Consider the following 72,089-nt stretch of genomic DNA (forward strand, 5'->3'; position numbering starts at 1 on the left):
GATTGCAGCATTTTGCTTGAGGACAAGCAAAGGTTTAAGTCTGGGAGTGTGATGTGCGTAGATTATATACTCTTTTATGCATACTTTGACGCACATCTACTTGTATTTCATTGACATAATCTATGTTTATTGCACCCTATTTCATTAGAATGTCATACTTTCATTATATTCTGTTCGGAGATCTACTCTTTGCTTATTTTGATTGACATGACGTGATTTGGAGTAAAAACAGAGTTTAAATGAAGTCTAGAGCTTCCAGAGTGACATGGGCATGCAAAACTATGTTTTCTTCATGTTCTGGCCGTGTAGAACTCACATGGGCGTGTTAAGGCCGTGTAGGGGTCATGTTGGGGCCGTGTGAACCTCACACGGCCGTGTGAAGGCCGTGTGAACCTCACACGGCCGTGTGAAGGCCGTGTGAACCTCACACGGCCGTGTGAAGGCCGTGTGAGGTTTTCTGTACTGTAGACTGAAACTAAAACGGCCATAACTTTGTGCTCGGTTGGAGATTTAGGCTGTTCTTTATACCGACTTGTAGATAACTTCAAGATCTACAACTTTGATGAAGACTTCAATGGGAGAAAACCCCATCTTGGTGGCCTAAAAGATGTTGCAATGAAACATAACTATTCAAAGCTAAGACAAAGGGTGTGCAAGGGCCATGCAAGGGGGTGTGATCTGCACACGGCCATGTATGGCATCTAGTGCTGAAACCTTACATGGCCGTGTAAATCTACACGGCCATGTGAGGTTTCAAGAGGCCAAGCAGGACCTGGTCGTGTGGATCTACACGGCCATGTGAGGTTTCCAGAGGCTAAGCAGGTGGTGGCCGTGTGCACCACACGGCCGTGTAGCATTTCCAGAGAGCAGAAGGGTTCTGGCCGTGTGGAGTCACACGGCCGTGCAGGTTTGGCAGAGAGGGAACTGGACATGGCCGTGTGAATCTCACACGGCCGTGTGGCGCCCGATTCCCTCCTCTATTTAAACCCTTCTTCATGAATTGAAAGGGGATCTCTCCCCCTTTGGGAGAAAGCAAGATTTGGTGGTTTCCTCCCATTCTTGGGAGGATTTCTGGGCGATTCTAAGGGAGATCTCGACGATTCCGGCTCCGGAGCGAGGATTGGATCCGAAGACAAGGCTTCTTCGTAGATAAGTTTTCTCTTTTCCCCTCTTCTTGTTTTCTTGGATTGGGGATTCAAGGAATGCTTGTAATCTCTATTCTTTCGGGTTTTCTTCCTCGATTCATGGAGTAGATCTTGTATTCTAGGATTAAGGGAGTATTTGTATGATGGATTGATGTAATCTCTTATGGATTTGCCATTTTCTTGTTTCAATGACATTATCTTGCTTGTATCAATTAGATCTTGAATGATTGATGGTGGTTTGTGCTTAATTCTCATTCTTGATTGATTGTTTGGATTTCTTATGGACTTGGTAAGGATAAACTCTCACTCGATCATCCGAGGGATCCACGTGACAGGTGCAAGCCCGTGTAAGGACGTTTGAGAGATAATCTTGAAGAGGAAATAGGAATATTCAAGAGGGTAGGATGGATTCTATGATTAGCTTCTTGTATCTTTATAGGTTAATAAGGTGTGGGCTTCTATGTTGATATCCGAGGAAGGCATAGTAATAGTTGCGCTTCTGTGTAAGGACAACGTAGGTTCATGTCTAATTAATCCTATTTAGATACATTTCTCAGTCCTTAGCCGGTTGTCTATTGCAAGAGGGAATCGGCAACTTTCTACATGTTTGGCAATTGAGGAATAAGAATTGGTGAACCATTTACATTCAAGAAATCTTACAAAGAAACCGAAACTCCTAGAATCTCCCTTATCATAACCCAAAACACTAAACTCTTGTTTGTTGATCTCTAATATTAGATTTGTTTACCTTTACTTTGCTTTTGAAACGATTGGATAGTTGTTTAGCTAATTCGCATTGAGACATTTCTAGTGCTTATTCCAGTCCCTGTGGATACGATAATCTTTTATATTACTTGCGACATTTCCGTACACTTGCGGAGCGTAACATGAACCACTGCTCGATGTCCGTCTTTAAGTAGACTTTCATCCTCTTCTTCCAATATGAAAATCATTTCCATTAGAGAGAGGAGGACGAGTGATACTGAATTCGTTAAGTTGGGTCATTGATTATTGAAATACAAAACTAAAAGGAGGTACCAAGACTTGGTCTTGAATTAGTAGCGCTTTAAAAAAATATTGACGACTCGAGTGGTATTGCACTAACTTTGAGTAAAAATTGAATGAGAAATAGTTATCTAAAGAGGTAAATTTTACCAACTAAAATAAGATACACAAAATGAAAATCTGAAAAAGGAAACGGTTCCCAAGCTTGATTAGTGGTTGCACCAATTCAAAATAGAATCTCGCTCTGATACCACTTGTTGGATCAAGACATGCGTGAGGGGGGTGAATTATGTGGTTTTGAAAAAACTTTTTATTTTCAATTTTAAAATAAGTACGTAGTGAAAAAAAAACATGAAAACAAAAGGCAAGTAAAAAAGACAAGTTCGATTTTACTTGGTTCAGAGTCTTTGTTGACTCTTACTCCAAGACTCAGGTCTTGTAGACCTATCAATAGGTAAGCCACTAATAACCTCTTCTTAAATCGTCAGAAGAGGGGATCATGTACAAAAAGAATCAGAAGAATGCAACAATCTACACTTTCTGTTTGCAGAAATTAATTACAGAACTTAAGCTTTGTTACCAAACACTTTTTGTAGATAGTCGGCTCAAGCTATGTGTTTGGACGGCTTCTTGGCAATAGTCGAGCATAGTAGAGTCGTATGCAGGAAGCCGGAGTAGCAGGAATGCCAATCGGATACGTAAAAGTGTTAGATTTTTATGGATGTCTTAACGCAATCGCTTTACGATTTTTACTAAATATAAATTTACTATTTGAGTGCATATTATATGTTTGATTATCTTAAACTCATTTACTGAATGTTTACAATACAATTCATAGCATGAGAGAAATTATGATTGAATCATAACTAGTAATTATCTCTACATGTACAATTATAAACGTATTAGAATTTCCTTAGTTGTCGAATTGATGCATTTAGATATCATCAATTCTGTAAGACTTGCATGGGTTATACTCCTTGGTTTACCAAGAAGCTGTTTTCTCACTGGCTGGAGACATTGGGATATCAAGAGTTAAACGTGGATGCTAGTTATAGTAACTAGTTCATTGGAGTGACTCGCTATAAGACTTCATATGGTTATCTATATATATGGATATATTTGTGAAACTCTTATTGTAGATCGAGTGCAAGTTTCCTTCGACTCGAGGTATAAAGTCATCTTGGTCATGGAGATTTATACTTTGACATCTTAAGCAAACACCTAATTGAGGTGTGGACCCGGGATGATTGGGTATAAGTCGAAATGCCCGAAGATGTTTAGATAGCCCACAGAAGATTCACCACTCCTTGCAAGAAGACGTATACCCTATAGTCACTCGTTCGAATTATTACTCACAGTATTTGGCCAAAGCATCATATGTTAAGAGTATAAGACTCTTATACACATGTATGAGTAATTTGAATCCGTAGAACGAGGAACTATTACTTGGGCTAAGTGTGACATAGTCAGTCTAGTGGGGACAGACACATAGATCATGTCCTGAACCAGATGTGTATAAAACGAGTGAAAGGAACAAGACACGACTCACTATAGCTACTAAATGGTTTGAATTAGTTCTAAGATCAACTATGATTTTTCGGCTAATTAGGGATCATCATGTACTACTAGGTGTCACTCATGATCGTTTTATAATTAAGTAGTTAATTATGAACGACCAAGATAAATCGGGAATCTATTGGGTCACATGCACTAATAAGTCTCTAAAAGACGTAAAACAAGTTAAAGAATAAGATTCTTAAATCAAGAGATAAATATTTGGTTAGACCATACATAAGATAAATATGAAAATATTTGTCATGATGGAAGCGCGAATGAGCTACATCTCTTATGGTAGAGTTGAACCATATTTGGTTTAATCATGAATTAGTCAAGAACTAACTTAGTTTAGTTGTGAACCAAACCAAAGGGTTAATGAGTTAATTTTTGGTTAAGGGATAATAGGTTGGATTTGAACTTTCTAATCCAACTCATCAAAGAGAATTATATATAGATGTAATTGGGAAAAAATTAGATACAAGTTTCATTATTTGGTTGATTGACTTTTGGAAATCCAATCCCCCTCTCCCTCTCCTCTCTCTCCCGCCGTCAACAAAAGGGTGCTCCCTCTTGTTGTCGTGACCACCACAAGGGAGAAAAACTCTTCCTTGTGTGCTTCTCTTCTTCTTCCTCTTGATCCCTCTTCTTCACTCGTGACTAGTAACTTCTGAAGGAGAGACTTGTACTCAAGGAGTTATCTTGAGGAGCTCGGTGTGGATATGAATAAAGGCGAGGTTCGATAACATCGCTACGATTGATGCCCTTCTCGTTATAGGTCATCTGTAAGGTATACCTAGCGTAAATATACTTTCCATAAAATTTTAATTATGCGATCATGTTTGGCATGTTATATCCTTGTATGCGTGTTATGTGTGTGTGTAATAATTAGGAATTATTATTGTTTATTTTTTGCTTCACATGTTTACGAAACGTGTTTTAGCATGCACCCGAATCGAGCATATCCCAACAGTAGTATCAGAGTCTGATCGTACTTCGAAATGATCGTAAAATTATTTTACGGTTCGTAATTAGTGTTGTAATTAATTTTAAAATTTTTCTAGAATTCTTAAGACTTTTCCTATTTTTAAAAGTTTCCTAAATTATTAGGAAATTCTATTTTTAGAAAGTTTCTGATATAATTTTAAAAAATTAAATTTATAAATATTCTATTAATTTAGAAATTATCATTTCTAGAATTTTCTAAAAGTTTAAGAGATATTCTATTTTTAGAAAATTTCCTAATTTGTTAGGTAATACCAAATATGGAAAGATTCTGAAATTATAAAAAAATAAATCCAGATTTGAGATATTCCAAATTAAATTATAGAATTAATATTTTCTTGAATTTTTAGATTTATTAAAATATTCTATTTTTTAGAAAGTTTCCTAAATTGTTAGGAAATACCAGATTTAGAAAGGTTTAAAAAATCAATAAAAATTCAGATTTGAGATATTCTAAATTAAATTATAGAATTAATCTTTTTTGAATTTTTTGGATTTATTAAAATATTATATTTTTGGAAAGTTTCCTAAATTATTAGGAAATACCAAATTTAGAAAGTTTTAGGAAATCATAAAAAAAAATTAGATTTAAATTATTCTGTAATTGTTGAATCCCGTGATTGTTTTGATGTGATCAACTAAGTTAGGTTAGGTCCTGTGTTGGTTTGATCCTTGTGTATAAGTGTGTAGGAGTTTAGGAGCACAAGAAGTCGAGCAAAAGACGCAGCTAGCTAGCGAAAAGGATGTCACAGGAAGAGAGCCGACGAGCTCGATCGGTGCATCCGAGGGACAAAGTACTGTGGAAAAGTACACCGGTGGAAGAGAAGACGTACGCAACATTCGAGGGACGAGAAGTCGGAGCGGAATCCAACTCGAGGAGAATGCCGGAAATTGGGTTCAGATGAGCCCTATTTCGGTAGGCCGAAATCACCCAGACGATCGGAGCAGCTCAAAACCATATGGAGGCTTGAGAATCTGCTGAAGGCGCCTTCTAAATGAATAAAAGGCGCCTCCGAGGTGCCCCATGTGCCTCCGCTTCCTTCAAGCGAAGGGCGCCTTCCATGCCCATGGAAGGTGCCCTCCATAAGCAAGGGAGGCGCCTTTCATGCCCATAAAAGGCGGCCTCGACCTAGCCAAAGTACCCGTTGGCAGCAAATAAACCTTTATCCGCTGCTGCCTCATTGAAGGCGCCCTCCATTCCCCTTGGAGGTACCCTCAAGCTACAAATAGGATTTTCATGAGCTATAAAAAGACCCCCTGGAGCTAGAAAATAGAATATCAACTCTTATATTAACTTCCTAACAACTGTTTGAGTTTTCATTATGCGTAAAAGGTTTCTCCGCCTTCAGAGAAGGAGATTCTTAGTAAGCTTTGCAACTGCCTTGGATTAACAACCACCTAGATTGTAGCCAAGTAAATCCTAAGTCTCTTCCTTATTTTTGTCACTTTTATTTTTATTATTATTGTTACATTTTAAATAGAGTTGAAAGAATGAGGAGTGTATTTTTAGTATTTCAGGCGATTCAACCCTCTCTTATCGGCCCTGTTGTGCTAACAAGTGATATCAGAGCCCAACCGCCTCAGAAGGACTAACCGTCGACTGAAGCATCAAGATCAAGACGATGACAGGTGCAAGCATTCACCCCCCCCCCCCCCAAAATTCGACGGAGACTTCACACAATGGAAACGCCGAATGGAGGTATTCTTCAAAATAGATTTTGAAATTCTGTTAATAATGAAATACGATTTTGTAGCACCTACGGATCAGCACAGAGCCAAGAAAGAAGAATATCAGTGGATGAAGAAGGAGCATGCGGACTTCGTGGAGAATGGTAAAGCAGAGTTCCATCTACTCAGCATCCTTCCATCCTAGGAGGTGAATCGAATCGGCAACTATGACTCTGCCAAAGATCTTTGGGAGAAGTTTCTAGAACTTCACGAAGGCACATCGGAAGCAAAGTTAGCAAGGAGAGACATTCTCCGAACCTAGCTAACAAACCTGAGGATGAACAATGGAGAAAATGTAGCGCAACTCCAAGAACAAATCAAGGAACTGATTACTCAATTAAATAATCTTGGAGAATCGGTAACAAACTAAGATTCAATCCGGTATGTGCTCAATGTCTTCCCAAGAACTTCAGAATAGGCGTCCTTAGTAGATGCATATTACATCTCTAAGGATCTTGAGGTAAGTACGCTAGAGAATTTGTTTTCCACTTTTGAACTTCATGAATCTCGAATTGCAGATCCTAAAGAAATAGAAAAGATAAATCTCAATGTTGCCCTAAAAGCAAAGCCGGAAGATCATGACTCTGAAGCATCCATCGATGAAGTCGAAGCGACTCTTATGGTAAGAAAGTTCAATAAATTTATTAAATCTAATAAATTTAAATCGCAGATGAGAAAGCATTTTCGAAATAGAAGGATCGTCTAATGCTATAATTGTAACGAAGAAGGGCACATCAAAGATGACTGCCTGAAACAAAAGAACAAAGACAAGGAAAAGAATAAGAATCCAGCTCGGCCTAAACATAATCTCAAAGTCACGTGGGACGAGTCATCATTCTCTAAATCTGAAATCGAAGCATACGCCGGACTAGCCCTAATGGCAATTTATCAAAAAGAAGATGAGACCGGCTCAGAAATAAGTATAGATGAAGGGGGAGGATCATTAGAAGAAAGCAACGATGAAGGGGGAGCATCAGAACTTAAGGTAAGTGAGGTACGTGCTATATCCCCCAAGCAGTCCTTTCAGTTTATTAAAATTCTCACCAAAGATTTGGCAAAATTAGAAAAAAAAAAAAAAAAAGAACGATGATTTAAAAGGATAATTAAACAATTTAAAAGTTGAAAATGATAGCTTGAAAATGCAAATCGACAGTTTAAAAAAAGATGCATACTCAGAATTAAATAACTTTAAAAAAAAATCAAAACTTAGAATTCATAGCAGGTTAAACTGGTATATTAGACATCACCAAGGACAAATTAAAAAAAATTCAAAAAATTATATACCCCCTAAATTTTTGATTAACCCAGTATGAAGGAACATGTATCCAAAATCTTATTTAGATTAAACATTTGTTTTTGGCTTTCAGAAAAATTAAATGTTTAAATTCTTTAAAAGGCTTTGTCTAAAAGTGGTTGATGATCTAATAACCAAGAAGATCTAGTGCCTTGCCACAACCTGGAAATCAATTACTGAATTAAATATTTAATTGACAAACTGAAAAACTTGTCAATTTAGATAAATAATACCTTTTAATATTTGTCAATTATTTAAAAATTTAATGACTTAGAAATTGGTTAACTAGCAAGATTTTTTTTTTTTTACTAAGGCGCCCCCAAAGATTAAGAAGTATTAATTATTTATTTCCTAAATTGTTAAGAAATTAATTTAGAAATTTATTTTTAAAATAATTAAAGATTCTTGATTGATAGAAAGATTTTAGATGAAATATGTTAATTAAATTTAGAAATTAGTTTCCTAATTTGATTAAATAAATCTTGAATTATTAAAATCAGATTTATAACATATTTTTTATTTCTAAAATAGAATTATAATATATGTAAATTTATGTCATGTTCATACCATATTGTATGCCATGTAGATGCATTAATTATGACATAATTAGATTTTACCATATGTGTGATGTGTCATGCTATGTCATGCGTGAGATGTGGCATGCCATCATTTATGTCATGCGTGCGACGTGCCATGTCATCATTTATGTCATGCGTGTAATGTCATGTAGATAGAATATTTGCATGATGTAGATGAAACCAAATCCCTTACTCAATATTAAAACATACACCTTCCGTTAATATGGTAAGAACCAGAGTTTAAGTTCTTGTTTGAGTTGTTGGCCAAAGTTAAGCTCAAACTTGAAATTAAATATGTTCAAACCATAGAAATGCAATCTCATGATTAGCAGGTCAACTTTAAACTTGAAGCATTGATTTGTTGTGTCAAAGTCATGATCAATGTCGATAGAAGTGAAGTTGGGTGATACGCATTTGATGTATACTTGTTAACTTGTTACATACCGCTATAGTTAAGAATGACTTGTTGGCCAAAGTCAAGGTTATTCTTATCTATAGTGGATATTAACCCACTTGGAGAAAACCAACCATCTCCCGAATTCAAAAATAAGAGTATTTAAATTTGATAAATAAGTGGCCTTTTCTGTAAATTGTTTACATAAATAATATCATGTCTCTTATACATTCTCAATTTTGTATTTCTATGTTAATCATTTAATTATGACTTCTATCAATCTGCGTTTGATTTTGGACTCAAATAAACCAAACTGCTTGTCCTTCTTAGACTATTTTTAAAATTTGAGAATTATTTTCAAAGTTGAGAAACTAGCTTATGTCCTTGATCAACCTCTTCCCACAAGTCTTGATGTCAATGCAACTGCGGACCAATTGTTGGCCCTTCAGAAATATAAGGATGATTCTGTACTTGCAAGTTGTATCATGCTAGCTGCTATGACTCCTGAACTACAGAAACAACATCAGCATTTGGATGCTTATGATGTTGTCTATCATCTTCATGAGCTATTTGATGAGCAAGCTAGATCTGAAAGGTTCGAGTCTCTAAGCTTCTCTTTTGCTCAAAGATGTAGGAGGGTTCATCTGCAGTACAATATGTATTAAAGATGGATGACTACATAGAGCGTTTAGCATCACTTGATTTTACAATGGATCATGGGTTAAGTATTGACTTAATTTTACATAGTTTATTGAAAAGTCATTCACAATTTATGATAAACTATTGAATGAATAATTTGGAATCGATCATTCTCGAGATGATTAATATACTCAAGACTGTATAGCCTTCTGTTAAGGGTGAACAGAAAACTATGATGTTAGTAGACTCTACCAAGAAATGTTTTAAGAGGAAGAGCAAAAACACCAAGACAGTAGAACTGGCACAAAAAGGCACATGCCATCATTGTGGCAAAATGGGGCATTGGCAAAGAAATTACAAAATCTATCTTAAGTCCGTGAAGAAAAATAAGGCATTCGATGCCCCATCCTCTTTAGGTATTTTCATTATTGATCATCATGCTATTTTCTCAGACACTTGGATATTGGATATTAAGTGTGGCTCACATATATGTAATGACATACAGGGGCTAAGGAATAACAAAAGACTCATCAAGGGAGAAATAAGTCTGTGAGTTAAGAATGGAGCCAAGATTGCTACAGTCACTATTGGAACATACTTGTTACAGCTTTCTAGTGAACTTGTCTTAGAACTAGATAATTATTATTTTGTTTTAGCATTAATAAAGAACATTATTTATATTTCTTGCTTAAATAGAAAAGGTTTTCATTTGACTTTTAGTAACAATTATTGTTATATAACGTTGAATGATGTTCTTTATGGCACTGGAACTTTGTGCAATGATATCTATGCATTAGATACATCTAGTGACACATTCAATATCGATACGAGCAATAAACACACCCGATTAGATATTCTAGCATATCTGACCCACAATAAGGCTGAGATGTTTCGTAACATTCGATCACCTCTAGGGTTCTTTAAATTAGTAATGGATAGCACCGTTGGAGTTCTTGGAATACTAGAAACTCATAAGACTTGAAATGGGCGTGATCGAGATGTGTAGGTCCATCAATGGATTGTGGTCAAAACCCACTGATGGCTCTACGGTACTTGGATTTATCTAAAATCACCTTCTCTATGAAGGCTTAAGCTTGTAGAAGCTATATATAGTGTCAAAACTTAGTTTTAACCTTTACAAATGAAGCTCATGCTCTGTGCTAGTTGGCACAAAACATGTGCACCTGAATTGTATTCTATTAGCATCAATCACTATCTTATTATATTTTTCAAGCACAACAACACTTATTTTGTTTAGGTCATAACTTAGTTAGAGTTGAAAATAAATTTATAAGACTTTTAAATTTCCAACTCCAACCTATTGATTTTAAATGCACAGTTGGATTGAGCCTATTATATTTCTGAATATTCACAACTGCTAGCGAGTTTTTATTTTACAAAATTAATATATGGTGTGATGTATTAATTTTGCCTTCCTGATATTAGTTTACTCTTCTCATATCATAGATATCACTATATTAAAAAATGAATACTACAAACAACGCTATAACAGTAACATTTTTTACACAACTATATTATTTTTTTACAAAACTATGGATGCACTGCATACAAAATATAAGAATCCACTACTTACAAAATATTTAAATCAAGCATAATATTCCTGTATACATATACATGTAAGTCAAGAACCAGGGTCTAGCGGTATTCTACAAGTCCTTCGATTATGACGCAGTTGTTTGTACCGACTGTATTTGATTTTTATCTTCCCATTATGTTTCGACCTACCCAGGTGGGCAAGGCTACGGGGACATACATCGCTAAATCTTTAACTATTTTCTTCTACTAATTTTCCTCTTGCTACAAATTTATTCTTCAACGCTGCGGTTCTTAACCGTTGTTGTCCTATGAACTATTCTCTTAAAACTCTTGTTTTGCAATGTCACCAAACATCACGAGAAGGTATAACAAGTGAAGGAGGTTCATGATCGTTTCGTGTTTCTAAGACCAATAGGGATGGAGGGAGAGAGAGGGGTGAGAGGACATGCATCCAAACCATAAAATGATTTTCAGTTAAAAATGTGACTTAGATGCTTGGAAATGGTGATTGACAAGAGGAGATTGGCGAGAGGGGTAAAAGGGGTACTTCATTTTTTGTTGTGCGTCATTTGGTATAAGCAAAACTATAGTATGTCTTTTGGTAAATATGTAATTCAACCTATGTCTTTGGGTAAATTATCATTTTATTTATTAAAATTATTGAAAGTTTTTTTTCATAATAAGAGCATTTGTAATGCATATGTTAAAAGATATTATAACAATCCTTTACTGTTTTAACATTGAGAAGAGGGTGTTATAACACCCTTTGCTTGAAGGCATACACCCTTTGCTTGAATGCCTTCAAGCAAAGGTGGGGTGGGTCAGCCATGTGTATATATTTTTTTTAGTTTTTAAATTTTATTTATTAAAAAAATATAAATTTTAAAAAATAAGATTATTATTAAAATAATAATAATTTAAATATTTTGAAATATATTTAAAATATATTTATTTAATATAATATAATTTTAAAATGATTGAGTTGATTGTGGACCCACAAATAATAAATGTTAATGTTAAAAAAAATGTGGGTGAAAGAAAAATATTATTATAATGAATATGTGACAGTAGATCTCATATTTTTTGATAAGATGATAGATATTATAACGATGTAGAGATGTCCTCAGTACAAGTTCATAATTTATACGGTAACTCTAATGGAAAATTTTAAAGAAATTTGTGAAACTAGAAAAATGAACAAAAAATTTAGGCAGGTATGATATTTTTATTTCAAGAGAAGCTATTTATTTTTTTGTCAAAATTATAAATATGGATGGGTCACTTACTGTAACAGTAATTAATGATGTGTAATTTAATAGTGAAGGATAAATAAAAAAAAATATTGTTGAAAGTTTTCGTTTTTTTTTTTCAGTTGAGAGCAGTAGATTTTTATAGACATACTAATATACTATGGACCATATAAATCTCATTATATCACCAATACTTCAACTCCTATGGTAAAATGATAGGACATTCGTATAGTTTTCTAAATATCTATAGTTAGATTCTTAATTATAATGTATTGTAGAGTATTTTTTTTTCGATGTGATGATAAACTTATGATGTTGGGTTGCTTGCTCATTGCTCATATTTTTAAATTTATTTTGATGATTGATGAAAAAATTTTATAGAATTTAATTCAGAATTGTGAGGGTTAATTAGTTAAAATTATTTAAACTTAAAAAATATTTTAATATAATTAAAATTTTAAAATAATTTTGTAGCTATGCTAACTGTTAAATAGCTAGTAGAAACAAAGAGGAGTTCCATTCTCTATCGTTAGGATTACCAATCTTAGTTTGATTATGAAATGAATATGAACTCTACAGATATATTAAATGTATCAGACGTAGTTCTTCATTTAAAGTGTTTACCGTGCTGTTGGATAATCTATTGGTAAAGATATTAGAAAATTAGTCCGATATAAAGATATCAAATTAAATTTAATTTATCTATTAAGATGACCTGAGCTGGTGATCTAAGACTATCAGTGAAAACTGATCTCTATCAAGTGATGAGTGCTAATTGTAAAGCGGGTAGTGCGGCCGAGCAGGCAGATCAACCGAATAGACAAAGCAGGGCGTGAGGCAGAGTAGCCGAGTAGCTAATTAAGCGGTCGATTGACAGCGCAGCTGAGTCAAGAGCTGGCAGGTCGACCGAGCGAAAAACCGTCCGAGCGGGCAGAGTGGTAGATCAGGGCGAGTGGGTGAGTACTCGACCAAGCAGAGCAGAGTAGCTGCTAGTAGTGTGGTTGAGCAGCACATCAGTCAGAGTGACCGATCGAGAAGAGTAGTCCACCAGGTATAGTGGTCTAGTAAGGAAAGGTAGGACTGCCTAAAGGTAGAGTAGCCCGATTGATAGAGCAACTGATCAAGACGAGCGACCGCCCGGATAGTGCGATCGAGCAGCACATCAACCGAGCGGCAAATCGACTAAGTCATAGATGGGTCTGATCGGGTAGAACAACCTTACAATAGAAAGCAGGGCAGCCCGAGTGACAGAGCGGCCTGAGCGAGTAGAGCAGCCGAGCGGGGGAAGCGACCGAGCGGGCGAAGTGATCGAGGCCTGCGAAGGACGTAATTTCCTTGAAGTAGATTCACCCCACTTCGACTATGGTTCGAGGTTTTCTCGAGTCGTTTGTTTCTTAGGATACAACGGTTAACTGTGATACACACTAAGCACTGGTGGTGACAAGAAACTGAAAAGTACTCAATTGCTATCACATGTATTTTGCTGAGTAAGATAAGCACGACAAAAGAGGAAGGGAATATAGGTGGAGAGCTTCCAGACTCTTTATATAGGAGTTCAGACAAATAGGCAGTGTTAATGATTAATTAATGATCACCACTCGTTGAGTTGTGAAACGTAAATGTTTCACTCGACCATTTAAATTCTGTATTAATTTGTAATTTAATAAGCAACAAAAAGATTTATGTGACAAAATGTTAGGTGTTCCATTTGGACAATTTTTATCTTGTCTCGACCAACTCAACATTCGATGTACGTATGTCGTGCTCACACACGAGTCAACTTGATTCAGTGCAATTCAGGCCCTAGATTTACACTCCTGCACACCCACACGTGAGAGAGAATCTCTCCCCATGCATTTATGCACATCATCATGTGAATTAATATAAAATAACTAATATGTCTTGAAACTTTATGAGATTAAAGTCTCCTTCATAATGGAGTTTCTTTTCTTCCCATTTCTCCATTCACGTATATTTAATAAGTGTCTTTACGGATTTAGCTGAGTTGATAAGTAATAGGTTGATTATCATATGAGATTTGGGATCGAATCTCAGGAACATGTGTAAATTCACCCCACTCACCAAGAGAATCCCATGGCTGTTAGCTTAAGATTAGAGATATCATCGCCTCGTCGACCAGGCGCGAGCAGATGAGATGATGCCAACGGTGCTAATGGCGTCACCGTCCCTCCTCGTCTCTGCTCCCAAATTCTTCTCTTCCCACGATGGAAGCCTTCGACTCTCCTTTGCTCTTCACACGCTGAGGAGAAGAAGACCTAGAGGCTGCGGCGGGGAATCCAGCAGACACTTCCTGCCACCGCCAAGGACAGCGCTTCCTCCGCCTTCATCTCGTACTCCTCATTGTCGCTTTCGTCGGCCTCTCCATTTTCATTATCAGGGTATAATTACAGATGCCCTAAAGGAGAGATTTTGATTGCGCGGAGTGAGGAAAGATTTGGTTTTGAAATCGGGGCAGGTGATCTACCTGGCGGTGCAAGATTTCCTACAGAAGAGAGAAAGGGAGAAGTTAGTGAAGAAGAAAGAGGAAAGGAAGCTAAAAAAACAAAAAAAAAAAAATTGATAAATCCAGTTAACTTCGCCTTATCTCATTGACTGATTATTATTGGATGACTGGCTCGGAAAAATAAAGAGAAAGCTAAGCTGCAAAAGGAAAAATCGTCCGAGCGGGCAGAGTGACAGATCAGGCCGAGTGGGTGAGTATTCGACCAAGCAGAGCAGAGTAGCTACTAGTAGTGCGGTTGAGCAGCACATCAGTCAGAGTGACCAATCGGGTAGAGTAGTCCACCAGGTATAGTGGTCTAGTAAGGAAAGGTAGGGCTACCTAAAGGTAGAGTAGCCCGATTGACAAAGCAACTGATCAAGACGAGCAACCGCCCGAATAGTGCGATTGAGCAGCAAATCAACCGAGCGGCAAATCGACTAAGTCATAGATGGGCCTGATTGGGTAGAACAACCTTACAATAGAAAGCAGGGCAGCCCGAGTGACAGAGTGACCTAAGCGTGTAGAGCAGCCGAGCGAGGGAAGCGACCGAGCGGGCGAAGTGATCGAGGCCTGCGAAGGACGTAATTTCCTTGAAGTAGATTCACCCCACTTCGACTATGGTTCGAGATTTTCTCGGGTCATTTGTTTACTAAGATACAATGGTTAACCGTGATGCACACTAAGCATTGATGGTGACGAGAAATTGAAAAGTACCCAACTGCTATCACAGGTATTCTGCCGAGTAAGATTAACACGACAAAAGAGGAAGGGAAGGTAGGTGGAGAGCTTGCAGGCTCCTTATATAGGAGCTCAGACAAATAGACAGTGTTAATGATTAATTAATGATTACCACTCGTTGAGTTGTGAAACATAAATGTTTCACTCAACCATTTAAATTCTATATTAATCTGTAATTTAATAAGCAACAAAAAGATTTATGTGGTAAAATGTTGGTTGTTCCATTTGGACAATTTTTACCTTGTCTCGACCGACTCAACATTCGACATACGTAGGTCATGCTTGCACACGAGTCAACTTGATTCAATACAATTCGGGCATTAGATTTACACTCCTGCACACTCACACATGAGAGAGAGTCTCTCCTCGTGCATTTGTGCACATCATCATGTGAATCAATATAAAATAACTAATATGTCTTGAAACTTTATGAGACTAAAGTCTCATTCACAATGGAGTTTCTTTCTTCTCCCCATTTCTCCATTCACGTATATTTAATAAGTGCCCTTACGAATATAGCTGAGTTGGTAAGTAGTAGGTTGATCATCATATGAGATCTTGGGATCGAATCTCATGAACTTGTGTAAACTCATTCCACTCACCAAGAGAATCCCATGGTTGTTAGCTTAAGATTAGAGATATCATCGCCTCGTCGACCAGGCGCGAGCAGATGAGATGATGCCGATGGTGCTAATGGCGTCGCCGTCCCTACTCCTCGTCTCTGCTACCAAATTCTTCTCTTCCCACAATGGAAGCCTTCGACTCTCCTTTGCTCTTCACGTGCTGAGGAGAAGAAGCTAGAGGCTACGGCGGGGAATCCAACAGATACTTCCTGCCGCCGCCAAGGACAGCGCTTTCTCCGCCTTCATCTCGTACTCCTCATTGTCGCTTTCGTCGGCCTCTCCATTTTCATTATCAGGGTATAATTATGGGCGCTCTCAAGGAGAGATTTTGATTGCGCGGAGTGAGGAAAGATTTGGTTTTGAAATCGGGGCAGGTGATCTACCTGGCGGTGCAAGATTTCCTGTGGAAGAGAGAAAGGGAGAAGTTTGTGGAGAAGAAAGAGGAAAGGAAGCTAAAAAAACAAAAAATAAATAATTGATAAATCCAGTTAACTTCGCCTTATATCATTGACTGATTATTATTGGATGACCGGCTCGGAAAAATACAGAGAAAACTAAGTTGCAAAAGGGAAATCATTCACCCATAGCCCTAGCCGCACTCAACTAAGGTCATCATGAGAAAATTAAATTACGATAGCCGAGAGGATAAAATGATGGATGAGATGAAGTATACAGAATCCGAAAATTTAAGTCTTGATATCTTCATGGTGTAATCCTGTGTTCTCAAGATATCAAGGTGTAATCCTGTGTTCTCAGTTGCAAATGTAATCATCATTTATAATATCGGATAACTCTGTCGGATTGAAGAGAAAGCTAAGCAAGACCAAGGCGAAGTGAAGTCTATAATGTGAAAATTAGTACGAAGTTTATGATAAAATTTATTATTAACCCTTCAATTTTTTTAGGTGAGATTTTTATTGCTGAGTTGTCCCCTTCGGACGTTTCTAAACATTAGAGGGGTTTTTTCCCATAATTCAGCGTCAGAACGAACGAGAAGAGTCCGCGACCCTCCGCCCCTCGCTTCCCCTCCTCCCTCTCTCCCCGGCAAGCCAAATCGTTACCAGAAATAAAGATCAGATTGTGTCAAATATATAGAAATTTTCGTCCATCGTAATCGAGGTAAGTCTACGTTCCTTTAGAAATTAAAAAAGAACACTTTTTGAAAAATTCAATGGTTCTAGGGTTTCTGCAGCATAGGTTGGGGAATCGATCGATCTGAATTCTATCATGGGAACCCTTCGACTCTTACTCGATCAATCGTTTGTTAAAAACATTCTATGTTCCGGCAGAACCGATTTTGGTTTAAAATCTTTATATGTCTGTTAAAAATCGTATTTTTCCTCGGCAAAGCCATTTTGCTTCTGTGAATTTCAACATGATTCTTTCTTAGCCCTCTTTATCTGACTTTGAAGCTACTTTCTAATTCACGCAGGCTTGTGGTTTATAGCTGGGGCGAGGGAGTCATATTTTAAAATAAGATATCATCATTTTAGGTCATTGACATCCATAATCATGAGTTATGTGCTACGGGGAAGCAGGATTGGCGTCGAAACTGGATTGCCAAGATTTATTCAAGATAGGCGATTAACAGTATTCCTCTTTGACTTACCTGTTTGCAGTTTCAAGCTACCATGTTTGCTAATCAATAATGCTTGTCGGATGCCTTTTTTTGTTGATTCGGTGATAGCGTATGCAGGCGGGCGTTCGACCTGTTAATAACAATTCCATGGCTTTTCTCTTGACGGGTATGCCTTGAGTTTCCGGTGAAATTTGTCTGTACTTAAATTTCCAGTTTCACTTAAACATATCCTTCTGATTTGTTGCTCATGTTTTCATACTCCAGTCCTTGTGCTCTTCATGATACTAAATTCACATCAGATGTCACCCAACTTTCTGGTAGTTTTCTATCTGGTGTTCTGCATGATTGCTGTGATTTGTGTTGGTATTATCTTAAATCTATTTTCTCTGGGTTAGATTTGGCTTCTCTTGGTGGTGTTTCTGATGGTCACAAGCCTTAGGATGTATGCAACGTGCCAGCAGCTTCAGGCTGAAGCCCATGCTCATGCTGCTGCTGCTAGTGGTTTGCTTGGGCACACAGAGCTGCGATTGCATGTTCCACCATCCATTGCCCTTGCTACAAGAGGGAGGTTACAGAGCCTCAGACTCCAACTTGCCCTTCTTGACCGAGAATTTGATGATTTAGGTACAGGTTTATGGATAATGTTATTTTCTTATCATGATTGCTTATTTTCATGTTGTTAAAGCTTCGAGAATTTGCTCTATCCAGACTATTCCTTTCTGTTTGCTCTAATGTCTGCCTTATTCATTCTTGCATGTGTTGTTTTTTATTGAAAAATTTGCTATCTTAAACATCTGTCTCCATTATCTTTCAGATTATGATGCCTTAAGAGCATTGGATTCGGATAATCCTCCAGATGTTCCTTCAATGACTGAGGAAGAGATCAATTCTCTTCCTGCACACAAATACAAGGTCTTGTCTGGTGAAGGATCTAACTCTGGATGGAAGAGGCAAGTTTATTTTATTTTGTTTTTTTATGTGTCTTTACATGTCCCATAGGTATCTGTTAAATCAATCAACTACTTTGATTCTTCCTGACAGCAATGGATCATCGTTCCAACAGGCATCATCTTCTTCCATAACTACAAGTGAGGTAATCCTTTACATGATATTAATCATTTATGTTCAGAATGCTTTATGGTTCTCTCTTCCTTAATTTAAAATGAACTAGATTTATATGGTATTATCATTTTTGCATCAACTTGACACCTCATTTCTAATCCATGCATTAACTTGTCAACTATATCTGAGGGGCTTGTCGTACAATAATTCATGTGAATTAACACAAAAAAGTAGACAAAATAGTTCATTCATAACAATGTGAAAGTTTAGATGCATTGTGAGGTTGACATTATAAAACAAATATGTAGTTTCTGAAATACTTCATGATGGAGCTTTAACTCCATCTGACTCTTCGGCTTTCAGATTTGCCTTTTTGCTTCTCAAGGTTCAGGTTTGAATTGTCATTAAATTGTGACGTGTTCTATTGCTATCTTAAAAATCTTTTCCTTATGTGTTGGAAACTTTTGATTGTATCTCATCTCCTGCTTTCTTGTGGATATTATATTTTGAATTGATTAAAAAAGACACTCATTCAAAGAATTCTGATACAGGATTTATATCTGGTACCAATTATTGGAATATAGGCCCCTGCACTATAAGAGATTAACAAATAAATATTTTTTTTATCCTTTATATTAATGAACCTGCATACTCGATCATTAATTAGCAAGTAGAGAAGGAAGATGAATACTTTGCTGAACAAGTGAAGCTTGAAATTCTTTGGAACAAATCTTTCTGGCAAAGGAATGCATATAAATTTATAACTAAAATCTGCTGTTTCTTTAGTGGATTCTGCAGTTTGTCAAAGAAAAAAAAATCCTTTAGTTGTTGGAGTAGCTATTAACTTATCAATTGAGAGATTTGTCACAACCATAGGGAACTAAATTCTTCGACGGTTCATTTACTCCATGTCTCCAAATCACCATTGTGAATTTATTTGACTACTAAATTTCACTTGGCTTCTCATATCTGCAAGCTTGCTCGATAAGGTTTTTTCTTTTTTTTTTTGGGAGAAATTTATTAAATTTGTAATCCAAGAATTTAGGCCTTGTTTATTTGGGGAATTTTGTTGGTTTTTGCCGAAAGCACTCCACTTTTGGAGGATATAAAAGGAAATCCCTTGATTACTTGCGGTGAATGTGTAGAAGAGAGATCCACACTTTAATCAAGGTTTTACCATATTTCCTTTCTGTCCCTTCTACGAAACCACTCCTTCCTTTCCATTTTGTTCTTTTCATTCGACACAAGTAAACAAATGTTAGTTAATTAGATCGAAAAGCAAAATGGTCATTGATGATAAATGTACAATGGATACAAGACTAATGCTTCTAAAGAACACACCTTTCACTGAATTTTCTCTGAATTTATTACTTGCTTGTAATCCAATATTTGCATAAGATAACAAATAGGGATAGGTCATATACGCCCCTGGTAAAAATATGAACTCTTCTGCTTAGTTGGACTATTCTTGCTCAGATTTTTTCTAATTATATTCCATCCTACTGATTACCAGTCTAACAAAACTTTGCAATTGATAGCAGAAAAGGTTGGAAAGTGGGAAATTAAATGGAAATTTTAATTCTCAAGAAGATGAACTGACATGCAGTGTTTGCTTGGAGCAAGTCAATGTGGGAGAAACAGTACGGAGCTTACCGTGCTTGCATCAGGTTACAGTTTCTGTTTCACCTCAGATTCAATTGCATTTTTATCTAATTGGAAAATGATGCTCGTCCTCAATCTCACAAAGGTTGTGTGCATGTTTTAAAACTTCAGAATTTCTGATGTTTTCTCCTGTGATTCTTTGAGCTTTAACATGCATCAAATGTCAAATCTTGAGATGTGTCTGTTCTCCATTGGAGTTGGTATTGTTGTTGAGGTTATAATCTACAGGACATCTTCAGGTCTGTTCTTCCATATTCCTTGTTTCATCGAACTGCCATGTTGACACCAAACTTCTAAGGATCCAAATGACAATTTGACTCACTGGCAGAGACATCGGTAGGTAGCCTAGCATCCATTTCAGGCTGCACCATAGATGTCACAAGGTGGTGACAGCATATGAGGCAGGTTAAACATAAGAGTTTTGTGCTTCTAACCACATTGCCATATCATCCCTGACAAAACCACCCCCCACTCGCTCAACTTTGTTTATCCAACAGAATCAAGGTTTTTTTAGGTCATCATAGAATCAACTTCTTTTTTGTAAGACACTACTTTGAAATTCCTCTCCTGATCAATTTAGCTGTTGAAATTTCTCATGAACTATAGTCTTTTCCTCTGCATGCTAAATTATTGTATTTCCTCTTGCAGTTTCATGCAAATTGCATTGACCCGTGGTTGCGCCAACAAGGTACATGCCCCGTATGCAAGCACAAAGTGAATTCAGCATGGCATATGACTGGCGAGGATGCAACGGACATGGTCTAGCTTGTTATTCTTCTGCAGTTATATATACCAAGCATAGAGCCTGTCCGGGTGCTGCCGGAGCTGGACTAACAGTGCATGTCCTAAATTGTTAGAAAGCCCGACTAGTTCGAACTCAATTTGCAATATGTCAACCTAGTGGTTCAGTGTATATGATCACTGATGTAAACAAATGAAACCTCTTTATTCGACTGTATTTTGTGGGTATACTGGTGTATCTTAGATTCTCAGATTAGAATTTTTCTTATTTTCTTGAAGTTGGAAGGAATGAGAAAGCACAAATGGAGGAAGAAGTTATTGAATTTATCGGTATGTCTTCCTCCTACATAATCTTTTTAATTTTTTTTTTCCCTCAACGAATTGATGTATTTAGATGTTCTGCAAAATTGTTTTGTAAATGCTAAAGGATTAATGGCCTCTCTATATGTATAAAGAGGCGTACTCGAAGCTATTGTAAGAAAACTTACTTTGGCTTTCAAATAGAACTTGTATTATTCGATGTTGCAATATCATTGCTACATGATGTCTTAGTAGTCGTATTGAATTTAAATTTAAAGGGGGAAAAAAATCTCAAGAGTATTTATCATTTATAAAATGGGGCATTTCATTTCCAATGAAAGTCACATGGATCATTTAACATGAATTATCTAAAATATCCTTGTATTTTTTAATCACTCGTTGTGTAGTAATTATTATAATGTATGAAAATTAGATGTTAGCTTCTAAATATGTAGAAGTTAATTGTTCACTTGTCTTTATATCATTTTTAATCTGATTAAAATAATATTTGAATGAGTAAAATAATTGATGGAAATTTGATGACATTTATTGTATTTTAAATGAATGTCTTATCATAGACAATCCTATAAAAACTAATATGTAATCTCTACGCGTTATAAAAGTTAGCATGTAATTTTTATTGTTGGATCGCGTGGCCGATTAAAAAGGGGGGAGGGGTTTAATAGTCCTAAAACAAAGACAAACATAAAATGTCCTTCTCAAACTTATAACTTAAACACTTGCATAAAATTGAAAGTAATAAATTAAAAGAAGAGATTAACAGACTTGATTTAGTTAGAACCGGGGAGGTTATTAATCCAAGAAATGAATCATATACTAAAAAGATTTCCTTTAGGTGGAGAAGCCTCTTACAGTAGTGAAAGTGAACAAAAAATCTAAACTAGAAATAGAAGCTGACAAATGTTGTATTGCTAATTGTTGTTCTATTGTGAAGCTTCTGGACCAAGGCTATATTTATAGCCTTGGTCGGGGCGCCTCGCCTGAAAGGGTTTCAGGCGCCTGGGAGGGGATAAAACTTTATCCCCGACCCGGCAGTCAACGTTCACATCGATATTGATAAACTTGAGGTTCCGAGCGCCCGAAGTCCGAGCGCCTGGACCCTTAAAGTCAACCTTGTTGACTTTTTCGGTCTGGGCCCTCTACTCCGGTTCAGCTCGCCTCGGTCCAAGTATTCTGCTCCGGCTCCACTCGCTTGGGTGATCTCGGCCATCCGGAATAGGGCTCACTCGAACCCAACTTCCTGCCTTCTCGAGCAACCTTCCGCTCCGACTTCTCGTCCCTCGGAAACGCCACGCGCCTCCTTCTCGTCCGCCTGCATACTCTTCCGCAACACCTCGTCCCTCGGACGCACCGAGCCCCTCGGTTCTCTCCCGTGCCGTCCTTCTTGCTAGGCACGTCTTTTGCTCGACTCTTTGTGCTCCTAAGCTCCTGCACACTTAGACATAAGGTTAAAATACCACAGGACCTAACTTAACTTGTTGATCGCATCAAAACAACCTTGGGGTTCCAACAATCTCCCCCTTTTTAATGTGAGCAATCTAAGTTAAGATAGGATAAATAGACATAAAAGTAAAACAAATAATATTACAATAAAGTGCAAAAATAAAAAATTGTAAGCTACCTCCCTCTAGACTTTAACATTTTCCTTCTCCCTTTTGATCACATAAAAAATGGGGTACCAAGAGAAAATCTAAGGGTAATAATTTTGAACACTTGAAAATCTTGAAACTTTATTTCAATACTTTTTAGAAAAAAATTCTAAGTAAAAAAAAATTCAAATAAAAAAAAATCTAGGTTAAAAAAATTCTAAGTTTAGATAATTTTACAAAAAATATTCTAGAAAAAAATTTCTAAAATTTTGCAAGTATAAATATTTTTGAGAATTTACAAACGAATTGAGTAACGTTTTTAAAGTATTATTTAATTTCAATTTAATGTTTTTCAGTTAGTCAATTAAATTTTTTATTTCAATACTTGGCTTCCAAGCAGTAGTGAGGTACTAGGTCTTTTTGGTTATTAGAGCAATAATCACTTTCTAGACAAACTCTCATAAAGAAATTAAATGTTTAATTTTCTCGCTGAAAGCACTAAGTCTAACTAAAGTTTTTAGATTAAACAAGATTTTAGAACTTAAAATCCAGGCAACTGGATTAATTAAAAATTTCTTAGGGACGTATTTCTTTAAAATATTCCTAATTTGTCCCTTGTGATATCTATAATACTAATTTAAATTAGTGAATTTTCTAAAGCTTGTATTTGATAAACATGTATGATTTTTCAAATTATCTACTTGTTTTTTCAAATTTTCATTTTCTAATTTTACTTTGTCTAACTCTTCTAATAGGTAAGATTTAACTAGAATTAATTTTAAATTTTTAATCTCTTTTTCAAATTTACAGCAATCTTTAGTTAACAATTTAACGAACTTAAATAATTTATCGGAATGAATAGATCGTACCTGACTTACCTTGTCGATCTCGTTATCTGTATCTCCCCCTGAATTGCTGCTTTCTTCCGACGTAGCTCCCCCTTCATCAATGCTCTCGATGCTCATTTCGGACGAGCCTGAATCATAGCCCTCGTCTCGATGACTTGCCATTAATGCAAGTCTGAAAAAATCTCGACTTTCGATTCGGACGACGTATCGTCCCACGTCACTTTTAGTGTCTTGAATTTGTTTAGTTGGACAGACTTCTTTCCTTTGTCCTTGTTTATTAGCCTGGGGCAGTTGTCCTTAACGTACCCTTCTTCGTTGCAGTGGTAACATCAAATTGTCCTTTTCTTTCTACCCTGCGGATGGTTAGATTTACATAATTTCTTAAAGCACCTTACCATCATTACCAATTCCTCATCGTCGAGAGAAGACTCTAACTCAAGTTCGTCTTTTGATGCTTTGAGGGCGACGTTGTGCTTCGTCTCCTTCGTATCTGCACATCTCGATTCATGCACTTCAAATGTGGAAAATAATTCTTCTAAGGAAATAGTTTCTAAGTCCTTAGATATATAAAAAGCATCTACTAGAAGGGGGGAGTAAATAACCCTAAAATAAACACAAACACAAAATACCTTTCTCGAACTTATAACTTAAACACTTGCATAAAATTGGAAGTAATAAACTAAAAGAAGAGACTCATATACTTGACTTGGTTACAACCGGGGAGGTTGTTAATCTAAGTAATGAATCACATACTAAAAAGATCCCCTTCAGGTGGAGAAGTCTCTTACAACAGTGAAAGCGCAAAAAAAAAAAAAGAATATAAACTAGAAATAGAAGCTCACAAGTGTTGTATTACTAATTGTTGTTCTGTTGTGAAGCTTCTGGACCAAGGTTATATTTATAGCCTTGGTCGGGGCGTCTGGAAGGGTTCCAGGCGCCTGGGAGGGGATACAACTTTATCCCCGACTCGACGGTCAACATCCACGTTGATATTGATAAACTTGAGATTTTGAGCACCCGGACTCCGGGCGCCCGGAATAGGTCGGGGTGCCCGGACGTTGACTTTTTCGATCCGGGCCCTCTGCTCCGGTTTAGCTCATCTCGGTCCGGGTCTTTTGCTCCGGCTCCATTCGTTTGGGTGATCTCGACCATCCGGAATAGGGCTCACCCGAACCTAACTTCTTGCCTTCTAAAGCAACCTTCCACTCCGACTTCTCGTCCCTCGGAAACGTCGCGCGCCTCCTTCTCGCCTGCCCGCATACTCTTCCGTAGCAGCTCGTCCCTCGGATGCACTGAGTCCGTCGGCTCTCTCCCATGTCGTCCTTCTCGCTAGCTGCGTCTTTTGCTCGACTCTTGTACTCCTAAGTCCCTGCACACTTAGACACAAGGTTAAAACACTACATGACATAACTTAACTTGTTGATTACATCAAAATAACTTTGGGGTTTCAACATCTATATGTAGAAATTAATTGTTAACTTCTACGATAGATATTTTTTATATCATTTTGATTTTATTTATCTAAATTATAACTTGATTAAAATAATATTTTAAAGAGTAAAATAATCGATAAAAACTATATGATACTCATTAATTATAATCGATGGTATAAAAGCTAACAAATATTTTCTATATTTATAGAAATTGGTGGCTAACTTCTACACAATTAAATGATAAGATAATTTGAATATTTCATGTTAAATATGGTGTTCACTTGATTTTAATTGAAAATAAGATACTAACGATTTTGTAAATGATTCGCACTTTTTAATTTTTACCCAATTTAAATTATAATTTTATGTATATTTAAAAATTGATTTTTAAAATATTCTTACCATTTACTTTTTTCTCCGCTTTTACTAAGAGGGATCTCCAATATAAAATTTGTGAGAGATTTTTAAAATAAAAAAAATTGAATAAAAAAGTTTAAAACTATTATAGATATGAGGTTTGAGATTTATAGTTTAAAAGTAATAGTGAAAATTCAAATATGTTTTTTTATATTAAATTAATATATATATATATATGGAGTTGTGTAATTAGCTGCTATCAATTATATTATAAAAAAATTCTTTTAAAATTTTAATCATTGTAGATGTTTTAACAAAATTTTTTAATATTGACATAACATATTAAAATTATAATTTTTTTTTTTTTTTCATTTAGAGCTTTTAGATGCCCTAGAAAAACAATTTGTTATATTATGTACCCATCCACATAGCCTGTCACGGGGAATACGGACTCTAGTGTGTTCCATGTCGGGCCCATTAGAATTTACGCAATAGATTTGCAGGTACTTTGTGGGTAGAATGAAGGAGTTCCGTTTGAAAATTCTATATAAAGTTCTGCCCTAATTTTACTGCCTCTTCCGTTCGCTGGTGTTTTTGCGCCGGCAGCGGACTCGAGACGCGTTGACTGTTGATTCGAGATACGTTTGACATCCCGTTTGGGGAGGTCTGTGGGATCGAATTGTTGATGGGCTCTAAAGATGAGAAGCCGACTGGTGGAGGCTTGTTCTCCTCCATCACGTCTAGCGTTCGGAATTGGGGCAGTGCGATGCAGCGATCAGTCAACGGGTATGAATCCTTTCACCACTATCTAATTTTCTGTTGCCTGTAGGAGCAAGTTTCATGAGCTTAATTCGTAATGAATAAAGAAGGATTTGATATAACAGCTAGTGTAAATCACTGTTTTTATTTATTTATGAGTTCGCTTAATGGCTCTTTAGTGCTAACTTTGTTAGAAAAATTGCTTCTTTACAACATTGGTGGCTAGATGATAAACTGTAGCTAGTTGTTATATTAGTACTTGGGATTCTGCTGTAACTAAAGGTGCTTGCTTGTGATAGACTGTAGTAGCTTGCTGTATTGTCATTATTGTAATTCTGTGTTTATATAGTAATAGTATTCAACTACAATATTTCATATTTCATTAAGATAACACGGATCCATGCACATGGGTCTCCTGGGACCATGAAGGCATTGCTAAGATCAACAAGGAATAGATGAATGGAAATTGCAATTGTGTGGAAGTTTATGGAAATTGCAATAGCAACACTAGCTTTGCCTCCGCTCTTATAGAGCTTATCTTCTGTGATTTGACATTGGTTGCTAGAAAAGATAGGAAGATTTTATTTTATTTTTTGTATTTGAAAAAAAGGATTTTGAGTAAAATGCATCATCTGCTCAGATCTTTTATCAATGCAGATTCAAGATTGCAGAGTTAGTAAGGCCTAGCTAGAATGTCCAGATTACAAACACTGTATTTATGCACCTGCAACTATGTAGAATAGGATAATTATTTCTATTTTTTTTAAATAAGAATTGCCTATATACCGGCAATGACTAGTTATCTGATTATTGCACTGCATGCTAACAGGTTTTTCAAAACCTTGTTAGTTGTTTAATAAAAAATTAAAAATCCCTATTAGTAATGATCGTAGTTGCTAACCTAATGCTCTAATAGTCTTGTTTGGTGGAAAGTGGTTATCTGATATTTACATGCTATATTATCAACTTATAATGTACTCTGAAGTGAACTTCTGTTATAAAAGTAGCACATTCATAGTAATAGGTTTCTCCTCAATGTTACACACTTTGTAATTTTCCCATGCCTATATATATGTTCCTGAATTTCAAACTTGCTTTCATGCCATATCAAGGATACACTTTTGAGATATATTAATAAGCAGTATTGCTGTGATAACTTTGGTTTCATCATTCTCAATATTTGATTTCAGCCTGTTTTTTTAAAAAGGTGGGCTGTTTTGTTGCATATCTAGATACATAGGGAGTATGGGATAGCCGGCCAAATTGAATATTGCATAGTTGCACCCTTATGCGTGGTTTCTATCTATACACTCTGAGAACTTTAAAATTGGCTGCTTATTGCTATATGTTGGCTATATTTGATCAAGCCAAAGCTGGTTTTGACCACACAGACTAGTCTGAATTTACCAATTTCAAAGAGATTTTTTCCCCTAAAAAAGACTAGCACACCTCAAACTCTTGCATGATTTATCCTTCTCTCTATGTCACTTTGTTGCATGCAACAGAGATATACGTACTGTACCATCTGTCATCTTGCAAGAGTGGTCAACTCTAACAAGTTTTACTCGCCTATTGACACCCACAATGGTGTCAAGGCTTGAATGGTCTTCTTTGCCCCTTTCTTCATAGTAGTCTGCCATTCTTACATGTTCCCTCTATCCCTCTGCAATAGCTCCTATGGCAAGGATCAGGATTTGGAAGTGAGAAGGCATGATGAAGTGAAAGCAGCAACAAGAGGATTGATAATAAGCGCAAATTCGTAACTGAGGAACTATACCAGCTATTTTATCCTCTCTATAGTTCTTGCTCAAAATTTTTTATTTTCTGAAAGTAAAAACACTGAATAATACAACATTAGCAAGCTGATTCAGTTCTTGCACTTTCAGATCATTGTTTTTATCCATCTGTTTGCTACATTAAGTAAGAGGCTGTCTTATTGGTTGGACCACTTGCAAATCATCAATTAGCTTTTATGTCATGCTTGAGTCTTTTAACTTGTGTTGGTCTAAAGCGTTTGACAGTTGTAACTTTGTACACCTTTTTTATGTTGTGCATTATTATCAATATAAATAACTTTTAATGTTTAAAATTGGCTATCATATCTTGTCTTATATTGCATATGCATTATGTAATTGTTCGCTTTGCATAGTTCCCCTTGATTTTAGTAAGTTTGATTCATAGTCTATCATGAAGTTCTGTGACTTTAAATTGTGCTGAGTGTAATGCTAACTTGGGTCACAAATAAACAGTGTTTAATTTTCAGTAATGTCATGGTTTTTATGCACTAAACATATTTTTGCATGACCAACATTTCAGGCTATTGGGTTATGAAGGACTTGAAGTTATCAATCCTGAAGGAGGCAACGAAGATGCTGAGGCAGAAGCACAGCGAGGAAGATGGAAGCAAGAGGTTTCTTTCTTTCACTAACTATTCATTTTTTATGTTATATTTTTCATTATTATATGGACAATTTTATTCTGAATTTAGTCAAGAATTTGAGATAGTTTAAAACTTTGCCAGTGAATGCTATATACCATAATTATTGTTAGCTTTGAGAAGTTCTGGTTCTATCTAATCCCCAACTTGATTATTTTATTTTTTTTTTTTAACGTTTGACAGTGATTTTGTTAGGAAGCAATTATAGAAACAATTTAGCACTTAATTGCATCTTGACTATGATGAACTAACCTTATAATGATTCCTGCATCATCTCCTATGTTTTATGACTGTGGCTTGACATATATTCTTTTAATTTGGAGAACATTGAATATTATCTGATTGCCTATGCCTTTCATTTGGCACTCTAATTTGAACTTAACTAACAGATATCTATGAGGCATGTTTCATTTTGGTTCCTAAATCTAATTGGTCGGCTTTCTCATATCTTGTCACCGACTTTCCACACTTTCTGCTATCCATTTTCATGTACATCATATCATTTTTGTTTTTTATTTATGATTTGTAGGATAGAGATGGTTATTGGAAGATGATGCACAAATATATAGGATCGGATGTAACATCACTTGTGACATTGCCTGTCATCATTTGTGAGCCAATGACAATGCTTCAGAAGATGGCTGAGGTTTGCACCAAAATTTTTCCCTTGTATTTGTGTGTGTATGTGTGTTTTAACCTGTATTAAATTGGTCATACACTCACTTTATTTCTGGATACATTTGTTGACGCAACATCAATATCAAACTGTGGAAAGTTGATGAAGCAAAGAACACAATTACCTCACTTAGAGGAAAAACTCTGACAAATTGAAACTTTGTATTAGTTTGAATATTGAAATCTAGACTTCTTGTATAGACTTGGCTCGGCAACAAACACAAAAATAATATTCTAAATAAGAAAATATGTCAGACTTAACTTGGACTATAATTATTCTCTATTTAGTACTAAAATAGAAAATTTTAATTGACTCTAAATTATCCAATGATAAAAAAATCAAAATTAAAATTTGTTGCAGATGCACCAATCTGGAATATTTTTTTAATTAGTTTTCTTTCATCGTGGATGTGTCAATCTCAAATTTATTTATTTTTTCAATTATTTTTTTTAATGTTATTTATTTCCCTGTTTGCATGCATTGTCTGTTTTCTTATTGCACCAGACCATTTGCTCAACAGATGTTTTTCCTATTAAGTGAATATGCCCTACTAGATTTAAGATGTAGTCCTCTGAAACTTGTAATATATCCCATTTGATTGGCTGTTCCCAGATTGCAACTGATTGGTTGTTCCTGACACAACTTTTGTTTTCATTCAAGCATGAAAGTACAATAATTGATTGATAAAGGTGGAGAATTCAATTTGGCTCTGAAAGACACTGTAAAATAGGCTCATTCACTCAATAAATAAACTTCATCTGAGAGAAAAGGAAACCCCAAGTTTATCTCAAATTCATGATGTCAGATCTTTCTCCAAATAAATGGAGTTGGGTTGGATCTGTACTTTTTCCCCTGCCCCTCTCAAATTCAACTAATGCCGCCTATAATCTCCCACACTAGGATCACCACTTTATTCTTTATGAGATTTCTCTAATGGATCGAAAGGAACCGATGGGGGGGGGGGGGGTTTGAATATCTCGCTCGTTAAAAAACTTTTCTTTTCGTGTCGATTTGTAAAACTAATATCAAAGTGAGGCAGCGGAAAATAAGATAACAAAAGAAAGACAGGTGACTCAGGTGGTTACTTGGTTTAGAGTCTATGTCGACTCCTATTCCAAGACTCGCGATCCTTGATCGCACCGTTGGGCAATTCAGTATAACTCTTCTTTTCGAAACCTTAGGAAAGAAGCAATTCGCACAATGCAACTAGAAGAAAGTAACACACTACTATCTTCTTGAAATTAAAGCAATACAAGCTAATAAAAATATATTGACGAAGAATAAGAAGCAAAGCTTGTCGGCAATCCTCAATGTAGCAGCTTGCATGTGAAGATGATGTGCAGAATATCAGAAGCAGGAATAGAGAGCTAATTCGGAACCAATTGAAAAAGTTGCCTTAGCTCGGACCCCGAGCACCCCTTATATAAGTCTCGTTTGGTCGATCGAAAAGCCGTTCGGTCGACTAATCCTTTCAGTCTATTGATCCTCCTATTGGTCGACTAAACCTTTGCTTTCCTTCTTCGTTGAGATTCGATTTTTGCATATTTATGAGCATTAATTGATCGGTCGACCGATCACCTTGTTTGATCGATCGAATAGAGCAGTTTTCCTGTTTGCCGAGATTTAAAATTAATTCGCCATTAATGCTTTTATTGTTATGTCGACCGATCCCTGGATTCGGTTGACCAATCGGCCTGACTTCCATGTTTGCTTTAGCGCGATTTGATTTCTATTCTGTATCAATCTGATTCGGTCGACCGATCCATGAGTTCGGTCGACTGATCTGATCGGTTCTTGCAAAACAGAGTTAAACAACTATTCATGTAGAACAAAGTTAGAACAATAATATATGATGCATGAGTAGTAATTGACAATAAAACTGTCTTGATCTCAACTTAGAAACCTTCCCGATTTTTTCAGTTGGATCAGCGACCTAAGGTTATTCCTTTTCAAAACACGACCTCACCGTCGCTTTTCTCCAGTTGCTTACCTTAATCTACTTGCCGAACATTGGTCCTCTAGATCTGTTTGGACTTTGCTGCTTAGCATCGGATCAACTCACCAAAGCTTCCTCTTGATTCTAGATCCTCCAAACCTATCGAGCTTCACTGCCAAGTGTCGGGTCCTCTCGACCCATTTGGACTTCCTGCCTAGCTTCCACGATTTGCTAAGACTTTCCCAGTTGAGTAAATATTCTGTACACTCAGTTAACTTGTTAGATCAAACAACACTTAACTTGTTAGTTAACCTTTGACAACATCAAAACTCAGGTTTGATTCTGGTGCACCTTGCATCAACAATCTCCCCCTTTTTTAATGTTTGACAACCAAGGTTCACAGTTAAGTTTATAACATATGCAAAAATAAGTAAACAAGCATTTTAACTTAACTCTCCCCCTAAGTTGTTAACTCCCCTTGAATTCACTATTTCTCCTCCTTTTGACAAACATCAAAAATAGGGGAAATATAAACAATAAGTTTGAAGCATTCCAAGATTTAAGTTTTGGAGTTAGAAAAATTACTTGGAAAAATTTTGTAACCAAAGATGTATAGGCATATGATTTGAAAAGAGTTAGTTTAAAAAATTTTCTCAAGATTTCTAATGCATAAGTTTTGAAAAGTATACTTTTAAAAATTTTTCTAAGGACAAATATATGTTTAATAGAATTGTTGAAAATAAGAACTGTTAACAAAAAACTAAGTGATGAAATTAGTATTTAGAAAACAAATTTTTGTAGAATTTGAAAATATTTTGTAAAGAGAATTTTGAAACAAAAATGTGAAGACAATTTTTTTTTTTAAAAATGAAGTATTCTAAAAACATAAGTGTAGAATTTTAAAGTTGAAAATTTTAAGTTTAAAGTAAGATAAATTTTGAAAATGATAACTATACAATAAAACAACTTTTGAAATATTTGGAAAAAAGAAATTTTGAAATATATCATTGTAAAAAACGTTAGTGTAAATCCAAATATTTGAAATTAATAAATTTTGAAAAATTGGTAAAGAGGATAAAATGTGAAGTTTTGAATTTTTTTAGTCTTGAAATAAATTCAAAGATGATATTTATCCTCCCCCTTAAGTTGATATGTGCCTAAAAGTCTGAGCATTGTTTAAAAACTAAAAAAAAATATCCTTATTATGAAATGCCCAACCTTCATACTAAGCTGACTACCATAAGATTGCAGCTGTTGACTCAGGTTCGTCAATTTGAGCTTTTGGTTTTAACTAGTTTGTTACTAATCAGATTGCTCAAATTGATCAATGTATTTTGTTTAAAGCTCGGATTTATAACGATGCACTGACATAAACATCTGAAATCTTAGGGTAAGCCTTAAGCATCTCACACCCAAGCAAGGTATCCTACTGTGCTTGTGAGATGTTGACTACTAAAACTATAGGAGCATGCAATTCTGTGATAAGTCATAGGCTACTCTATAAAGATAAAATATTTTGAAAGCAATTTTAAAAAATTTTGAAAGGGGAATTTTGAAGACAAGTTTTGAAAAACTAATAAGTAATATTTCTTTTAAAAAAGTACATATTAAAAAAACTATTCTAAAAAAAACATTCCTAATTTACATGAAAGAAAGTACGGATAACATTTAAGCAAAAGTTAAACAAGTAGCCAAAATATCCAGTTATGTCATCAAGGCACAAATATGTCAAAATAAATATCAATATCTAAAAGTCACTCGTCAACAACATTATCAGTATCAATATCTACGCTGCTCCTTCTCAAAAGCATCAGCTCGATCAGTCATCTCCTGACGAAAATCCATAAGCTGTCCTTGGAGAGAGTTGTACTGGTCGGTCATCTTGGTCTCTAGGGAGTCGAACCACCCAAAAATGTCATCTCGGAGATGATTAAAAAAGTCACTGGTTGGTGGAGTAGGTGTGTAAGAGATGCTTTGGCCCGCATCGAAAATAGGTGTCATCGCAAATCTTGCATCAAAAGGCGGCTGATGTGGCTCCTCGACTACTATCGCCTCATCCTCAGCTATGGCTGCCTCCCCTACAGGTGGGACGTATCGTGGATGAGTCTGCTTATACACCAATTGTTTTACACTAGTCCTGATCCCAGCTAAAGACATCTGTCTGATCCCAACTAGATCAAAATCAGACAACTTTAGTAACTCACCCCGATGAACTCCTACCCCTAGTGAAGCAATGCATGCAGTGAGAACATGACATTAGATCATATGAACTTTATTCGAGGTGCAATATCCCGAATAGTAGATAATAGATTTTAACACCCAGTAACCTAAGTCAAAGTCTAGTTGGTGGCTTCGTGCATACATCATAAAAAGATGCGCTAAACGCAGAACTCTCTGATCTCTAGATGACAAAGGATGAATGCAAGACTCAGTGGTACGGATGACATCTTTCTGGAACGTTGTCCCTCAAAGAAGTCAGCATACATAAGATCAAGAGTCAGCTAAGTGAAAGGATTGTGTAGTACGTCAGGAAGAGAAGCATTGAAAAAGATGTGGTTAACAGACCGAAGGTTGAATTCGCAAGAATCTTAGAAACATATCAAGGTCAAATAGCATATCTTGGATCGCTACTTTGGTTTATAGTGATGGGAATCAATCTCACATAAGTTGTGATAAAATTCAGAACACATAATTGAGTTATAAGCATGTCTACAAATAACAATGCTATCAAGTTGAAAATGCTAGGTTTTATCTATGATCTCTAGACAATATGTTTGATAAAATGGAAGCTCAAGACAACGAGTCTCTATCACTTTGAATTTTTTATTTGGAAATGATTGACGCATATCCTCAGTTGAAAATCTAGGGCCTTGGCTGGGATTTAAATTCAGAACACATAATTGAGTTATAAGCATGTCTACAAATAACAATGCTATCAAGTTGAAAATGCTAGGTTTTATCTATGATCTCTAGACAATATGTTTGATAAAATGGAGGCTCAAGACAACGAGTCTCTATCACTTTGAATTTTTTATTTGGAAATGATTGACGCAGATCCTCAGTTGAAAATCTAGGGCCTTGGCTGGGATTTAAGGAGCTAGCCTCTCTTTGTGCAGTACGACTTTTTTCACTATTATTAAAAGAATTGAATAAATAAACTGAAATTAGAAAAAGAAAGAAGGATTAGTTAGATGTTACTGAGGAATCACGAAGACTGGGCACCATGTTCTGGTAGCGGAAACTAGAGAGGCAACTTTGGATTTGATATCCCTAGGCTCCGCCCCGCTGCGTCTTTATAGCCTTTTATCGGTCAATCGATCGTAGAGTTCGGTCGACCGATCCCTTTAATTCGTGCAAGGTGAATGAAATAGGGATGGACATTAGGTTTTCGGTCGACTGATAACACAGTTTTGTCGATCGATAATTTGATTATGGGCGTCTGTTTCGTGAAAATCCACATACAGATAAATTGAATTTGTCTTAATGATTCTTTGTGTTAGTTTGGTTTTTCGGTCGACGAAACAATTTGTTTTGTCGACCGATAAATTGAATTAGTCTTAAAGCTTCTCCTGTGATTTGGTTGTTCGGTCGACGGAACATCATGTTCCGTCAATCGATAATGTTTTTTTTTAAGTTATAATTAATTTTAGCTTTAATTAAGTTTTTAATTTTGATTTAAGTTTTAATTTTTATTTAACTCTTAATTAATTTTGAATTAAGTTTTTGATTTAAGTTTTTAATTAAGTTTTTTTAATTAATTTTCAATTAAGTTTTTGATTTAAGTTTTAAATTATTTTTTTAAGTTTTAATTAAGTTTTTGATTAATTTTGAATTAAGTTTGATTAATTTAAGTTTTAATTAATTTTAGTTTGAATTAAGTTTAAGTTTTTAATTTAGGTTTTAGTTTTAATTAATTTTGAATTAAGTTTTAATTAATTTAAGTTTGAATTAAGTTTTAGTTTTAATTAATTTTGAATTAAGTTTTAATTAATTTAAGTTTGTTTAGTTAAAATTACCAACTAAGTTTAAATTAAGTTTTTAATTAGGTTTAAATTATTAAGAATTTTGAAAAAAGGTTCTTCAACCTACGTTAGATTCAAACTTATCTTTTTGTTAATCAAGAAAACTTCCTAAAGATAAGTCTTCAGGCGATGCATATGACTTTCTTGTGTATCAACGGTGGATCATTTTTTGAATATTTTTCAAAATAGTCCTGCCCAAAATAACTAAATACTAGGTTTTGGTCTAACTAGTTTATGTTTGACTGGGGTAGTTTCAGCCAAATCCACTAGGTCTAGTGCACTAGGTAGAATACACATGATTTAGCCTAGACATGCCTTCAATAAAGTTTTCTTAGCGTATTATCATCCCAATCCATTTCGATGCTATGTTATTATAGTTTGGCAAACCTTTTTAACTAACAATTCTAAGCTAAGCAGAAAAATATAGCTAATCCTAAGCATGTATAGTTGATTAATCAAGTAGGTTGAACGATTTTTCTATTTGCTCTTTCTGAGTCATAGCTTAGATATGGTCTATCTAAGAAATAAATTTAACTCTTAGGGATTAAATATTGGTTTTGGTTTGATTGATTTGGTTAAGCATTTTTAGGAACCTATGCTTGGACTTGATTTTTAACATTTTGACTAATTAATGACAAATATGGCTTGTTGGTTTTGTTTGAGTTTAATCAATTATGGATTTATTGTATATGACTCGTTGCTATCCAAGTACCATATTTAGACACTTAGATCCCGATTCGAGCTTTTCAAACGTTTTCTTGAGTTGCTCCACTTGACCTTTCAAGTTGGAATTTTCTTCCTCAAGTTTTGCAACTTGAGTTGAAGTTCCAACTTGAACTTGGTTAGTCAAGTAACTCAAGCTAACTTACTCCTTAAGTGGTCAATTTCCTTAAGTAGTAAGTTATTTTGTTCCTCAGATTTAGTCAATTTTTTAAACAAGCATTTAACTATTTTAAGTAAATTTGACTTGGAATAAAAAGTTATCATATCGGGACCTTCGAAAACGGATACAGATCCGTGGCTTCTCTCAGACTTGGCGTCGATCTCGGACTTGTACTTTTCCTCGGACTCGGAATCTTCGTTTCTTGCCATAAAAGTAAGATAGCTCGAGTGCTTCGGTTCTTCCGCGTCAGACTCCTCGGAAGATGACTCGTCCCATGTTGCTTGAAGAGCCTTCTTCCTTGTCGACTTAGGCTTTTCGTCTTTCCGGTTTGGGCATTCGTGTTTGAAATTCCCCTTGTTGCATCCGTAACAAATCATTTCTGATTTGTTTTGAGTATATGGTTGATCAGTACTGTTACGAACCGCAAGTGTACGGTTACGTCGTCAGTAATAATAAAAGATATCGTATCCACAGGGACTGTTGATTAAGCACTAGTTAACTTCGCACGATGAATTATCTAAACAAACACAAGATTGATTAGAAAGAAAATAAGAGAAAGAAAGAGGAAAGAGAGAGAATAGATCTTGAGAGGGGTTGAGCAAGAGGATGGTGGATGATAGATTCTAGGATTTTGGTTTCCTTATAATGCTAGGTGATGTTACATAGATTGCTTAATTTCTATCCTCTATGTTCATGTTCTTGTAGGAAGTTATATTCATTACCGACTCTCCTCTGCAGTGGATAAGCCGGCATGATCTACTATTCTGTGTCCTATGCTACTAAATGGAAGTGATTCCTATGAAGTCCGTTAGCGGGGCAGCCCTGTCACGACGCCCCTCGGTCATACAATATAGAAACACACTAACACACAATAACATAGAAATAGAAATAGAGATTACGCCCGATCCCCTACTTCCTTGTGGAGATTTGTTTCTCCTTTCAAGGTGATACCCTAGACGTCCGTTAGCGGAGCAGCTTGTCACGACGCCCCTCGGTCATACAATCTAGGGTATTTCTCCTACGGGATTAACAAATCTACACAACCATTTGATAAAACATGCAAAAGATATATATAAGCATTCACACACATATCATCAAAAAATGAACAAGGCATCAACAAGTCATTGAATAGAATCATGGCAAATCTACATAGTTTTACATCATTCATCACATCACAAATACTCCCTACATCCTAGATCTGGAGATCTACTCCATTGCAAAGGAAGAACAACCCCAAAACATAAAGAAAAGCATACTTACAACCCTAGATGTAAGAAGAAGGGGAAGAAGAGATGCTTGTCAATGATTCTGATGTCTTGGGGATGCCTCCTTGCTCCGGAGATGGACGGATCATGAAGGAATGGAGGAGAATGAAGCTCTAGGGTTTCCCCTTAAGGGGAGAACCCTTCCCCAAGGAGAGGGACGAAGTCCCAAACCCAAGATGATTTGAAAAGGGGAGAAACCCCCCTTTTATAGAGCAGGGCGTAGTCTCCACACGACCCATGACACGGTCGTGTGGCCTTCACACGGTCGTGTGCATCTCCCTCTCGGCCAAGGTGACACGGCTGTGTAGATTCACACGGCCGTGTGCTGCTTCAACACTGCGGCCGTGTGCTTCTTCTGCTCTGTCAATGTTACACGATCGTGTGGATTTACATGGCCGTGGCCTTCTTCTCCTCTGCCAAAATCACACAGCCGTGTGGATTCACACGGCCATGACCTTCTCGCCACTGGAGAAATGGCATGGCCGTGCCATTTGGCACGACCTTGCCTTGCTTTACCTCTGGATTGTTGACACGACCGTGTGGGTCATTAGAACATTGGCACGACCAAAGCAAGATATGGCCATACGGCCGTGTGGCATACACGACCCAAGCTGGATTTCCTCCGGAGTTGCTCCCGTGTGCAAGTTAGCTCCATTTTCGCTCCAAATAGCGTCCTATCAATCAAAACAAGCAAAGAGCAGATCTCCGAACAGAATATAATAGAAGTATGATATTATAATGAAATAGGGTGTAATAAACATAGATTATGCTAATGAAATACCAGTAGATGTGCGTCCAAACATGCATAAAAGTGTATATAATCTACGCACATCACATCCCCAGACTTAAACCTTTGCTTGTCTTCAAGCAAAACCCGCAATCTAGATTCATGTGGTTAAATAGTGCATCATAATATCTAGCAAATCAATCTAATTCTATCAAATGATTTCATTTGTGAGCAAGATACAAAAGTAGTTTGAGTATGACCTAAGTAGTAGTCCTCCGTGCTCAGTGCAATAGTGACCTATGTTTATCAAGTTCAATCCCTAAGCCTAGTCAAGTCGTCGTAGAACCATATTCCTTATGCTCTCAGCGATAGACCCTGCCACACGCTTGGTTCATCCTTCTCAATCTACCCAAGGTCTCAAAGGCGTGCTCGATATCAAGAGAAGCATAGCAGTTATTTCCCCAGTATTCTAACTCGGTTTCAAAGGGGTAGCTTGCTAGTTTCCACTCACAACAACTATTTTTTATATCCCTTATTCATTTTTTTTTTCTTTTTTCATCATTATTTTTAAGTGATTGCAAGATGCAACACTTGAACACAAATGCATCTAAGTGCAAATGTTGGGATATTTTGATTTTTCCAAATGAGTTGACATGATTCGAACATCATCCAGTAACCAAAATATAATTTGAGAAATCATCAAGAAAACATTAGTACTAATCAAGTTTTATGAATCATGACTATTTTTAAAGTTTTCAACCATCAAAACTAGTCAAAGTGTGTAGAGGTCCTAAAACAAGGTCAATACTTAAACTCTTATAGTAAAAACATTGCTCACTTCATGCTATCATAGATAGAAAAAGATAGATCACTAAACATACTAGCATCATAAGTAACACATAAACCACATAAAATCTAGAATAAACGTGCTAGTATTTTGCAATAAGGAACAAACAATCATGATATAATGAATGATGCAACTAGCAAAAATTTTATTATGCAAAAAGAAATAAGCAAAAACTAAACTAAACCTAATGCATCTAATGCATCCTCCAGACTTAAACTTTTCATTGTCCCAATGAAAACTAAAAACAATGTGAAGGAGATAAAAATAAGAGAAGTTACCAAATGATGCATGCAAAATGTCATTAACTTCCCCATCATGTAGTTGCATTCCTCCTAATTTTTGAGTCCTATAAAAGAAGATTGACAACAAAAAATTAAGTAGAGGATATATTTTTATTATAAAGAAAGAAATAAAACTAAAAAGGAACTAAAACAAAAATGAAAGCAAGATTGTACCTGGGTTGCCTCCCAAGAAGCGTTTGTTTAAGGTCATTAGCTCGACCACCTCGTTAAATTCATCTAAATCTCGATCTTGGAGAGGTAAGATATTTTAGAACCTTCTTACCAAGGGTTCTCAGTTTTTCAACAAATATGTTCTCCTTCAAAGGTTCAACCCTATCATGTCCTTGTAACTCTTGTGCAACGTATGTCCTGCACCACCATGCTAAAAAACGAATTGATTAGTAACAGCAGAAAAATTAATTGAAATTTGACTTTTACCAATCACTAATGTAAGTAAATCATCGAACATGGTTTGGAATTTAGATAAAGAAGGTTGTGGCTCAAATGGTGGTCTTTCTAAAAGAAGTGATTCTTGAGACTTAACTTCTATTGCACAAGTCCCTACACTCTCAACATCAATTAGTTCATGTCCTACATCATCCAAAGTGACTAATGGTTGTGTGACTAAGGAAAGTGATTCTTGAGTCATCCCTACACATCCCTCCACAACATGACTATAAATTGGTTCAAATGTAGGAATGAAAGGCTCTTCTAGATCTTTGATATTAGGAGGTAATGGAATTAGAGTGCTGCACTCCTTTCTCAAAGTCTCAGATTCAAGATCCTCAAGCTTATCATAACGTTTTTTTATTATAGACTCGAGATTAGCTGAAATTCTATTATTTGTTGAGTCTATACTATCAAGTGTAGCATGCATTTTCTTGATGTCCTTGCGTGATTCAGCTTGAATAACTAGAACCTCCTCTAAACCATTCAACATTCTATCCAGAAATGATGAAAATTGGGGGTCCTCCAAGTCAGAGCCATATGTGTGTGAATTTAATGAAGCCATTTCATCTATCTTTCTATCGAGTTCATCTATTGATGTTCTCAAATTAAATAGCTTGTAGCAACTCTCAATTGAATGACCTATTTTATTGCAAGCTTTACAAAAATTTTGCTCTGACCTTTGATTAAAGTTAGAGAAAACACCCCTTCTTTCAACATGCATTCTATATGGATGGTCCAACAATATTGGACAATTATCATATATATGACCAGCTGCACAACAAAATTCACATAACAGAGTATTAGAGTTCACAACAGAAATTTGGTCAAACTTTTGAAATAGAGCTTTCAATCTAGTGATCAGTTTAAACATGCCCATCTAAATGATTAAAGTCAGAACAAGATAGACATGTAGAAGTAACAAAAAAATGAAAATGCAGAATTTAAATTGTAGAAAGAAAATGCATAATGAAAACAAGAAAGAAAAGACAAAAGGAAAAAGAAAACGTCTAGAGTAACTCATATGTTAATCAACTAATGTTAATCGAAAACAATCCCCGGCAACGGCACCAAAAACTTGTTACGAACCGCAAGTGTACAGTTACGTCGTCAGAAATAATAAAAGATATCGTATTCAGGGACTGTTGATTAAGCACTAGTTAACTTCGCACGGAATTATCTAAACAAACGCAAGATTGATTAGAAAGAAAGTAAGAGAAAGAAAAAAGAAAGAGAGAGAATAGATATTGAGAGGGGTTGAGCAAGAGGATAGTGGATGATAGATTCTAGGATTTCGGTTTCCTTGTAATGCTAGGTGATGTTACATAGATTGCTTAATTTCTATCCTTTATGTTCATGCTCTTGTAGGAAGTTATATTCATTACCGACTCTCCTCTACAGTGGATAAGCCGACATGATCTACTATTCTATGTCCTATGCTACTAAATGGAAGTGATTCCTATGAAGTCCGTTAGCGGGGCAGCCTTGTCACGACGCCCCTCGGTCATACAATATAGAAACACACTAACACACAATAACATAGAAATAGAAATAGAGATTACGCCCGATCCCCTACTTCCTTGTGGAGATTTGTTTCTCCTTTCAAGGTGATACCCTAGACGTCCGTTAGCGGAGCAGCTTGTCACGACGCCCCTCGGTCATACGATCTAGGGTATTTCCCCTACGGGATTAACAAATCTACACAACCATTTGATAAAACATGCAAAAGATATATATAAGCATTCACACACACATCATCAAAAAATGAACAAGGCATCAACAAGTCATTGAATAGAATCATGACAAATCTACATAGTTTTACATCATCCATCACATCACAAATACTCCCTACATCTTAGATCTGGAGATCTACTCCATTGCAAAGGAAGAACAACCCCAAAACATAAAGAAAAGCATACTTACAACCCTAGATGTAAGAAGAAGGGGAAGAAGAGATGTTTGCCAATGATTCTGATGTCTTGGGGATGCCTCCTTGCTCCGGAGATGGATGGATCATGAAGGAATGGAGGAGAATGATTTCCCCTTAAGGGGAGAACCCTTCCCCAAGGAGAGGGACGAAGTCCCAAACCCAAGATGATTTGAAAAGGGGAGAAAACTCCCTTTTATAGAGCAGGGCGTGGCCTCCATACGGCCGTGTGCATCTCCCTCTCAGCCAAGGTGACACGGCCGTGTAGATTCACACGGCCGTGTGCTGCTTCAACACTGGATGGCCGTGTGCTTCTTCTGCTTTGTCAAGGTTACACGATCGTGTGGATTCACACAACCGTGGCCTTCTTCTCCTCTGCCAAAATCACACAGCCATGTGGATTCACACGGCTGTGGCCTTCTCGCCACTGGAATGTTGGCACAGCCGTGCCATTTGGCACGACCGTGTGTTGCTTGGCCATGGGGGGGGGGGGGGCTGACACGACCTTTAGAGAAATGGCACGGCTGTGCCATTTGGCATGACCTTGCTTTGCCTCTGGATTGTTGATACGACCGTGTGGGTCACACGACCGTGGTCCTCTTTGCCTCTGGAACATTGGCATGGCCGTGCCAATTGGCACGACCAAAGCAAGATATGGCCACACGGCCGTGTGGCATACACGGCCCAAGCTGGATTTCCTCCGGAGTTGCTCCTGTGTGCAAGTTAACTCCATTTTCGCTCCAAATAGCGTCCTATCAATCAAAACAAGCAAAGAGTAGATCTCCGAACAGAATATGATAGAAGTATGACATTATAATGAAATATGGTGCAATAAACATAAATTATTCTAATGAAATACAAGTAGATGTGCGTCCAAACATGCATAAAAGTGTATATAATCTATGCACATCAAGTACATTCTTGGTGCTCGGTGCTCCTCTTGAACTTCTTCCTTGTTATTAGTCTTCGGATCTTATTGACCAATTCTTCTTCATTTGTTGAGTCTGAGTCTAACTAACTTTCTGATTCGTTATTTGTTCTTGATTTGGTCTCCTTTCTTGGTCCTGCATACAGTGCAATTCCTTTCTCGACTTAACTCAAATTAGATTGCTCGAGTAATTCTAATTCGTAAAACAATTCGTCTAATTTAATAATTGAAAGATCCTTAGAAACTTTGTAAGCATCTATTATTGATACCCACAAAGTGTTCCGAGGAAAGGCGTTTAAGCGTACCTTATTGTGTCGCGGTTCTCCAAGTGGTGTCCAATCAGGTCGAGGCCGTTGAGGATGTCTTTGAGTCGTGCGTGCAGTTGGGTGACCGTCTCTTCGGGAAGCATTTTAATGTTAAATAAATTATTCAATAAAAGATCTCTCTTATTTACCTTTGATTCGTCGCTTCCCTCGTGTAGTTTCCATTCTACGTAGCTAAAGTCTTCCCCTTTGAATAGGGGGGGGGGGGAACCGTGCTGTAACCGTCTTGGTAGGTGTTCGACATTCTTGCAATCACAGAATTAACCAAAGGAACTCTCGTCTTGGGATTAGCAGTGCGAGATAAGATAAATGTATAAGAAAAATCTCTTTAAAGAAAATGAAAAAGTTTTTGAAATTTGTTTGAAAAACTGTTAAGTAATTTCAGAGCGACCTGTTCTGATACCAATTGATGAATCGAAAGAAAGTGATAGAGATGGGGGGGGGGGTTGAATATCACTTGTTAAAAAACTTTTCTTTTCGTATCGATTTGTAAAACAAATATCTAAGTATGGCAGCGGGAAATAAGATAGCAAAAGAAAGACAAGTGATTACTTGGTTTGGAGCCTATACCGACTCCTATTCCAAAACCCGTGATCCTTGATCGCACCGTTGGACAATTCACATTCTCTTCGAAATTTTCAGAAAGAAGCAATTCGTTCAAATGCAATTAGAAGATAGTAATACACCATTATTTTCTTGAAATTAAAGCAATGCAAGCTAATAAAAATATACCGACAAAGAATAAGAAGCGAAGCTTGTCGGCAATCCTCAATGTAGCAGCTTGCATGTTAAGATGGTGCGCGGAATATTAGAAGCACGAACAAAGAGTTGATTCGGAACAAATTGAAAAAGTTGCCTTGGCTCTGACGTTGAGCACCCCTTATATAAGTCTTGTTCGGTCGACTGAAAAGTCGTTTGATTGACTGATCCTCCTATCGGTCAACTAGACCTCATGCTTTCCTTCTTCGTTGAGATCCGATCTTCGCACATTTATGAGCATTAATTGATCGATCAACCGATCACCTTGTTGGGTCGACCAAATAGAGTAGTTTCCTTGTTCGCCGAGATTTGAAATTAATTCGCCATTAATGTTTTTATTGTTCGGTCGACCGATCTCTGGTGCGGTCAACTGATCGGCCTGGCTTCCATGTTTGCTTTGGCGCGATCTTATTTCTGTTCTGCGTCAACCTGGTATGGTCGACCGATCCATGAGTTTGGTCAATCGATCAGACCGTTTCCTGCAAAATAGAGTTAAACAACTATTCCTGTAAAATAAAGTTAAAACAGTAATATATGATGCACGAGTAGTAATTAACTAAAACTGTCTTGATCTCAACTTGGAAACCTTTTCGGTTTCTTCAGTTGGATCAACAACCGGTTGTTCTTTTTCGGAACACGACCTCACGGTCGCTCCTCCAGTTATCTACCTACCAAACATTGGTCCTCCAGACCTGTTTGGACTTTACCGCTTATGGTCTATTTGGGAGGAGGTGAGGGAAGGGGAAGAAATGGGAAATAAGGGGAAGGGAAACTTTGAACCTTGTTTGGGAAGGAGTGAGGAAAGGGAAGGAAAGGTAAGGAAGGGTAAGCTTTAACCTTCGTTACTTATGGAAAGAGAGATTTTCTTACACCCCGAATTGGGGTGTAAGGAAGGGGAAGGGAAAACAAAAGATTTTTTATTCCAATTTTATCCCTGTTCTTAATAGTTTAAGAAATGTTCCAATTTCTAATTTTGCTATGTCGTCGGAGTCCAATTTCCTCGCCTTCTTCATAGCTCGTTTGTTGCCAAATTATTAGAGGAGGGGCTCCGACACGTATTCTAACTGAATTGAAGGGAGAAACGATTTTTGTCATCAAAATTTAAGAAGATATCTACTATTTTTTAATTTTTCTATCAAAATTTAATAAGTTTTTAAAGAATAGGAATGTAGCGTTATCTTTCAAATTTTTTTATTTAAGGTTTCTAGAATTATTATTTTCATTATTTATCATTTAATTACTTGATTATCGGTAATTCATTGTTTTGTTATGAATAATATAAAAAGATTAATTTTTTATTAAAAAAATAACTAATTTAAATGATAATATAAAAAATTAATTTTATTATTAAAAATATCTAATTTATATTTATAAAACAATATTAATATTATGAAAAATGTCTAATTTAAAAAGTAAGGGTATTTTTGTAACTTTATCTATTTAACCTTCATTCCCCTTCCTTTCCTCCCAAACAAAGTAACATATGTTACGTTAATGAACCTTCCCTCCCTCCCAAATAAGGAGAAGTTAAATACTTTACTTCCCCTCCCTTCCCCTCCCTTCCCCTTCCGTTAATGAACCTTCCCTCACTCCATCCAAACATAGGGTTAGTATCGGATCGGCTCACCAGGACTTCCTCTCGATGCCAGATCCTCTAGACCTATCGAGCTTCTTTGCCAAGTGTCGGGTCCTTCGACCCACTTGGACTTCCTACTTGGCTTTCACGATCTGCTAAGATTTTCCCGGTTGAGTAAAACATCCTGCACACTAAGTTAACTTGTTAGATCACAACAAAACTTAACTTGAACCTTTGACAGCATCAAAACTCAGGTTCGATTCTAGTGCACCCTGCAGAAACATTCTCTCCCATTTTAGGTTATAAAAGTTCTCTCTTTTGTTTCATTTTGATTTTGTCTGCTTCTCTTTGTGCAAGAAATATGTTGAAATTATAGCCATAAACACGTGGAGAAGCACACTATTTTTCATTCCAGATTTTATCTGAAATGTCAATAACTTCATGATTACTTGACAACATTGCTGCTAGATGATGGATTTTGACTTTGCCATTTTTTCATTTCCTTTTGATAGAGGCCATTGCTATAATTTAGAAACTGATATAGATCATTGGTCATGTATTTTATTTTGACTCTCTTTTATCTTTTTCATGACAAAATCTTCTAAAAAAATGTTTACACTATCTCATTTTCGTTTCCTGAGTCTGGAATCATTTGAAGTTGCTTCATTGATAGGTTTATGACAAAGATATTTGATCAAAATATTTTCTTGGCTTTTGAATATACCTTGACTTGGAGCAAACAATGTATATTCGATATTCCATCTTTCTATTCAATGGATCTTCTGCATTATCTATTGTGGCTATCCATTCATTTAGATGGCTTTTGATGCTGGCATTCTGCTAGTTTTGAACATCTTGCTACGATCTCAGATAGAAGAGCAGCTCATCCGTGTTCCAGGAGATAAATAGTTATAGATATACTAGCTTATTTTCTGTGAACCAGACTTACTGGACTTATAGTAAAATGCACCCTCAAAATGAGTAGTGTAGGCACTAACTGCTTGGCTGAAAGTTGTGGAAGCTTCACATTCATTGTGTAGAATCTTCATTCAGGAAAAAAAGAAGGATTTTGGATGGTTTGCTTTTTTAAGATAGCATTAGCACATCCAGTTTGCTCTGCATATTTGTCAGATGTATTTCTATAATATGAGCATGATATTTGTGCCATTGTTTATCGAGTGTAATTTTGTTTCCAGTTAATGGAGTACTCTTACTTATTAGATCTAGCAGATCAGTGTGAGGATCCATATATGCGGTTAGTTTATTCTTGTAAGTAAATATTTCATCTTTTTGTTCAACCATTTTAATCATAATGTGATGCAAATTCTTTCTTATGTTCTCCAGCTTCTTGGGCAATTTCTGTGTACTATGCCTTTCAGCGTACATGGAAGCCTTTCAATCCTATCCTTGGTGAGACTTATGAAATGGTTAATCATGGTAATCTGACATTCATCGCAGAACAGGTTAGTCATTCCTAAGTTTGCATCACTTGCAAGTCCAGGTTCCTAAGGTTTTTTGTATCGTTCTCCAATATTTACTCTCTTGTTGACAGTCTTAATGCATTGTGCTATTTTGATTTTCTGACTTGTGCATTGGCCTACTTTCAGGTTAGTCATCATCCACCAAAGAGCGCAGCACATGCTGAGAATGATCATTTTACTTATGATATCACTTCAAAATTGAAAACAAAATTTTTAGGAAATTCCCTTGAAATTTATCCTCTGGGAAGGTGAGAAATATTGTTGAGACTTCTCGAAGATCAAAACAATCTAGTTATTTTTAGAACAATTTCTTGAATATCTGAACTCTATCATGGTTAAAGTCAATCATAAGTGTGTTCATGTTTGGATAACCAAGATAATTTTCTTCTTTAACTATAGCCTTTTAGTTGCCTGAATAATTTGAAGGTTTGCTTGTGGTGCAGGACAAGGGTGAAACTCAAGAAAGATGATGTAATACTGGATTTGGTGCCACCTCTTACAAAGGTTAATAATCTTATATTCGGGCGCACATGGACTGACTCACCTGGTGAGATGATTATGACAAACTTGACCACTGGGGATAAAGTTGTATTGTATTTCCAACCATGTGGCTGGTTTGGGTATGATTTTCTAAGACCATTTCAATCTATCTCAGCATTTAATTCCTTTTTGGTGTGCAAGTGATGCGAAATGATAGTCAGAATTCATTCTTATGTTTGTATCGACTTTTCTCCTCTTTTGCCTTGAAACTCTAATCTTTGGTCTAAACATTCGGGACATGATACTAATATATTGGCAGTGCTGGGCGATATGAAGTGGATGGATATGTATACAGTGCAGAAGAAGAACCAAAAATACTAATGACTGGAAAATGGAATGAATCAATGAGTTGCCAGCCGTGTGATCAGGAAGGAGAACCCCTACCTGGAACTGAGCTAAAGGAGGCATGCATCAATTTTCTGTGACTCTTATTACCTGCTTTAGATGCATGATGATTATAAACTTCTTCTGTGTGCCTGTTTTTTTTGTCGAGCAAATTGTTTCTTTATGCACAATTGAAGCATACACTATATATATAGATGCTTTAAATAATACCAATAGCTTGCCCCCAAGGCGTAGCACAAACGATGGACACATGACATTTTTGGTGTAATGACCAAGGGTCGATTCTCAAGAACTGATGACTTGCATGGTTTACCCCACCCAGCGCCTCTCATCTGTCTACCTGCATTTACCTCTCTCTTCCTTTTTTAAAATGCCAATAGCTTCTTGCATGTTCAAAATAATATGGCATGCAATCAACTTAAGCATTAACATTTTGATGAAGGCAGGGTTTAAATCAAAGACTTTGGCAATAAATTTTCAAGGTTTTTACCAATTGAGCTAAGTTCGCACCAGTTGTGCAACATGCAATTTCTTGCTGGCTAATAACCTTTTTTTTTGAAGCAATCATACACGAGCGCCAGATTCTTGAATCATCTTTTGACATTAACATAGTCATAAGTTTTCCAAAATCACCTTTGTTTTTCATAATAAGTAAAAGAGTTATTCTGGTTATTCTGATGCGTTATTAGCTCATTTTTCATAATAAGCAAAACATTGTTCTGCTTCTTACAATGCTTTATCCACAGTGTGATCAATATTGATCATATGGATCTAAATTTACACAAATTCATTTAGTAGTTTATTTGTAGAAGTTTTTGTTTGGAACTTTGGTAGGCAGGGATGCTGGGTACTTTCAGAATGAAACATGTATGAAGCCCTGACAATTTAAAAAACCACAGACCAACCAGGTCAGGTTCCAGCATATTGAATTGGAGTAGGATTCATTGTCTTTCTTCAAATATTACTGACAATAACGTGTACATGTAATTGAAGTATCAATATAGAATATTTTTTCTCAGTCATTTCTTCATTTTCTTTTGATTCTGTTATACCACCTCCTATGATGCTTCTGTAATTTTTTTTCCAGGTATGGAGACTTGCTGCAGCTCCTGAAAATGACAAATTTCAATACACATATTTTGCCCATAAAATAAACAGCTTCGATACAGCACCTAAAAGGTTTTTAGCATCCGACTCCCGATTGCGATCTGATAGATATGCACTCGAGAAAGGTGATTTGTCCAAAGCCGGTGCAGAAAAGAGCAGGTGAGTTTCTGTAGAAAGAGGTAAATTACACACAACGGAAACAAATCCAATGTGTATGGTCAATTTTACATAAGCCTATGTCCGCCGTAGAAATCAGATATTTTAGAACTTCTAAGAGAAATAAAGGGTTTTTACTAATCATGGTTCAATCGTTTTCAGTTTGGAGGAGCGACAGAGAGCAGAAAAAAGGATCCGAGAAGCTAAGGGACATCAGTTTACACCAAGATGGTTCAACATAACCAGTGAAATCAGTCCCACACCCTGGGGTGATATAGAGGTGTACGAATACAACGGTAAATACTCAGAGCACCGGGCTCAGATCGATAGCTCCAAAACTATCGACGAGATTGATATTGAAACTATCAAGTTCAATCCATGGCAGTATGCCGATCTGTCTGCAGAATGAGGCTTGTATGCGTGGCAGCAAAAGACTTACCTGTCTACTTGTATCATGGATTGCAAACACATCGTCTTGTGATCTTATATAATTTAATAATTTCTTGTATTTTTGTATTCCAATCTTGTTTCATGGATGATCCATTTTGTAGAATCTTCTTTTTCCCCAAATTCTTGGATGTTGATGTTATCATGCTTACAAGTTTTTCTGGTGGTTTATTTTAATCTCGAGCCAATAAATCATAAAAATGTTTTTCACACTATTCATTTAGCTATGTTCATTCATCTTGTTGTCAGATCTGAAATTGAAAACATAATTTGTTGCCCATTAACTCAAGGAACAACCATGCCCCCAGTAAATCAATGCAGCAAATTATATCCAAATCAACCTTGTAGAGCTCAGTAGGGATGAAACCAACCATTTAGAACAGACATATGAGTAACACTCTCAACATATTTACAAAATTAGATAATACACTCGATGATAATGCTAAGGGCCTTTGGCGATCAACTCATTTCTGGCTAGGCGACACGGGGTAATTGGTGCTTGCTCTCTATCGTCTTGACTTCAGCTTGGTCTTTGAACTTCTACCTATGTCTGTAGCATCTTGAAGCTGTTCTAAAGCAGTCACTACTTGATCCATAGTTGGCCTCCGCTTTGCTTCCATAGATATGCACTGCAGTGCAAGAAGAGCCGTCTTCTGGATCCCAGCCGCTGAGTACTGCCCTTCCAATCTGGGATCCATGATGTTCGCGATACTTCTCTTGCTCATGAGAAAAGGCCTTGCCCACTCCACCAAATGGTATTGTCCTGATGGTTGGTTCTTGTCAATGGCTCGTCGTCCGGCCAACATCTCAAGAAGAACAACTCCGAAGCTATAGACATCACTCCTACACGTCAAATGGCCTGTGAAAATTCAAGTGAATCAGTTATCGAGTACATGTATCAAGTTATAGTGCCAAAGTTAAACTGACACCAAATATAACAAACAAATGTGTTAATAAGTAGACATTTTGCATTGCTGATATCTCTGATATTGGTAAAGTGATTTGAAATTATTGTGACTAGAACGAAGAATCAACATGCCGGACGACTAGTAAAACCGTAACTAGGACATAACCGGAAACACTAGACACATTAACAAACGAAACAAATTACCAGTTGCAAGATACTCTGGAGCAGCATATCCATATGTCCCCATGATCCTTGTAGAGACATAGCTTTTGTCCCCAGATGGCCCATCTTTTGCCAATCCGAAATCAGAAAGCTTTGCGTTGTAATCCTGCAAAAGGAAGAAAGATTAGCATTCAAACTGAGTGAATGAATATACATCACATCGCAATGGAAGGATCAATATATGAACTACATACAGAATCCAGAAGCACATTGGAGGTTTTGAAATCGCGGTAGATGACCTTTGCCTCGTCACTATGAAGAAAAGCAAGTCCTTTTGCAGCTCCAAGGGCAACCTTCATCCGGATATTCCACGAAAGCGGTTGATAGTATGAACTCCCTGAATTGCAACCAGAAACAAAAAGAAGCAAATGTAATCTCTTAAGAATTTTTGCCACACATAAAGAACAAGGCTAGAATTGCAATAAAGACAGATGGCATAGATCACAAAGAACTTACTCCTGAAAAGATGATTCTCCAAGCTGCCGCGAGGCATGAACTCATACACGAGAAGCCTTTGTTCATCCTCGAGACAGTATCCGATAAGCTTTACGAGGTTTGGGTGAGACAGCTGACTCAAGTAATTAACTTCAGCCTACAAGATTCAAAGTAGTTTCTTACTTGAGTATCAATCTATACCAAATTCACATAGTAGGAAAAACAAAATTCAATAAGAGAAATCAAGGGGGGAAAAAAACAGAAGAGTCTCACCAACCACTCCTTGTGACCCTGAAACCCTTCCTGGTTGAGTTTCTTCACAGCAATGACCAATCCAGTCCCAGGCTTGGCTGCTGCAAGTGTGGTTTCATCGATCCAGCCCTTGAAGACTGAGCCAAAACCTCCCTCCCCAAGCACACTGTCCGGCCGGAAGTTCCGGGTGGTGGTTTTGAGGTCATTGAAGGTGAAGCTCTTCAGATTCGAAGACGACAAGATATCGACCTCACTTCGTGGAGTGGAAGGCAAAGAGGAAGCAGACACCTTGCTGCTCAAAGCGCTCGATACATTCCCCTTCCTGGAGCTATGCTCAGATTCTCCTCCTATGAATCCAACCAAATACAACGCCTCCTAGGTTAGCTAGATTGTAGACGTACGATGTGAAATTGGGGATCGGATTGACTGACTGGCAGTACGCTTGATCAAATAACAACTCCAAACCAAACATCGATTGAATGATAAATCAGTTAAAGCGAAAACATCAACTTTCGATTAACCCACTGAAAGAATCACGAAGAACACGTAAAAAGTAGCCCCAAGAATGCATTGACTGAAACGCATATTGAGATCCTACCAAAGCTTCCTAAATAGCTCGAATCCGCGAGAAGGTCGAGGGGCGGAGCTTGGTACCTGAAGCAAAGGCGGTGGGGGAGGCGTTCTCCGCCTTGACCTTGGTGCCCAAGCAATTTCCCATCGACGGACGAGCTTCACAAAGCCCAAAAGGATCCGGTTTGGGCTCTCCGAGCTCAGGAGCTATGAAGCCCAATTGAGGAAGATGCAGAGCTGCTAAGCTCCAGATGCCGACTTGGAGACTCGCCGGCGGCGAGGAGCGGATTTGGGTCGACCGGCGAGGGGAGGAAGAAGAGAAAGGTGACACCTTTATGCGCCGCAATGGCAAGCTACTGAAAAGGTGAGCGAGGTCTCAATTAAATTAATAACAACTTGCAACTTGTTTGGTATTCACAGATTTGTAGACAAGTGCCGGTAGGGTGGCAGCTTTCTTGTAAGGAATAAGGGATTAATTTTTCATACTTTAGGAAACAAAATCCTTTTCTATTCTCTAACCATTTCATGGTCAATTATAAATTAATTTTATAATTTATCTTTTTTTTCATATAATCTAAAAGAAGTCGTTTTCCCCAATTATTTAAAATTATTTATAATAAAATTATTTATCGTAATTTTCCCTCAAATTTGCTCATTGATCCTTATTTGTCGTGTAAAAATATTTTTTTTTAAAAAAAATTGTCACACCATTTAAAGTAGTAAATAATTGTTTGGTGAAATAATATAATTTATTTTATATTTTATTATCACATTAGTTTATTCATTTTTGACTACTTAAGTTTCGCTTTGCTATATCCAAGAAGTTAAATGCCCTTCATAAATAAAGTGGTTTGGACATGATTTTAATTAGAGGTCAATGAAGTAGATAACAAAGGTTAAGTGATTTAATAAAAACATCTCAACTTTGAAAGCAAATGTCTAATAAGTCAAACTCCTCCCTAAAAATCACTAGTTTAAACACAAGAAAAAGACAATAATTTTATTTTGTTTATGCAAAAGGAGCCAATGAAGTTTGGTATTCCTTGACTCTTTCTTTTCCCTAATTTTATTTTGGCATGGAAGACTAAATGTCTCTTTAGCATATGCTCATTATTCAAAATAATATGATCCTAAATGAAATTAAGCTCAATAAAAGAAACTTCTTATTCTAACCTTCAATGCAATTCGGACTAATCCTAGAATAGACAGTTTAACCCCATATTCTAACTATCAAATAATTAAGAAGTGAAGAAGAAAAATCCTACAATACATAATAACTGAGATTCAAATCATAAGTGTCCGGTTAATCATGGATGTCTGACCGCTATATCAAAACTCTAATATAAATTGTTTATGCAATATGATGAAATCATCATTTTTACGGCCCTATATTTTTTTGAAGGGAATAAATTATGAGGAGTATCATCCAGCATAAGGGGTGAGATAATAAATGAGATATTTCACATCCAGTATAAATCATCTAGGACACTCATGTAACATATGATACGATTTATTTTTAGTTCATGATCGTTTGCTATGCTATAAACAGGGGCGGATTTACCTAATGGCCCGAGGGGGCCACGGCCCCTCCAAAATTTCTAAATAATATTATTTTTATATTAATTTTTAAAAAAGAGTTTAATATATATATTATTTGGCCCCTTTAAAAAGAAATATGTATTATTGGTCTAATGGTATGTATAAGTTTTTTTCAAACCCACCTCTCAAGTTCGAATCCTTAGAGGACTATTTTTTTTTTTTTCATATTTCAATTAAATATATATTATTCATGAAAGTTAGGAAGGATTATTATTATATAATATATTTAATAATTATTTTAATTTCGTCATTTGATATATGACCTTCCTAAACTTAAAATCCTAGATATGCTCCTTGCTATAAATTAATAAATATGATAAAAAAAAAAACATTAGAAGTTTGGGATTCCTAATAGATGATACAAAAGATACAAAAGTCAAACGTCGACATGAAGATCTCCTTGATGATAATTTTTTAATATAAATTATATCACAGTAATATAATAAATTAATAATACATTAACATTTTAATAATTGAGCGAAAAGTGGCATCAAAATTAAACATTGAATTTAATTAAATATTAATTAATTAATTGAGAATTGTTGTGGCTGAGATGCGACAAAATCTAAGGAGGATCTTAGGGCGTTGGACCTTTTTGAGATTTGTATCAGGTTTCACACTACGTGGACGCAGACGCGGCCTCTGAATGGGGCATGGGTGAGCGTTGACTGCATGCAGGCACTGACAGGACAAGCCGACACGCCATCGCTGCTCTGTCCGTCCTCACGTGATGCCTCTCCCAGCGTTGACTTCTACAGCCTTTGTGGTCGTTTTTTAAAGTTTAATAATTAATGCGATTCCTGAAAAGAAAATGAACAAAATCGAGTTAATTAATTTGCGATCCAACAGCAACTCTGTAAAGGGTCGGAGCCGCCATGTGGTAGCTGCAGCCTACGTGACAGAGGGCGTTGACCGTCGCATGTGAAGATGAGGTTGGGGATCTTGCATGGTGTTGTTTTGGTCAAACGGTTAAAAGTCAAACTACAATAATGGCTCCGACAAGGAGCACAGGAGAGATCCAAAGATGTTGGTGCCTATTAATGGGCGATCGATCGGTATTTTGTGCCTTTTGGTCCATGGCATTAATGAGCCATCAAGAATTAACGTGACTGCAGATAAAAATGGTTTTCAACTCAATCTAGAAACATAGAATGTTGAGTTGCCCCCATGACCATTTGCACTCCCCTAATTTAACTGATGATATCAAAAATTTCTGTATGATCGAACTAACCACCTTCAAATGAATGATAAGTAGAAATTTCTAGACATCTAGACGTTTCTTTTGATAGAATGCTAATGGAACCACAATAAAATCTAAATTGGCTTGGGCCAATTGGAAGCCCAGATGGACCTTGTTGTAAGGCCCAAGCCTATCAACTAATGGGCCGAGATTGAATTACGCGCAATCAATTAACGTTCATGAATTGGAGTATCACTTCGAGGTTATGCTTTCAAACTAATGAAGTTGATAACTATTATTTTTTGTAAAAGGTTATACGTTGCTAATCCTATTATTGAGTTTTATATTAAGTGATGGTTGATTAACCTCAACTTATATGGTAAAAAAGACGATTCGCTCTCCTTAACGATTTCGTTAATCTATCCCTAGATCAATATTGAATAGATAAATTATTAATAATTATTAGTCATTAGTGCAGATGGTTAAAATATGAGAAAAAGCATGCTAGTATATTGATTAACTTCAACTTAGCAACTTATTATTGAATCATTTTCCCTTTTGATTCTAAATTGTGATTAACCAATGATTGTTAGATCGACGTGGAACTCTCTACTTTTTTTTCCTCGATAGAAGTAGAGAAATGTCATATAAAATTTAAAAAAACCTAACAATTATAAATAAAAAGATTAAAAACTTAAGGTATAAATCTGAAGTTGAGCATTAAAAACAAATAAAGGAAAATTTTATGGAGCTATGAAATGGTTTGAGAATTATGGCTTTCATATTATCCTTCGAGCTTCTTTTGTCTTTTGCCCCTCTATTTATAATATTCAACCCATGTTCTAAAAATGTTACGTAATGTTAACCGACTTAATTACTTTGTCAGTAGATCATGTTGTCCCCGGAGCTATGGTATTGTAATAAAATATTCAGATTGTTATTCAGGTATTCATGTTTCGATTTCCAACTATAACATATTTATAGAAATTTTTTCTTCCAAATAGATGCTGAATTTTTAGACTAACTGTCGCGTGCACTTTCTAATTTATTCCTTTTAATCGGTTTATTCGGTTTAACCAAATTACAAAACTTAAAACCGAAATTGAACCAAATTCATCGAAAACCGAACCGAATTTAAAAAAAAAAATGAAAACCGAATTCCTAAATTCGGTCGGTTCAGTTCGGTTAATTCGATTTTATCAAATTTTTACTTACCCCTACTTCTTTCTCCTCATTCATCTTTTCTTCTTAACTACTTTTGTCAATTCCCCTTTTTTTTTTTCATGCTTTCAGCATTTTACATATTATAGTATTATCTTATCTTACACTCAACAATATTTATTAGGAGGATGAACGACAAGCAATACATTTATCAAGAATATGTGGTATAATGTCTCTTTGGATGGATCTAGTGGTTAGCGCATGAGGTGTTGCTATAAAAAATATGTGGTATAATGAGTAAAGATAAACGACTCATAATTTATCTAATACAAACACATCGAATATAATAATCCATAAATTACCTAAGAAGGATGCATCATATATGAGAGTGAGCGGCCCACAATCCACTTGCAACGAAATATATCGTATGTATGCACCTATACATATGTAGATCTAGTGAACAACCTGTAATCCATCTGAAAGAGATATATCTTATATACATGGGGTGAATTGTAGGATCGATGGGCACACGTGAAGGGGGGGGGGGGGGGGGGTCGTGTGTTAAACATTTCCATTTTTTTTTAAAAAACTTCTCACAAATCGAAAGGACGCAGCGGGAAATAAATTACGAGTAATTGAAAGACAAGAACACAAGTCGATTACTTAGTTCAGAACCTTCGATAAATCATACATCAAGCCTCATGATCTCTTAGCTCATATCAATGGGCAATTTACTATATCTCTCTTCTAGAAAAGCGTCAAAAGAGTAAATCGAATACACAAGATCAGAGAAAGTGTACACTTTCTCTAAGTAGTAATTAAAGAATTAACAATAAATTCATTACCCAACACTTGTTGTAGACACCGAATCAGGCTCGGGTGTTGGGCAGAGTAGTGTCATAGCAGAGCAGCAGAGTGTGGGCGCGAAGATGAAGCAACCAAATGAGCGTTGTAGCATATAGAAAAGTTGTGCTTTGGTTGCAGCCCGACACTATTTTTTATAGATGATCAGAGACACCTCCTTCCCTTGGAGGTCGCCTCTGGTCGATCTAATCCTCGCTGAAGACAGCGACTCTTATTTTCACGAAGGCACCTCCTTCCCACTAGAGGTGCCTCGGTTGGCAGAGGCTTTATCGTTCGCGGCCGCAATCCTTATCCGTGCGAGGAGGCACCTCCTTTCAGCTGAGGCACCTTCGCACCTTTTGCACTGAGGCGCCTTCGCGCCTTCTGCACTGAGGCACCTCCACGCCTCCAACGCAGAGACTTCCCCAACTACTTCGAGGTGCCTCCAATCTAACCGATGCACCTGGGGTGAACATTATCCGAGGCTTCTTTTAGTTCTAACTCCTACAAAGACATATTAGTGCGCAGAAAAATAATAAAACCTGTAAAATAAAGTTAGTACAATTTATAAGCAATTATTAATTAAATCCTATCCTCTAGACCAAGATCTAGTCTTGATCTTAGCTTAGACTTCCAAAATTGGATTTAAGTTGGATCAGCTCCTAAAGTCACTAATTAGGACTCGTCCTCACTGGATTACGCTCCTTCAGTGACTTACCTCACTTATTATGCAGAATCGTTTGACTCTTTTTTGACCCACCAGGTCTTCCTTCCAATTGTCAGGTTTGTAGACCTAACTAGACTTCGATCAGCTGTTAGGTCCTGCAGACCCAACTATACTTCATGCCAGATATTAGGTCCTCCAGACCTATCTGAACTTCCCACCAACTATCAGGTCCAACAGACCGAACTGGATTTCAGCTTAGTGTCAAGTCCTCCAGACCCGTCAAGTCTTGCATACTTGGTAAGACATTAGACATCAACACACTCTAACTTTAACTATTTTCCATATATCAAAACCTAAGTTAGATTATTAGTATCAACTGCACCAATAATCTTCATTTTTTTGATGTAACGATAATCCTAATTAGAGTTAGATAAAATATTTCAGATTCATGTAGGTTACAATTAGATAAAATATTTTAGATTCATGTTATTATTATTTTTGTATCTTTTTTATGATTTTCAATTTGTCTATCTAACTAACTCATCCTCCCCCTTTGACATACATCAAAAAAATAATACATGACATGGGTTAAATAGATAAAAAGAAATCAAATTTTTAACACTAAAAGACACATTTTGATAATTAAAGTTATTAGTATCAGAGCTTTTTAAAAAAACATGTTTTAAGTAAAAAAAAAAAATGAATCTCTTTAACTAAAATTTGTAAAAATTTCCTTAAAACAAAATTTTCTAAGTAAAACAACTTGAATTTGAAAACATGTTTAAGTGTAAAACTTTGTAAAACTTAAACTTTTGAAAAATTTTTCAAAACAACTTTTAAAAGCGTTGTTTTCAAAAGTATAATAGATTTTAGTAAAGAAAACTTATGCTCTTCCTGAATTTAGCAAATTATGTTTAAAATAAACATTTAAGAAAAAATCCTTAGATTAAATGTCCAACTATTTTTTTTTTTTTTGACTTTTCTATCTTTCAAAATACCCAAACAAGTTAAGCCTGAAGTGCTTCTGAAATGTCAAATCTTGTAAATCTACAAGAACATGGATTCTAGGGTTCATACCTGGGTAAGTCAAATCAATTTGTTGATTTTTAGAAAAAGGGTAATAATTTGTGTATGAAAATATATTAAATACTTTAATAAGTTTTGAAAAATAAAGTTTTTGAAAAGGATTATTAAAATTTTAGAAACAATTTTACAAAGAACACCTAAAATTTTTAGAAAATTTAAAAATAGACTTTTAAAAGAAAACATAGTAAGTCCTAGTCTACCATGGACATTCCTAATTGAGCAAGTAAGTAAATAAGTAATAAAACCAAGTCAATACATATCCAAAATCACCATTAACAGATATGTCTAAATAATCCATACATCAAGTTTTGGATTGGTCAATAGGTAGATGCAGTGATAAAATAAGCTCCTTCGTCCACTGAAATCCAGTAGCTAGTGACATCATCGTGGAGACTGGATATAGATGCAGCGACATCGTCATGGAGGCTTGACATGGATGCAGTGACATCCTCACGGAGACTGTGAATAGCCTACTTTATATGATCGAACAACTCCTCTAAACGGGCAACTCTCTCATCCAGAGATAGGGAAGTAGGAGTGTTGGAACCGAATGACTCTGGAAAAGTAAATTCAGGCATTACCTCTTCAAGTATCTTGAGTGCCTCGAGTGGTGGAACACCCCTCTCCAGCATAGACCCCCTGATCATCTACATCTATATGAACTAGCTCAAATTGCCCTTGACCTATAATGTTATACTCACTCAGTGGAGTGAGTGTGCCCTAAGTAATGTCTAGGTATATAACTTAAAATAGAAAAGTCAATATATGATAGTAAGGCATATGGATCCTACCCTTAGTGCTGATGTTAGATGCATGCAAAATGTTATGAAACATGTGCAAGGAGATATCTACATCTAACCTTTGACACAAAGAATAAAGGAAGAATGAATGTGATGGTCTGATGGTGATAACATCCCTAGATGTAACAGGTAAAATACATGTGGTATGGACTCTGTAAAGTATATAGTCTATACCCTTAGAGACAGTGATATGAAGGCAGTCACTGTGGGAACCCTCTCTACCCAAAAAATATAGATGATTGACATCTAAGGTAATGTGAGAATAGGGATCACCAAAGGGCAAATCTCTACTAGGGTAGCAGAGAAAGGGATAGCTAGATGGTCTAAGTCCTAAGTTATCCCTTAGAATTGTAGGTGAAAAATCTAAAGTCATTCCCTACTACTCTGGTAGAATAAGTCAGATCATCAATTTTAACCAAATTATTATAAAAATGAGCACAGAGAGCTAGCTTAACTGATTGACTATAATAAACTAATTTGTCAAGTTGATAGTAATCAATTATTTCTATAATGTCCATGCAATGCCTAGTAAAATATGACCTAGATAGATACCTAGTTTTGCGAGGTACATATGTATGCATTAAAACCTAAGCCTTAACGTCTCAGTGGAGAATCTATTATCCTCAGAGGGGGTATCATCCCCATAGTAGAAGGTGGATTGAGAATCTATTTTCTCTAAACAAGCATATATAGTACATAAAATCCAAAAACAACTCTATTTAAAGGAAAAATTGGGTTAAAAGTTATACCTAGGAGACATGGGTTAAAAGTTATACCTAGGAGACATGGTGTTTGAATCTTGTGAAAAAGATGAAATCCTTGAGAGAAAAGAGGGAAAAAAGGGGAGAATCGATAAGGAAGGTGCCTCTGTTCTCATTGGTAGTGGTGTGAACAGAGGCGACAGATCACTTCTATGAATTTATGATTTTAGAATTGGAGGCGCCTCCATTGAAGAGAGGCGCCTCAATTGAGTAGAAAAGTTATCGTCTTAATGAGAGACACCTCGGTTAGTTTAAGGGGCCTCTAATCGGTTGATTTCACAAATTTAATTAAGTTTATTGTTTTAGAATATTTTGTTTTTTTAAAAAAAAACTTAAGTTTACTTAAAGTTTAAGTTTATAAAATTAGGTTTTATGGGGAAAACAATTTTAAATTTATTTTTAAATTTAAATCTTTCACTTGACAAAATTTTAAAGTGTTTTAATAATTTATATTTTGAAAATAATTAAGTTAAATTAGTTTTGAAAATAATTTTTAAAGTTAAATTAATTTTGAAACTAAAAAAAATTAAAGTTAATTTTTAAAATAATTTCTAAAATAAAATTTTTAAAGTTAAGTTTTAAAATTAATTTTTAAAGTAAAATTTTAAAATATTTTTTAAAGTTAATTTTTAAAATAATATTTTATAGTTAATTTTAAAATTAATTTCTAAAGTATTTTTTTAAAAATAATTTTTAGGTAAAAAAACAACTTTTTAAAGTTAATTTTAAAATAAATTTATAAAATAATTTTTTAAAGTTAATTTTGAGAATAATTTAAATTTTGAAAATAAATTGTTAAGTGAAAATTTGAAATTAATTTTTAATTTTTAATTAAATTTGTGCTTTTAAAATTTGAGTTTTGAAATTTAAGTTTTGAATATCCTTTTTCATCTCACTTAGTCTAATTGTTCAACCAATGTAATTTTATAATTTTGTGAGATGAGTTAAATAAGTTTTAAACATAATTTGACTTTGTGTTAGTTTCAGGTTTAACCGTTAATTAAACACACATTTCAAAAATTGACTTCCAGGCAGTGGTAATGCACAAGGACCTTCTTGGGTAGCAATGACCATTTAATTATACATTTAATCAACTTACTGAGAAACTCTAGTTTAACTAGTCTAGGATGTGGCGAGATAGCTTCGATTAATCCCACTTGGCTAAATATATCAAAAAGGGTACGCCTTACCCCATTTGACTCCCTAGACCAAGATTCCCTAACGTACTATTATTTCGTCCCACCTTGGTACTAGGTTGGGCAAGAGTCAAATTATCATTTTAATCTAGTCCTAATTTTCCAACTACGTAGTTTATCTTTTTGATGTCCCAACTAACTTAGTGACTCCCCTTAAATCATAGAATTTTGTTTTATTATTTACATAATAAATTTTACTTTTTGGTACATAGTATTGATTCAATCCTACTTGTTTAGTCAAATAAGCTTTCGGAACCCAAGTTTTAGTTAGTTTCTTATTTTGAGTTATTAATGAAATAAAGGTTTTATTTGTTGATCTAGATTTGTATCCAATTCCAGATCTATTGTAAATAGCCCTTTGTGATCTAAGCATCATATCCAAGTACTTGGATCTAGTTGTGAATTTTTCTAATAATTCTTTTAATTTTTCAACTTCACCCTTCAAGCTGAAATTTCTTTCTCAAGTTTTGTAACTTGAGTTGAATTTCCAGATTGAACTGGTTTAGTTGTTTGATCTAACTTTAGTTGTTCCTTAAGGTGTTAGTTTTCCTTAAGGATCACATTTAATTGATTTTCGATTTTGTTAGTTTCTATTTAAACAAGAAATAATTTTAAAGAATTTAGAGATAAGTTGAGATTCTATCTCATCGGAACCTTCAGAAATGGATATGGATCTGTGACTCGATTTGCTTTTGGACACACCTTCTTTGTCTAGTTCGTTGTCTGATTTGGTTTTGGTAGCCATCAACGCAAGATAGTTCTACTTTGGTTCATCATTGTCTGATTCAGAGGATGACTCATCCCAAGTGGCTTGCAGAGCCTTCTTCTTTTTTGGTTTCTTAGACTAGTCTTGATTTGGATACTCGTGCTTGTAGTATCCTTTCTTGTTGCAACCATAGCACGTGACATTTGCTTTGTTGAAAGTGTTGGCGTTGGAATTCTGTTCTGTGTACCTGTATAAAAATTTGTACGAGCACAGAACCTTTCCTAGCAACCCACATGCTCGATCAGACATGTGTTTGATCAATCAAGCAAGTTCTTAATTGATCAAAGCGTACATTGATCGAAGCACAAGATCGTTGGCCTCTTGTGTTGGTGTTTAGGATCCATACAAAGAAAAATAAACTAATTGCGCTACGGAATAAAAGAACTAGTTGTACCTTTCTTCATAACTAAAGACCTCAAGATCTTCTATCGTATTCCTCTCCTCTTCTTGGGCGTCGTGTGAGCGACAATTTACCAAGACAACACCACCCTCTTTTCTTTTCTTCCAAAACCGCTAGCCACAAAAGAGTCGCTAGGATGGGGCACATTCTAATCTTCTTCCTTCTCTTCTTCTTCCTCTTCTTTCTCTTCTTCCTCTTCTTGCTTTTCTTGCTCTTCTTCCCTTTCTTCAAGCCGCCGCCCACAAAGGGAGAAAGGGGGGGGGGGCGCCGGCCACCAAAGAGGAGGAGGGGATGAGGGTGCTGACCCTAAGCAAGGAGAAGGAGAGGGAAAGGGGAGAGGAGAATAGGTTTGTGCCGCCGACACTAGGAGGAGGAGAGGAGGCGACAACCACAATGAGAGAAGGGATTATGGAGAATAAGAAAGTTAGGTTTTAGGGGTCACATCCTACTCCTTTTTATAGACTTGCCGTTGGTTACAAGGAAAGAAAAATTAACAAAATTTTATTTAGAAAAAATCTAAACAAATTATGTTAAAACAAACCAAGTTAAATTAAACCAAACCAAGTTAAGTTAAACCAAATCAAGTTAAGTTAAACCAAACCAAGTTAAGTTAAACCAAACCAAGTTAAACCAAACCCGGTTATGGATGGGTGGATGCGAGACTTTATAGAGGCTACAACAGGGACCGAGAGGAGGAATTGGTTTTGGCCTCCTGATGGACTTGAGCTTCCTGTGTTCAACCCGAACACCCAACTTAAGTTCATCAATAATAACTCATACCACTAAAGAGTCATTATTGAACTACCGCACCAATCCCATATTACAATATGGGCTCCTACTTATCATGAGTGTATTAATCTCCTTGTGTTTAAGAGATCGTATGTTCGTTAATTAAATAAGTTACTGACAACTTATTTAATTAACATCTGACTCCAAGAGTAGTACCACTCAACTTTATTATCATGTCGGACTAAGTCCATTTGCAGGGTTTACATGATAATCCTTATGAGCTCCTCAAGGGGACATCATCAACCTAAATAAATAGGACACAGTTTCCCTTTATAATCAACAACACACCATATAAATGATACTATCTCCCAACTTATCGGGCCTATTGATTTAACGAATAAATCTCACCCATTGATAAGTTAAAAAATTAATACTAAGTATATGTGTTTGTTATTATACCGGGATTAAGAGTACGCACATCCATAATAATAGAGGTTCTGTTCTTTTATGTAGTCAGTACAAATCGAGCAACTTCAAATGGTCCTGCTCAATGTACTAGTGTAATTTTATAGCTAAAATAAACTAATATCAAATTACACTACAACCGTTCCAATGGTTTTCCCCAATCCATCTTTGTTGTGAGCTACTATTTATAATTTATAAGGAACCGATAACGTGATCTTCTGTGTGGCACCACACACCATGCTATCTACAATATAAATTAAATGGACAATTGCATCGACATATATATAAATATAAAATACAGACATTTGACCAAAGTAATTCTCATTTCAAAATATCTCAAAAATAGATATTCATACAAAAAATAGGCTTATAGTATACATCCCAACAAAAAGTAGACTTGACCATTTTCTGCAGGTCCTTTTTTCTAGTGAATATCTTCCTTACCAAGTTCACTATGTGTTCTTCTTGGTCTAAGTCTGAGTCAGACTCAGTCTCTGGTGTCTAAGTCTGAGTCAGACTCAGTCCCTGGTTCAAGTTAGGTTATGGTCTTTACTTCTTTTGAGTAACTTGCTAGAAGAGCAATACCTTTCTTGATCTTTTTGGAGTTAGTTTATTCGTGCAGTTCTTGTTTATAGAACAATTCGCCTAATTTTAACTTGGATAAATACCTTAAAAATTTATAAGTATTTACTATCGATGCCCATAGTGCGTTGGGGAAATGAGTTTAGGGTGTACCTTATGATATCTTTGTTCTCCATCTGGCAGCCAATCGTGTGGAGTCCGTTGATGATGTCCTTGATCCTTGCGTATAGCTAGTTTGCTGTCTCCCCATCCTGCATTTTAATATTAAATAAATTATTTAAGAGGAGGTCATGTTTCATTACCTTAGCATCATTTGTTCCTTTGTGTAGTTTGATGAGTTTGTCTCATAACTCTTTTGCATTCTTGTGTGGTCTGATGCGGTTCAGTTCTTCCTTTGTGAGTCTGCACTGGATTATGTTCATTGCCTTCAAGTTGACTTGCTATTTCTTCTTCATTTCCGGATTCCTCTTTTTTGAGTCAAATGGAATTCCGGTGTTGTCATCGATCAGGGTCTAATATCCTCTTCAGATACTGAACCATTGGTCGATGTTGGTTTTTAGGTACACTTCCATTTGTTGGAACCCTAAAGTTATTTTGATGTGATCAACAAGTTAAGTTAGGTCTTTTGGTATTTTAACCTTGTGTCTAAGTGTGCAGAAGCTTAGAAGCACAGGGAGTCGAGCAGAAGACATAGCTATCGAGAAGGACGACACAGGAGAGTGTGTTTGAGGGACGAGGCGCTGCGGAAGAGTACATCGACGGACGAGAAGGAAGCGTGCGGTGTTTCTGAGGGATGAGAAGCTGGATCGGAAGATTACTCGGGGAGTAAGAGACGCAGCTAGCGAGAAGGTCGGCAGGGGTACGACTGAGGGACAAAGAGCTGCGGATGAGTACGCTGGCGGACGAGAAGGAAGAATGTGACAATTCCGAGGAACGGAAGCCTGCTTGAGAAGGTTGAAAGTTGGGTTCAGGTGAGCCCTATTCCAGATGGCCGAGATCACCTAAGCGAGCGGAAGACCCGAACTGAGGCGAACGGATCCGGAGCAGAAGACCCGGGCTGAAAAAGTCAGCGAGGTTGACTTTCCCACCCGGGGCGCCCGGAACAGCCCGGGGCGCCCGAAATGGTTCCGGGCGCCCGGAGTTGGATTTTGACCAGGATCACGTCAAACGTGATCCATTGCGAGGGGGATAAAGTTTTATCCCCCCAGGGTGCCCAGAACCCTTCCAGGGGCCCCGACCAAGGCTATAAATATAGTCTTGGTCCAGAAGCTTCAAATCAACTCAAGCAATTCATTTCCAACACTTGTACGCTTCATTTCTAGATTAACTTCTTTGTTTTTGCGCTTCACTGCTGTAAGAGGCTTCTCCGTCTGAAGGAGTATTTAGTGCTACACTTTCCTTGGATTAACAACCTCCCCGGTTGTAACCAAGTAAAAATCCTCTTGCCTCTTCTTTCTGTTCTGTTTAGTTAATTTACTTTATACAAGTGTTATTCTGTTGAAAGTTCGAGAAGGGTTGTTTTTATTTTTTCAGGCTATTCAACCCCCCTTCTAACCAGCCTTAGCGGTCCAACAAGTGGTATCAGAGCCAAGATGCTTCAGGAGGACTAACTATCAAATGAAGCAATGAAATACTGGCCAAACCAAGCATCTACCTGCCGAAGTTCGAAGGGAAATTCGCTAGCTTGAAAAAGCAAATGTAGGTATTTTTTAAGATTGATTTCAATTTATTATTAATTATGGAATTTGGTTTTACAGCACTAGAAGGCAAAGAAAATTATTAGTGGTCGAAAAAGGAGCAGGCCGACTACGTGGCAAACGGCAAATCAGAGTACCATCTGCTAAGCATTCTCCCACCACAAGAAGTCAACCGGATCGACAACTACGATTCTGCAAAGGAACTTTATGAGAAGTTCCTTGAGCTGCACGAATGAACGTTCGAAGCTAAGCTCGCGAAATGAGATTTACTCCACAGCTAGCTCACTAGCCTGTGACTTGGGGAAGATGAGACAATTGCACATCTGCACTCAAGAATTAAGGAAATCATCACCGGACTCTCGAATCTCGGAGAAAAGGTAAGTAACCGAGATTCGTTAAGGTACATCCTCAATTCATTTCCTAGAAATACAAAATGAGCATCACTAGTAGATGCCTTTTACATTTCAAAAGATTTAGAAAAAATTACATTAGAAGAATTCTTTTTCACATTTGAAGTGGATGAATCAAGATGTGCATGTACGAAGGAGCCCAAACACAACATCACCCTCAAAGTATCGAGAGACGAACCTGAGTCAGAGTCCTCTCTCGACGACGAGGAAATGGTAATGATGGTAAGGCAATTTAAGAACTTATGTAATTCTAGAAAAACTAACCATCCGCAGGGTAGAAAGAAAAGGACGATCCGCTACTACCACTGCAATGAAGAAGGGCACGTCAAGGACAACTGTCCCAAGCTGAGGAATAAGGACACGGATAAAGGTAAGAAACCTGTTCAAAAACGCAAGGTTTTAAAAGCGACGTGGGACGTTACGTCGTCCGAATCGGAAGTTGAAGCCTTCTCCGGACTTGCACTAATGGCAAGTCATCAAGATGACGACTGTGAGTCAAGCTCTTCCTAAATGAGCATCGAGAGCATCGATGAAGGGGGAGCTACGTTGGAAAATAGTAGCAGTTCAGGGGGAGAAACGGACAACGAGATCGACAAGGTAAGTCAGGTACGATCTCTTCCTCCCGACAAACTATTTAAGTTTATTAAATTGTTAACTAAGGATTACTGTAAATTAGAAAAAGAAATTAAGAATTTAAAAATAATATTAGCTAAATCTTGCCCAATAGAAGAATTCGACAGAATTAAATTAGAAAATGAAAAATTAAAAGTAGAAAATGATAATTTAAAAGTACAAGTAAATAACTTGAAAAACCATGCATGCTCATCTAATACCAATGTTAGAAAATTTAACAATGTAAATTGGTATTTTAGGTATCATAAGGGACAAATTAGGAACATTTCAAAAAGATATGCCCCTAAGAAATTCTTAGTTAATCCAATTGGCTGGAACCTATATTGGGTTCCTAAGTCTTGCTTAATCTAAATTTTAATCGGATTTAGCGCTCTCAGCGAGAAAATTAAACAGTGAGTTTTTTTATGAGGATTTATCTAAGGAAGTGGTTGTTGCTCCAATAACCAAGAAGACCTAGTGCCTCGCCACGACCTGGAAGCCAAAATATTGAAATAAAATATTTAATTAACTTTCTGATAAAGCATTAAGGCTGAAATTTAATAATGCTTTAAAAAGTCTTTTTAACATTTTTTTTGAAAGTTTGTCAAACATTTTTTTTAAAAACAAAATTAAATTATTTTTGCATAAGTTAAAATTTCTTCTAAAATTTGAAATTTATGCTTAATATTTTTACTTAGGAAAATTTTCAAAAATATTTTTGCAAATTTACCTAAGTCAAATTTTTTTAAAAAAATTCTCTTACTTAAAAGTTTCACTTAGAAATTTTTCTTACTTAGAGTTTTCTTAGAAAAATTTTCTTACTTAAAGTTTACTTAGAATTTTTTTTTTACTTAGAGACTCTTTATGTGAATATTATTGCAAAATTTTTCAAAGTTTTCAAAATTTTTACCCTTAGAGTTTTTCTTAGAACCCCAATTTTTTATGTGATCAAAGGAGGAGAAGGAAAAGTATAAGTCTAGGGGGAGGTAGACCTACATTTTTTTGTTGGACCCCGTGGTTATTTTGATGTGATCAACCAAGTTAGGTTATGTCTTGTTTGTTATTTGATCCCTGTGTCTAAGTGTGCAGGAGCTTAGGAGCACAGGAAATCGAGCGGAAGACGCAGCTAGCGAGAAGGATGACACGAAAAGGGAGCCGACGGGTTCGGTGCGTCCGAAGGACGAAAGAGCTGTGAAGAGTACACCGGTGGGCGAGAATAATGTGCACGACGTTCGAGGGATGAGAAGCCGGGTCGGAAGCCTGCTCGAGGAGAAGGTCAAAAATTAGGTTCGGGTGAGCCCTATTTCGATTGGCCACAATCACTCATGCATTCGGAGCCTCAGAAGAAGAAAACAAGTCAAAAGGAGTTGGAAAAGCTAGCTAGAGGTGCCTTCAACGAACTGCTGAAGGCGCTTGCGCTGCCTGCAGGCTTGGAGGCGCCTTCATTGGCTTGAAGGCGCCCTCAACCTTGTCCAGGGTGCCTTCAAGGCCATTGGAGGCACCTTCGACCTGGCCAAAGTGGTCATTTGTAATCGGATAGAGTTTTATCCGGTCAAACCCCTTGGAGGTGTTGGGACCAAAATGTAGCTAGAGGGGGGGGGGGGGGGAATAGCTCGTCGCGATTGTCGTGCTCGTCGTTGTTCGCTTCTTAGGATGATGTGCAGCGAAAATACAAGAAACATAAACAACAACGCTAACTCTAGGGATTTACTTGGTATCCACGTCAAGAAGAGGTGACTACTCCAAGGATCCACACACTCACACACCCTCCACTATAAAAACACTCCTTCTCGGTAACTACCGAAGGCGGAGAAGCCTTACAACCTCACAATACAACAATGAGAAAGAAAGAAGTAAAAATACAAATGAATCTTACAAGATTACAATGAAAACCCTAGCTTCTTCTTCTTCTTGTTGCAACTCACCTCTTGACTTGGATGAGCCTCCAAGAACCTTCAAGAACTGGCGGTGAGGAAGAAAAATCGCTGTGGAAGTTTGCTGTGATCGCCTGTGGAGAAGAGACGAAGAACTGCGCAGAAAAATACTCGCCAACGGTCGAATCCCAATCGATTGGATTGCTCCCAATCGATTGGGGAGGCTTTGGATCGATCGGTTGATCGATCCAGAGCACCTCTGTACTCTTGGAATCGCCCTGAATCGATTACCCGATCGATTCAAGGCTTCTCGAGCGATTTCCAGCGCTCCAATAGATCGACCGATCGATTGGAGGTTTCAATCGATCAATTGATCGATTCAGAAGCTCACTGTTCACTCAAAAACTCTCCTAATCGATTGACCGATCGATTGGGGGAAGTTTCAATCAATTACCTAATCGATTCAGTCCATTTCTACATGAATTCACGTCAACCAATCGATTGAACTCCCCAATCGATTGGCTAATCGATTGGAAAGTAGAAAACTGGATAGATCTTGAAATTATCTTCGTTTCACATCTGAGATCACCTCATTCCGATATCCGAGTCAAAAGTTATGGCCTTCGAAAGTTTACTATGTCCGAACTTCCTAGTTCCATGTCAACTCCCTATTGGACTTACGACCGCTAAGAAATCGGTCAACTTTTGACCCATCTGGACTTTCTCTTTACCAACTTCTCATTGGACTTCTGATCACCAAGTATGATCCTCCTTGACCCACTTAGATTTACCGTCTCATGCCAAGTGTCCGGTTCTCCATCACCCACTTGGACTTTCACCAGATGTCCGATCACCCTTGACCCATCTAGATTTCTTCGTGCCAAGTATCCAGTCAATTCTTTGACTTACTTGGACTTTTCAACATCATATGTCTAGTCAACCTTGACCCACTTGGATTTCCACTTGCCTGACTTCAATCACTAGGTCTTCCCATCTGTCTGGCTTCAATCACCAGGTCTTCCCATTTGCCTGGCTTCACTCACTAGGACTTTCCATCTGCCTGGCTTCACTCACCAGGACTTTCACTTTTGCCTAGCTTCACTCACTAGATCTTTCACCTGGCTTCACTCACCAGGATTTTCCTTCTGCCTAGCTTCACTCACTAGGTCTTCCCATCTGCCTGGTCAACCTTGACCAGAGGAAAATTGTACCAACAATCTCCCCAAATGAACGATTGCACCTACAATCTCCATTTACTATCAGTTTTCATGTATTGTCAAACATCGAAACACAAGCATCAAGACTTGAACTTGAGCCAACTCAAGTTTAGTCAATCTGGTCAACCTTGACCCTAGGGAATATTGCACCAACAATCTCCCCCTTTTTGATGTTTGACAATATCTTTAAGTTAGCCTAATCCCATAGCCTCAACTCTCCTTCATGCCAATGTAAGGATGATGGTTTCTTCATTCTTGTCCTTTACTAGAGGGCAAACTCCCTCTTTAGGTAATGAAGGCCTAACTCAACCACACATTCTCCCCCTATTGGCATACATCAAAAACTCTTCCCCTGAAGAGTTACCCAACGTTGTTCACAACTTCGCCCGTTGTTCACAACACCATTATGAAGATCCCATACTCTTCATTATCTTTAATGCTCATCCTTGAGCAATAACCAACAAACAGTGAGGATATCCACTCCCCATTGTACTTAAAATGCTCAACCTTGAGCATTTATGCTAAAGAAGGTTAACCACCTTCCAAGATATATGAAAAATAGTTTTCATGTCCTTAAAGAGTAACTCCCCCTAAAGACATGTACGTAACTTCTGTCATTGCACCAACAATGACTTGGAATCCCTAAACATATAGAAAACCCAAATTTAGAAGGTTTTGAGGTTCAAAAATTCAATATTGAAACCAAACCTCAACATAAACCTCTACTTAGTCTTCCTTAACCAATCTATCCTTATTTTCATCATGAAAACTTCCCCTAAATGTATACAAATGTGTTTTGAGGGGTAAGGAGTGGTTTTATAGACTAAAAATGGTTTAGAATGCTGAAAGTAAGCTTTCCCAGCCAAAATCAGCATCCCCAATCGATTGGAGTTGGGTCCCAATCGATTGAACCTGCCTGAATCGATCCACTGATCGATTCAGCTAGTGTGGATCGATTGGTGGATTGATCCAGCGGGCCTCTGCTCGCGAGAAATGCCTTCTCAATCGATCGCCCGATCGATTGAGGCATTCCAATCGATCGGGTGATCGATTGAAGCTCTGAAATTGTTGAAATTTCATTTCAGTCAACTTCAGAAACTCTCCAAAAATTCTATAAAATTCTAAAAATCGTGAAAATTCATGTAGACACTACTTAGGAGATATACTATCAAGGAAAAATAGTTTTCTATCAAAATACTTTCTATTTTCCAAGATTGACACAAACTTGAAAACTTGTAAAAACTTTAGTGTTTTCTTCTAGTTTATGTCTAACATTTCAATGATGATTACTATCAAAAGATAATCTTCATCAAGGTTTTCTAAAAGCATTTTAAAATGATTTTCAAAACCAATATCCAATCATGTTCTTTGGGCTCAATGCACATGACTTGTACATTAGCTTTCCCAATGATTGGAAAACACATACCTATGTGTTTTGATGAACTTAAAACTCAAAAGAATGCACTAAATCAACATATTGAGTTTTGTTCATCATCCTAACATCGCACTTATATCTAATGTGCACTAAAACACATATAAGTCACCTTATAGTTCTTTTGTGAGATGTAAAGTTTGTTTTTGCCCTAATCTAGGGATCATGCATATCTATCTAGGCATTTTGAGGTTAGGAACAACCACCAAGGATGTTATTTGTTAATAAATGCCATTTGTCCTTAATTGCGAGGAATTAAACATAATGCATGATATTTTATGACATACATCAAAGATAAATAATTTTCAAAAGAAAATTTCCTATGACTACATGATGTATGTATGACATGACATGGTATTTTTGTGTTTTTCATAATAAGGCATGAGTGTAAGAATAAATATGATGTCATGGCATATGATGGGCAAACAAAGCATGGAAAATTTTAGCATAAATAAAATATACCTAGGTTACCTTTCTAAGTATCCTAAATCCTTAGCTAACTTAAAGTTTAAACCTAGATTGCCCAATATTTCCCAAGAAAATGTCAACACCCAATTTTGACATTTCCTTTGCTTTTCCTACATTGTGCCAATATAAATTAAGCATATTCCTCAAATTTTGGCACAAATTACTCTTTTAAAGAGTAACAAATTAAAATAAGGCTTATATTTGTCTTTAACTTCCCAATAAAATGGCAAAATCTCAACTTGACATTTCTTTACGATTCTCTCACTTATGCCAATTTAATTTAA

The 72,089-nt window shown here is 36.5% G+C and overlaps 3 protein-coding genes across 12 annotated transcripts; 2 read left to right on the forward strand and 1 right to left on the reverse strand.

Moving 5' to 3' along the window:
- The first annotated feature begins 16,962 nt into the window (after positions 1–16,962).
- LOC122024048 (E3 ubiquitin-protein ligase SDIR1-like) lies at positions 16,963–21,335 on the forward strand. Of its 10 annotated transcripts, none has more exons than XM_042582556.1 (10): positions 16,963–17,132; positions 17,206–17,313; positions 17,446–17,603; positions 17,710–17,758; positions 17,857–17,909; positions 17,988–18,216; positions 18,407–18,542; positions 18,634–18,685; positions 20,193–20,321; positions 20,965–21,335. In XM_042582556.1, the coding sequence occupies exons 2-10, from the start codon at positions 17,241–17,243 to the stop codon at positions 21,079–21,081; spliced, it is 996 nt and encodes a 331-aa protein (XP_042438490.1). In that variant the 5' UTR covers positions 16,963–17,132; positions 17,206–17,240; the 3' UTR covers positions 21,082–21,335. The 10 variants fall into 10 exon arrangements, with proteins under 10 accessions (XP_042438490.1, XP_042438486.1, XP_042438487.1 ...); XM_042582552.1 differs by having other exon boundaries at positions 16,964–17,132; positions 17,701–17,758; XM_042582553.1 differs by having other exon boundaries at positions 16,964–17,132; positions 17,211–17,313; positions 17,701–17,758.
- Positions 21,336–26,154: 4,819 nt separating this feature from the next.
- LOC122025291 (oxysterol-binding protein-related protein 3A-like) lies at positions 26,155–49,619 on the forward strand. The gene is made up of 10 exons (XM_042584071.1): positions 26,155–26,391; positions 28,681–28,774; positions 29,331–29,447; positions 46,595–46,667; positions 46,743–46,861; positions 47,006–47,127; positions 47,323–47,499; positions 47,679–47,823; positions 48,852–49,030; positions 49,190–49,619. Exons 1-10 carry the CDS (start codon positions 26,291–26,293, stop codon positions 49,434–49,436), a joined length of 1,374 nt encoding a protein of 457 aa, XP_042440005.1. The 5' UTR covers positions 26,155–26,290; the 3' UTR covers positions 49,437–49,619.
- A 107-nt stretch (positions 49,620–49,726) lies between these two features.
- On the reverse strand, positions 49,727–52,241 carry LOC122025292 (receptor-like cytoplasmic kinase 176). Its single transcript, XM_042584072.1, has 6 exons — positions 51,945–52,241; positions 51,312–51,637; positions 51,060–51,195; positions 50,798–50,940; positions 50,586–50,709; positions 49,727–50,333 (listed from the first exon to the last, which is right to left on the reverse strand). Exons 1-6 carry the CDS (start codon positions 52,006–52,008, stop codon positions 49,981–49,983), a joined length of 1,146 nt encoding a protein of 381 aa, XP_042440006.1. The 5' UTR covers positions 52,009–52,241; the 3' UTR covers positions 49,727–49,980.
- Between the last annotated feature and the right edge of the window lie 19,848 nt (positions 52,242–72,089).

This window comes from Zingiber officinale, chromosome 9B, assembly GCF_018446385.1.
Source record: "Zingiber officinale cultivar Zhangliang chromosome 9B, Zo_v1.1, whole genome shotgun sequence".
NCBI classification, from domain to species: domain Eukaryota; kingdom Viridiplantae; phylum Streptophyta; class Magnoliopsida; order Zingiberales; family Zingiberaceae; genus Zingiber; species Zingiber officinale.

What these genes read in the sequence shown, in the direction of transcription:
- LOC122025291 (XM_042584071.1), top strand. Translation starts at nt 26,291, where the DNA reads ATGGGCTCTAAAGATGAGAAGCCGACTGGTGGAGGCTTGTTCTCCTCC. An exon ending in ATGCAGCGATCAGTCAACGG is followed by an intron (nt 26,392 to 28,680) that starts GTATGAATCCTT and finishes CCAACATTTCAG; the next exon opens with GCTATTGGGTTATGAAGGAC. An exon ending in TGCTTCAGAAGATGGCTGAG is followed by an intron (nt 29,448 to 46,594) that starts GTTTGCACCAAA and finishes TTTTGTTTCCAG; the next exon opens with TTAATGGAGTACTCTTACTT.
- LOC122025292 (XM_042584072.1), bottom strand. Translation starts at nt 52,008, where the DNA reads ATGGGAAATTGCTTGGGCACCAAGGTCAAGGCGGAGAACGCCTCCCCC. An exon ending in CCCCACCGCCTTTGCTTCAG is followed by an intron (nt 51,638 to 51,944) that starts GTACCAAGCTCC and finishes TTGGATTCATAG; the next exon opens with GAGGAGAATCTGAGCATAGC. An exon ending in CCAATGTGCTTCTGGATTCT is followed by an intron (nt 50,710 to 50,797) that starts GTATGTAGTTCA and finishes TTCCTTTTGCAG; the next exon opens with GATTACAACGCAAAGCTTTC.
- LOC122024048 (XM_042582552.1), top strand. Translation starts at nt 17,241, where the DNA reads ATGGGAACCCTTCGACTCTTACTCGATCAATCGTTTGTTAAAAACATT. An exon ending in CATGGCTTTTCTCTTGACGG is followed by an intron (nt 17,759 to 17,856) that starts GTATGCCTTGAG and finishes TTCATACTCCAG; the next exon opens with TCCTTGTGCTCTTCATGATA. An exon ending in AGATGTCACCCAACTTTCTG is followed by an intron (nt 17,910 to 17,987) that starts GTAGTTTTCTAT and finishes TCTCTGGGTTAG; the next exon opens with ATTTGGCTTCTCTTGGTGGT.